The 72089-nt window shown below is 30.9% G+C and overlaps 2 protein-coding genes across 3 annotated transcripts; one reads left to right on the forward strand and one right to left on the reverse strand.

Moving 5' to 3' along the window:
- Positions 1-7434: 7434 nt before the first annotated feature.
- On the reverse strand, positions 7435-22937 carry LOC102806171 (protein KRI1 homolog). Of its 2 annotated transcripts, none has more exons than XM_006819449.3 (16): positions 22816-22937; positions 21780-21859; positions 20734-20842; positions 19285-19507; positions 18969-19047; positions 17559-17639; positions 16760-16863; positions 15889-16024; positions 14959-15054; positions 14456-14626; positions 13656-13734; positions 13356-13453; positions 12155-12299; positions 8830-9025; positions 8234-8332; positions 7435-7987 (listed from the first exon to the last, which is right to left on the reverse strand). In XM_006819449.3, exons 1-16 carry the CDS (start codon positions 22892-22894, stop codon positions 7492-7494), a joined length of 2271 nt encoding a protein of 756 aa, XP_006819512.2. In that variant the 5' UTR covers positions 22895-22937; the 3' UTR covers positions 7435-7491. The 2 variants fall into 2 exon arrangements, with proteins under 2 accessions (XP_006819512.2, XP_077867401.2); XM_078011275.2 differs by having other exon boundaries at positions 16760-16859; positions 17555-17639.
- Positions 22938-23118: 181 nt separating this feature from the next.
- Positions 23119-36876, forward strand: LOC100368380 (GPI ethanolamine phosphate transferase 2, catalytic subunit-like). Its single transcript, XM_085503073.1, has 13 exons — positions 23119-23146; positions 23591-24008; positions 24815-25024; positions 26581-26769; positions 27254-27392; positions 27782-27994; positions 28641-28858; positions 29064-29348; positions 30340-30842; positions 31459-31638; positions 32202-32532; positions 33764-33930; positions 35172-36876. The coding sequence occupies exons 2-13, from the start codon at positions 23655-23657 to the stop codon at positions 35398-35400; spliced, it is 3018 nt and encodes a 1005-aa protein (XP_085359199.1). The 5' UTR covers positions 23119-23146; positions 23591-23654; the 3' UTR covers positions 35401-36876.
- Positions 36877-72089: the final 35213 nt, after the last annotated feature.

A 72089-nucleotide genomic window follows, 5' to 3' on the forward strand; every position in this document is an offset into this window, starting at 1 on the left:
CAATTTAAACATCTATATTTTATCACTAATATGGCGACCCAACATTTATACGTAGGTGTGTATTTCTATTCACTTGCTATAATGTTTAATGTTAGAGGATATTAATAGCACCAATGTTGTATAGGGTAATGTAAATACGACTACATACTAATTGCTATCTCTTATAAAATTTATTCTTGATGTGTGTCCTGCTACCGCACTGTATGCTGGGAATGTCAGACAGGATACACGTTCCCAGTAGCTCTTTCTATCACGAACCTGTCACCTTCACCTAGAAAAAACAAATGTGGGTTGTTTTATAATAAAGAAGACAGTATTATAAAAGTGTACATTTACGTTCCAGGCAGTATACTCGCTTTCAATGGGACCTAACTGAAGTTTGGAAATACAAGTGCATACATGAAAGGACGCATGGCTGGAAAATCTTCTGAAGCAATCACTCTACAAGTGAAAACTAATTTCCGGGAACAACAATGCAAAAAAAGATTTGTTTTTATTTGGGATATAACTTTCAAATTATGACTGAATCAATATATCATGTGTGGCGTTTTACACCTTTCATTACACCAGGCAATTGTTAATTTGTTTTTGTTTTGAAAACTATATGTATTTTGTATGTCATATTTCCGCTATATCGCTACGAAACGCTATATATATATAATTTATATCGTATTTCTGAGTTATATTGAATATATAACACTGCATGAAAAGTGAAAAGACCACTTGTTCGTAAAGCTGGTTGATATGAGTGATACTATAGCTAGTATTATGTAAGTATCAGGGGTAAATTTTTTCTCTCGGGGTTCTCCACACTGTCAGGGGGTAATCTCGTCTCGTCTCTATATCTCGTCCCCTTGAGGTACGGGATCGGGAAAGTCACTTAAGCTTTACTGTCAAATAAGACACACACAGCGAAATACGTTTCAACTCTCGTCTTAGTCGATCTTTTGGAGCACTCTATAAGACACAGCGCCCTGGGGAAAAGTCCCCAAGACTCTCACAAGGCTGAACCAAGACTCGCCCAAGACTGGACTGCCTCAAGGCTCGCCCCTGGACTGGACTCTCGACTGCGTCTGTCGTGGAGTATTCGCCAAGACCAACTCAAACTCTCTTTATTCATTTTCAAAACTCTAACCAATTACAAAACAGTAAAAAGACTCTAGGGCGTAACCTATGGATACCAACTGTCAGAATCGTGACGGTTATCTGGTAATTAGTTCCAAATCACCGAGCCAAGTTCCGTCCAAAACTTCAAATAGGCCTAAACGATGACAGACATAACACAGCAATTCAGCTAATAATCAGCTAATTAAGTCGGTCAACAGATACGCGAAAACAAATTCATGACATAAGAGCCAAAGATGAGTTGATAAAGCAATCCTGTCGCGACCGGTGACAGTCAGCTCTATGAATAAATGTCATCAAGTAATGACCTTGTTGAGTGCCAAAAAGATAAATATATATTTTTATGGAACTATGCATACTTATAATATGTTAATTTATGCCAATATGGCATGACATCTGAACGCATTCGTGGACGCATTTTATTAATATATTCTCGAGTTAAGCTTCTAGATGATATTACTTCGAGTTACTGATTATGAATTATTGATATTCAAAGTTAGAACATGCATAAATTGATAACACTTAACGTAAATATTGCGACGTTTATGATACCACATAAGATATTGTTATTTCACACTAAACATCACGACTGTAATGATATCACCCATTGCCACATGATGAATACACATGACACACCAATTAATTAAGCACATACCGTATTGATACTATGAATAACAACCACCAACAGTAAACATATATATAATGCCTGTGTCGTTTCCATGGTATCAAAATGTTAACGTCTGTAAGTTTAAATGAAGATCATATTATAAGGTTGGGGTGTAAACGGATGATAGGATTGAATAGGATTCACTAAAATACTAATGCAAATGAGTGAGTCTGTGAAGAACTGTTTAATGTTCGTCTGTTTTCTTGTGTATTTTTCTATTTGCAAAGTGTGTATGTATTAAGTGCGTTTTCGAATACAGCTAGACTTTCGCTCATTTTTGTTTGCGCTATCGAACATTTCTAGGCGTTCAATGCTTCCCGTGGTGCTATTGGTTTTGTTTGGCATGCGTTCGATTGGTGTGTATGTGGAATAGGGTACGTCATCAATGACGGTTACAGTAAGGGTGAAGTAATAATATTATGCTACTGATGGGCAAACTACACTCCCAATATAAATTGGTAGTTTTGTGTACTAGACTAGGAATGGGTTACCGTCGCCAAGATGGGAATTGTACGGGAGTAATTTTGGATACATAGAAGTTTTGCTGCAAAGCACCTTCCAATTGGGAATCATGAATGCATTGAAAAATGATCCGGGACAAGTCTCTACTTTGATAAAATATAGCACCGATATGTACCACATCCTAGACTATTTCATGTTATTATTTTCTGCCAAATTCATGACTAACAATTTTGACGACAATGGTGTACAAATAACAAGATCCAATCGCAAATAACTAGAAAAGAATAATTAGGAAAGAAAACAATTACTTACCGGTCATACAAATAATGTGAAAAACCAATGGACTATCTTCAGTTGTTGGTGATTTTTAAAGTATTACTCGACCACGTCATTGGCTACGTCATAGTTTCCTTGTTCGTACCTAGTCATGTCATAATTATTAAAATATTCATCAAAATATCGCAATATCACACAATAGCTAGACAGGTAAATACTTGGTCAAAGTATGATGTAATCCTGGGAAAATAAAGTTGCAATTATTATAAGCACTAATGTACTTTTTAGAAAAACACTTCGAACGAGTCTAAACATACTTGTATCATCATTCATAAACGAATACGCACTTTTCATGACTCCACAAGTACTTTTGTTGGTATGATAACATCATAATTATAACTAGTTAGCCATTTTACTGTGTTTTGTTTTTGTGAACAGAAAAAAAAGTTACTAAACTAGGAGGAAATTGTGATGAAATATCGATATCATGTATTCATTTTTGATTTTCATACCAACAAAGACAGCAGAATGAGTGACCTTTAGAGGTTATGAAAAGTCACCTATAAAAATAAACTTTTCACTGACGACTAAATAAACAGTCACTTAATACACAGTGATCACTTCATTGAAGTCACTATGTTAAACAAGGTGACTTAATGTGCAATAGAAAACGACACAAATATTAGTTAGTATACTGGATCGAAAACAACCACATTTCAGCGAATTAAAGCTTAATATGTTAAAACACGCTTAATAGGTCAACAGACCATTAAAAATATGCATATTATTTTTTATTTCATTATAACTCTTTATAATTTTGATCAACGTTTACTTTAGAAAAATAAATTAAGATAAAATGATACCAACTACTAACGATTAACGAGAACCACTGTGCATGACGCATGTAAACCATTTGTTTCTTCTAAATGATTCAGAGCACTACAAATGTTGTGAATGGACATCGACACATTTCAATGTATAACAGTGTCTCACTCATGCTGCAAGTTATAGTCGTGTAAATAATTATGCATTGACATTTCTTTGTAAATTCACAACGTATTCCAAATATTGAATGTAATAAACATACGGTGCCTCGATCTCGGGGTTCAAGCTTTATGCTAATTTCGAACGCATCCAGTTGTTAGCGTGTCGTTATTATTTAGGTATCGGAAAACAGCGAAACTGGGTATTAACTATTCAGTTAAAAAAATGTCTAAAATTCGCTATCCTTAAGAATGCTATATTATGCTTTGCAATATTGATTGTTCAGGAGTAACCAGTATTGAGACTGGTAGAATGCTTTGTCTGGAATGTAGTAAAAGATTTTGCCCTGTTTTCAGCTTATTTTCAATTTAGATATTGAAGAGAATAAAAAAAATTCGTGATTTTTTCCAAGTAATTGAATAATTCTAACAATTTTAGCCACCTATATTATATTGGTCACTCACTATGTTGTTTTTAACCTCCCCGACTTCTAACCCGCAATGGGAAAGTATCGTACTGTATCCAATGATCTAAATAGATCAAACAGAAAACAATATACTCAAAAAATCACATCACAATAAATGCAAGTTATCAGATATTAATCGGAGAATCATAAAAAAATCGATGCGTATTTCCATCATTCACTGAAACTGTATCAACAAATTCAAGTGAAAAGAGTAAGCACATTTGACAGTAAGACAGTCAAAGATTAATTGATAAAATACAACCCAGTCGTGTGGAAATTCGACCACTTCAAAACTACTTTCTGAACGAAGAAGAAATCCAGAAAAATATCCCTCTACAAATGGGTTCGGCAAGTCCTTCCAAAATAATTCATAAAGGGTAAAATGGTCCGTGACATAATGAATATTTAATTTTGATAAAGAATGGTAGATGTATACGGGCCAATTTCAAGTAGTAATGTAAAACAATTCGAGAAAGTTTAATGAATGCAATACTATTTGACAGTAGTAATGTCAAAAAGTCGAGACAGTTTAACCTCAGACTTGTAACTACTGTCGTTTATGCCACTTACTGTGTTTATGTCTCGATAGTTGACTGTAATATGATAGATCTCGCGTTATTTTGTGAGATCTAATGATAATCTTGTTTCTTGGCAACGTTTACTCAGTAGATAAGAATTGATAACCTAAACAAACGAGGCACGCATTACTTCAAAAGAAAACGCCGCGTTGCGAGTCTGCTGTACTACTAGTCTGTAAAAGTAAAAGTATTCTTTTGAAAAGCCAAAAACGTTGATTAGCCGTGAAAGGTATAGGGATGTATACTAAGAGTGGAAAGTTGGATTCAATGCGGTAAAATGGTGTTAAAGTTGGGCTTTACCCCTTTTTGTAAAAAATGTCGTTAATTGTTAAAAGACATAAAAGTTAATTTAAAAGCCGTTAAAGGTACTGAGAAACGCGTTTTGTTGACATGCCGAAAAGTAAGGCTGGGTCGCTGATAAAGGCGGTTTGAAAATTGTGAACGTTGGATGGAAAATAGTTTTGACAATTTTGTTAGAAAGACTAGAGAAAATTGTTAAAGGTTGTAGTAATGTTTTGAAATGTGGTTAACAATCGAATAAGTTAATGGAAAGGCGGAAAATATTTTGGAAGTCATAAAAGGTAACTAGAATTTGGGAAAGTTGAATAGAAAGTCCAATAAGTTGGGTTGAAAATCAAAAACGTTGATTGAAAGCCGAAAATTTTGATAGGATAGTCGATATAGATGGTTAAAAACTGATAGAATTTGCTGAAAATTAATAGACGAGGACTAGAAAATCGTAAAAGTTTACTTTAAAGTCGAAAAAATGGTAATGAAGTCATAAAAAAAGTGGTGGAGAAGTCGTGCATGAGCAATGTGGATGGAAGTCTTGAAAGCTGTTTGGAAATAGTTGAAATTAGTGATATGGTCGCTAGATAATATTGATGAAGATGGAAAGAAAGGTAAAAGATTTGGCTAGAAAAATTCTGAAAAGTGGCTAGATCGATGAGGTTGAATAAATATAAAATATTGTGGTTGGAGAGTCGAAAAAAATGTTTTTGGTAGTGAAATATTCTTAGATAAATGAAAAAATGGTCGACAGAAATGATTTTTGAAAAGTCAAGAAGATGGTTGATAAGCCATAATCAATGAAAGCTTAAAAAACTCCTGTGTGTTGAAGGTATTTGAGGCAAGAAGTTAGCACATGTGCTTCTATTGGAGCAAATACAGAATTAAAAAAATATATACTACAAGCAATGATCAAGGGGGTTCCAAGTAGGTATAACAATTACAAATATAATAATAATGGCCATATGAGATAACTTATTATTTTAATATTTTGGTCATATATCTTGTCAGACAAAACTATAGCACCAGTTGCATGTCCCTATCAGCAACAGTACTTACATCACATTGATTTCAACCCCAAATTAATCCAGTTTGCACATTAGTCCAGGGCATCTATGTACCACGTATCATCAAAATATGCTGAATGGTAGTTGAGAAACAAATGTAAATGTCTAAAGTGTGCTAATCAATATGCAAATTAGGGTTATTAATATGCATGGTTTTTAAACCAAAGTCAATCAGGTCTGTGAATAGTCATGGAGCATCTATGTATAAAGTTGAAATGTATTATTAGACTTGAAACATCTTACCTTGAAATTTAATAATTATACAAATTAGGCAATTAATATGCAAGAATACTAATCTAATACTTATCAGGTCAGTGCAATATCCTATGACATCTATGTACCAAGTTCACAGTAATGTGATGATTATTAGTACTTTAGATATCAGTAGAAAAGTCGAAAATTTACAAATTAGGCAATTAATTTGCATGGGATTTCTACCCAAAACTAATCAGGTCAGCACATTGTCCCAGAGCATCTATAGATAAATAAATGATCTATAAAATCAAGTGAGTGGTTCTTTAGATATCAGTGGAAGATTTATGAAAGAACTAAAAATCGGTGAATTATCATGCAAACCAACATATGGTTCTTAAGATATCAGTGGAAAGGTCAAAGACGCGCACATACAGACACACATACATACAAAAACACTTAGATATCAGTGGAAAGGTCAAAGACGCGCACATACAGACACACACATACATACAAAAACACTTAGATATCAGTGGAAAGGTCAAAGACGCGCACATACAGACACACATACATACAAAAACACTTAGTTTTTACAGCTCCATTTTCTCACATAGCCACTGCATTAATGGAGCCCCTTGACACTCCATCTCCAGAATTCTAGTGGTTATCAAAGTGGAAGTCCATGTGGTCTGCCTAATATCAATCCTTACATTTTTTCTTACAAAAAACATTTGACACGAATTGAAGATAACAGCACAAAATGAACAAATTATATATATAAAGGTTCTAGCAAGGAATTTAAATATAAAAATGCGGCTCATAGTTTTTGAAAAAAGTTTTTTACCAAAAATATTTGCCTAACAAATTGAAGAACTGAACCAAAGAACCTGCATACCATGAGAGATATGGATGGATACAAACAGATGCACAGAGATCAATTCATAACACCCTGTTTTGGGACTTTATCAGAACAGGGAATAACAAAATAACCATTTTCAATCAGAAACCAATGGACGTGCATATGTATTGCAAGATTCATCATGTATGTATGAAGTTAGAGTGAAGTCAGTTCAGGCATGTTGAAGATACTTGCACACATACAATTAATTAATACATTTCAATGCATTTCAATATTCTGATTGTCCCCAGCTTTCGAAATTTGGACTTCAGAACCTCTCATAGGCATTTTTTTGGCAATCTTCAAACAGCCCATTCGCATGACTGAACATGTACAATCTCAATCAACTTGTAAAAGGTTTCAATGATAGATTTTCAAAATGTAATTTGCAAATGCACTTCTGTAACACAGAGAAAATTTATTCATTGACATGATGTAATAAAAATATTTATTTCAGATTTAATATTATAGCATGTAAATTATTTAAATCATTCTGATTTTAGTTTCTTTTTCATTCCTGATTTATTTTTTTGTTTTTGTTTCTCGATATTTTCAAATTTAATTCTCTTCGGATTGATGCCATAAGCCCTTAATCTTTGATCACTGATCATTACTTGGTATGATGATCGTCTATTGTTCCTTTGCCTCCTCCGATGACCAACAATAGATAACTTTGTATTGTCTGTATGTTGTTTTTTCACTTTTAGTATTTTTTGTTTTGATTTGAGTATTTTTTTCATTTTGGTGTATTGTTTGCTTTCGGTAAGTGACTTGGGATTTGATTTTGATACCAGGAATTCTTTGGTATCTTTCGAATCGGAGACATCTTGTCTTTGTTTATCTGATTTGTTCTCTCTCTTCTTTATGTCTAGCTTCTGTTTTTTCCTTTGGTGATCTGCATCAGTATTTGTTTCCTGGGGCTCTTGAGTTGTTCGTTTTTTTGTTAGTTTATCTATACTTTTCAATTCCTTCTTTTCTTCCGTTCTACAATAAGAGTTGAAAAACATTAGTGAAAAGAGGAAAACACAGAAAACAAAAATGTCAGCAGATACATATATATATATATTACTTTTCTTTTATAATGAAATTTGGCCTTATATAATAAAAAAAAATAATTAAAAAAAAAAGTAAATTATCCCTCTCGATAACAGTGCACGCTTTCTTTTGTTTTCATAGTTACAAACTGTTACCATGGTAACAAGATCACTGGTAATTTGTTTTCATACTTACGCTTCATTGTAAACTGTGCGCAGAACTCTCTTCTTTTTCATTAGATTCCTTCCCTTTTTCTTGTAAAATTTCACATCATTCCATTCGTCATCCTCTGGCCTACAATGAATTGCAAATTGATTTTAAGCTTTTGACAGTTTGCCCCGCTAAAGCATTTGGTGGAACATTTTGCAAATTTGCCTGCATATTTAATTTATAATTAAAATTTGTTATTGATTTTTGGAAAATACAAAAAAAAAGAAATTTTATATTTTTTTGTAAAAGCTTGATGATTTTTTCAACTAAAAAAATTGTACAAGAATATACTAAGTACATTGTAAATCTTTGAGGGTAATTGTTAACACCATGGACCACAATAACTGTCTTTGTACCAACTGCAGATTTGAAAGAAGTTATCAATGCAAAACTGTGGAATAGCACAACAAATTCAGTTTCTAAGTTCTAAGTTTTTTCTAAGGGCTCTGTCTGATCAGGAAGAAAGAAAAATATTTTCACAATTTACACTGCTAATTTTCCATCTCTAGACTAGATACCTTGGTGGAATGTTGTTGTTCAGTGATACTGGGCTGCATTCAATGTTATAGCAAACTGCTCACCTGTATTGACAGGTTTTCTTCAATGAACACCACTGGTTTAATTCTTTATCTTCCGCACCCAGTATTTCATTCATAGATAAGCCAAAATCATTGGCTATAACGTTACGGTACTTAAATCTACATGGTAAATCTCCAATCACGTCCTCATAATCCAGTTTGTAATATTCATCAAAATATTCTCCAAAATTCTTCTCCTCTGAAATAAAGGCATTTTTTAAATTCAGTATGTAAAATTCATTGCCAATGATAAAGTCCCTCTTTGTATTCCTATTTACATTTGAAAACATGGATGGCAAAGAAATGGACATGAATATGTAACTATATATTTGTACCAAATTTAACCACAATTGGTCAAGTGTATCAGAGAAACGAGTAGGACTATTAAAACAAGCAGCCTATCGGCTGAGATAGCTCCGCTGTTAGCAATGCACATTTCAATTAAAGAACTGAAGACATCATTAGACAAGCAGCCTATCGGCTGAGATAGCTCCGCTGTTAGCAATGCACATTTCAATTAAAGAAGTGAAGACATCATTAGAAAATGAACAATATGAATAGTATCAAAGCAATCGGACTTACAGTTTTTAACAAGAAGTCGAAAATATCACTTTTTACCAAAAATTACAAAAATATTCACCAAAATAAATTAATTAGAGAATTGAAGATATCATCACAAAACGAACAAATCTGAGAGAGGTCCACATGTAGTACCTACATATGCAATATCAAAGCAATCGGACTTACAGTTTTCAACAAGAAGTCGAAAATATCACTTTTTACCAAAAATGACAAAAATATTCACCAAAATTAGAGAATTGAAGATATCATCACAAAATGAACAAATCTGAGAGAGGTCCACATGTAGTACCTATATATGTAATATCAAAGCAATCGGACTTGCGGTTTTTAACAAGAAGTCAAAAATATCACTTTTTACCAAAAATGACAAAAATATTCACCAAAATTAGAGAATTGAAGATATCATCACGAAATAAACAAATCTGAGAGAGGTCCACATGTAGTACCTATATACGTAGTATCAAAGCAATTGGACTTGCGGTTTTTAACAAGAAGTCGAAAATATCACTTTTCACCAAAAAATGACAAAAATATTCACCAAAATTAGAGAATTAAAGATATCATTACAAAATGAACAAATCTGAGAGAGGTCCACATGTAGTACCTGTATATGTAATATCAAAGCATTTGCACTTGCGGTTTTTAACAAGAAGTCGAAAATATCAGTTTTTACCAAAAATGACAAAAATATTCACCAAAATTAGAGAATTAAAGATATCATTACAAAATGAACAAATCTGAGAGAGGTCCACATGTAGTAATTATATATGTAATATCAAAGCAATTGCACTTGCGGTTTTTAACAAGAAGTCGAAAATATCAGTTTTTACCAAAAATGACAAAAATATTCACCAAAATTAGAGAATTAAAGATATCATTACAAAATGAACAAATCTGAGAGAGGTACACATGTAGTACCTATATATGTAATATCAAAGCAATTGCACTTGCGGTTTTTAACAAGAAGTCGAAAATATCAGTTTTTACCAAAAATGACAAAAATATTCACCAAAATTAGAGAATTGAAGATATCATCACGAAATGAACAAATCTGAGAGAGGTCCACATGTAGTACCTATATATGTAGTATCAAAGCAATTGGACTTGCGGTTTTTATCAAGAAGTCGAAAATATCAGTTTTTACCAAAAATGACAAAAATATTCACCAAAATTAAAGAATTAAAGATATCATTACAAAATTAACAAATCTGAGAGAGGTCCACATGTAGTACCTATAGATGTAATATCAAAGCAATTGCACTTGCGGTTTTTAACAAGAAGTCGAAAATATCAGTTTTTACCAAAAATGACAAAAATATTCACCAAAATTAGAGAATTAAAGATATCAACATGAAATGAACAAACCTAAGAGAGATCTACCCAAGGTACATATATACCAAGTATCAAAGCATTTAGGCTTGTAGTTTTCAAGAAGAAGTCGAAAAAGTAAAACATTGACACGGACGACGACGACGGACGACGACGACGACGACGACGACGGACAATCACTCATATGATAAGCTCCGCTCGACAAAGTCGACAGCGGAGCTAAAAATGAACAATATGAATAGTATCAAAGCAATCGGACTTACAGTTTTCTAACAAGAAGTCGAAAATATCACTTTTTACCAAAAATTACAAAAATATTCACCAAAATAAATTAATTAGAGAATTGAAGATATCATCACAAAACGAACAAATCTGAGAGAGGTCCACATGAAGTACCTATATATGTAATATCAAAGCAATCGGACTTACAGATTTCAACAAGAAGTCGAAAATATCACTTTTTACCAAAAATGACAAAAATATTCACCAAAATTAGAGAATTAAAGATATCATTACAAAATGAACAAATCTGAGAGAGGTCCACATGTAGTACCTATATATGTAATATCAAAGCATTTGCACTTGCGGTTTTTAACAAGAAGTCGAAAATATCAGTTTTTACCAAAAATGACAAAAATATTCACCAAAATTAGAGAATTAAAGATATCATTACAAAATGAACAAATCTGAGAGAGGTACACATGTAGTACCTATATATGTAATATCAAAGCAATTGCACTTGCGGTTTTTAACAAGAAGTCGAAAATATCAATTTTTACCAAAAATGACAAAAATATTCACCAAAATTAGAGAATTGAAGATATCATCACGAAATGAACAAATCTGAGAGAGGTCCACATGTAGTACCTATATATGTAGTATCAAAGCAATTGGACTTGCGGTTTTTAACAAGAAGTCGAAAATATCAGTTTTTACCAAAAATGACAAAAATATTCACCAAAATTAAAGAATTAAAGATATCATTACAAAATTAACAAATCTGAGAGAGGTCCACATGTAGTACCTATAAGATGTAATATCAAAGCAATTGCACTTGCGGTTTTTAACAAGAAGTCGAAAATATCAGTTTTTACCAAAAAAGACAAAAATATTCACCAAAATTAGAGAATTAAAGATATCAACATGAAATGAACAAACCTAAGAGAGGTCTACCCAAGGTACATATACACCAAGTATCAAAGCATTTAGGCTTGTAGTTTTCAAGAAGAAGTCGAAAAAGTAAAACATTGACACTGACGACAACGACGGACGACGACGGACAATCACTCATATGATAAGCTCCGCTCGACAAAGTCGACAGCGGAGCTAAAAATATAATGCCCGACTGGCATTATAAAATGAAACAACCTAAAGTTTATCAGCATCCTAACTGGCTAGGAATAAATCATTAACATACCGGGATCAAATACTGGTTTCTTTCTTTCAAGAGCTTCCGCAAATTTAGATCGTCTTTTCTTCTTCCTTGATATTGCTACCATTTCATTCATAATTTTCTTCTTTGTTTTCTTTTTATCTTGTGATGGATCATAATCGGCATCCATCTGAAATGAACAACATAGTTTTGAGCACTGTTCTTATTCACCATGTTGTATTTCTAATAATGGGATCACTTCAAAGACTAACTTCCAACACCTGTGTGTTTTTATGTTTGATGCAACATATAAAATCTTAGTGAATCAATTGGTACATCATAAAGCATCTCTTAGTGACTAACCCTGCATCTGTCACATTCACAAATATTAAAAGAAAAGTAGTTTTGTTTAGTTTATTTAAGGTTGGTAGTCCTTAAGTAGCCAGTATTTTTTACGAGATGAGCAAAAATACAACTAATTTTAAGTTGAACTAAATAATTTGGGACATAAAAACATTTGGTGAAATCTAGCACTCATAAAAACTATCTAACATAAAATATTGTCTACTCTAAAAATTCAACAACGTAATTCTTCAGCGGGTTTTCATAATTTATTGGCTGTTTTTGTGATTGTGCAAAGTTCATCAAAGTTCATCAAAGTTCATCTAATTTTTTCATGAAACAATAGACAGACTCTAATTTAGGCTTTAATTAATGAAATCAAAACATTTGAGCTGACTACAGTTGGTGTTATGAACATCGGAAGAATATCGACATCTTACAAATTATTACATTTAATATTCAAGGTTGTTTATTATTTAGTCATAGTTTGATACAAAAAATATTATTTGCTGTGAAGTATATGTAAACTTCAAGTTTGTATTATCGTGAACAAATGTTTTAGAACATTCTGACTGCATTCAACATGTTTTTTTTTATTCTAAGTTGACCTACTATGGTGTCCTTCAACCAATCAGAATACGCGAGAGCGAGATTGAAACAGGATTTTGGTGTCTAGTCACTGTAGTTGCAAACCCCAAGTAATGTACTTCTGATTTTACCTCAATTATATTAATGGTCTGTTTTAATTTGTGGCTATGAAACATCAAGTGATTGTTTTTTGACAGAAATGTTGCTTCTCTGACAACATCTAATCTTTTTGTAATCACTAATTTTTAAAATTGTATTCTAAACTAATTATTTGAAAGTGATTAAAATTTAAGAGTTAATTAATCTAATGACTCACAACAAAACCAAGATCTTCACAGTGTAAATTATTATCAACGTAGTAATTGTCTCCATCATGGTACTCCCCATCCTCTCCTGTCCAGTCATCCCAATTTTCTGTGAAATATTAAAAAAAAGTTTAATTTTCATATTAGTAGGGTATGAGAAACAGAACCAAACACACATTTCTGCTTACTTGTTTCCCTTCGTTTGCACATGACAAAACACGTATCTTGCCACGATGGGTTTCATCAGAACAAAAGTGGCCTGTTTTGTGAAAACAAATAATATGAAGATGGAAGCCCCTCAAAAAACAAACCTTCAACAGGATCTTCATCATAAAATTCAGGCTTTGTATCGTCTTCCTCCCCTGAATAGTAGTCATCTCCCAGAAGATTCTACAAAGAATTTATTTTGAATATAAGCAATGAAGTACAGCTGCTGACAAGTGATTTTAAAATAGTTGTTTACAGCAGTTGTTTATCAATATGCAATCAAGAACATAATACCATGTATGAGAACTGCAAAGTTGAAGATGAGTAATAACTAGCTTATCAATACTGTCATTTTATCTGCAACACTGTTGAATTTGATATGCTTCATATGAATTACTATGCAAAGAATCAACCAAGGTTGATCTAACAAACAAAAAAGCATCTATGTACAACCATCATGCCATTCTGTTCTTGATTGTACAGCTCTGAGCACTCTGGAGACTTTACATACTGTTTTGAATATAACTGCCTAATTTGCATACTATTTTCAACATAACTCCCTAAACTGCATAATATTTTAAATATAACTCCCTAAACTTCATACAGTTTTGAGTATAACTCCCTAATCTGAAACTATTTTGAATATAACTCCCCGATTTGCATACTATTTTAATATAACTGCCTGATTTGAATAATATTTAGAATATAGCTCCCTAATTTGCATAATATTTAGAATATAACTCCCTAATTTGCATACTATTTTGAATATAACTCCCTAATTTGCATACTATTTTGAATATAACTCCCTAAACTGCATATTACTTTAAATATAATGCCTTAATTTGCATACTATTTTGAATATAACTCCCTAATTTACATACTATTTTGAATACAACTCCCTAACCTGCATCATTTTATCATGCTCCTGAGGATCAAAATCTCCTTCCAGATCTCCATCATGGAATGCCACATTTTTGTTTCCAGTAACTTCTTTAATTCTGTCAATCTTTTCCAGAATTTCTTTTTTTTTGATGTTCTTCAGCTGTTTCAGCTCTTCCTTTTTCTTTTCTTTTTCCTGCAATTTTTCGCATAAAACATCAATGAAAAATGTTTCTATGGATTATTGTTACATTATATCAAAATTTCATTCCTTATATTGTGAAAACAATTCATTGAAAATGACACAGTTCCCATTCAAATTAATCTTCATGTACCAAACTTGGTCTTGACAATATTCAAGAAATGTATTTACAAACTGGTGAAATACCAAATACCAAAACAGCGCACATACTGAGTATGTCAAATAACATGAAAAAACAAAATAAAATGTTGACAGTGCATTGATCAAGTACTATCAAGTACTATGAATAGAGAGAGAGAAGCAATCAAATATACTGATTATGTTACCTGTAATTTTCTATCTTTCCTTTCTGACCGTTTGGATGCTCTTTTGTTGTCTTTTGTTCTCACTGACTCTCCAACTGTACGAGGATATCTTTTAATCTGGGAATGAAATATATAACATTACTTAATAATAAACTTATATTACATTGAGAAGACATCATGTGCAATGGACAAATATACGGTATGTTCTTAAAAATAAATGGCTTCTCGTCTCTTTTTAAACTTTTTGTCACAAAAAGAACAAATCTGGGAACTACCAGAGTACATTTGTAGTGGGAATATGAAACCCATTCAGCTAACAGTTGTCAAGACAAAGTTGAAAATGTAAAGTTGACAAAGATGGACAGTGATGACAGACTATCAGTAATATGTCAACAGCAGAGCCAAAAATCATACATGTATACAATATATCTTGAATTTACTTGAACTTTGAACAAATTCAGTCATTTAAGATGGCCATCAGTTAAATAAAACCAATTATGTCTTGACATTGCACTAATTTAAAGAGAATATGTCAAAGCGTCTCTTAAATGGCTGCCAGTCAGCCATTTTAAATTAAATCACAAAACAAAATAGTGAGCATCATTAAACCCACCATGTTATGGCAATTACGAGTTAGAATGAAAACTGCCCAGGCATGCCAAGAAACAGTTGATGACATGACATGCCCTAATTTAAATTTTAAGTGTTTTTTGAAACATAGAATGTCATCAATCTAATAAAGAAATCTACAAGCATACATGTATCTCCCATTATGATTTTTAACTGTACCAATTTTTATCTAAATTGGTAAAAGCATGTCCAAGAAATAACAATATATGGACGCACAGACAAAACATGGATTCTGTTTTGAACTACTTCCGATTGAGACTAAAAATGAGTGTTGTGAACTGATCAATTCAATAATAAATTATTACCAAGATAAGAACTTACAAAATCAGAATCTGGTTCTTGAAATCTAAAATTAAATTTTCTTTCAAATTCTTCTTCTTTCTCAAGTTGTCTTTCTTCTTCTGAGTAATCAGTGTCCTCCTCATCTTCACCAACTATCTCACCATAAGTAGGTATCCTAGATATTAAAAGAAATTACTTGGGAAATCGTTACCATTCCAGGAAAACATTTACAAATTGTTTGTATTTGGAACGAAATATACTGTCTGATTTGGACAGTAACTATTTGATATTACATTAGCCATTTGAAATACGTGTAACCTTGTAAAATTGGTTCGTTCTAACCAGTTCAAATCATGCAAGGATCTTGGGAAGTGCATGGCAAACCAGCCAGCAACTTTAGGTGGCAGTAAAGCTATTTTGGTGTTTAGAACAATATATCCAAAACAGTAAAGTGAATTCACTACTGCAACCCACCAGAGTAAAAAAATATACCAGGTCTCCACTGAAGCCTTCATTATAGCCATGTAAATGAAGATACACTGTTAACCTTTCACTGATGTCCAAGTTACCCCCATTGCCAACAGCCATCAGCATACAGTACAATTTAACCATGGTAATAACCATACTTTGTTTTTTTAAATGTTTTTTGTGCCAGGCGACGGTTCTGGACTTTGAATGTGATCTTAACCAAGGTTCTCCCAAAGTCGCATTCGTTAGTGAATGAATCTCAGCCAGTGGCATTGGCCTGCCCATTGAGTCTGTGGCACACTCACCCAGGGTAGGGGTCGACCCTATGATTTTTTAGCCTAAGGTAGGATTTGAACTTGGGTTTACCGATCATGAGTCTGACATGACAACCAATATGCTGCCAGTGACCCGTAATAACCATACTTGGTCTAACAATACTTACCTCTCTGCATCCTTATCTTTATACCCTTTATTGAGAATATAATCCCTCAAGAATTTTTCACCTTCATCTAATTTTGGATCGGTCCAAAACTCTTTAAGCGCTACCTGATAAAACAAAACAAAATACACATTGTACCTTATAAATACATAAATGGCTTTTATGGAAATTTATAAACATTGTTAAAACATTTATTCCAGAAGATGTTCAAGTTTCATTCAAATCCAAATAAGATGCTTGCATTGGCTCGTCATTGGTCAATTTACTGCCATGCAACCGTTACTGTGCTATGATTGGACAGGTGAATTTCAGTTGACATTTGCAATTTATAACAAACATTTTCTATAAAAAATATTCACGCTTTCATGAAACGAAGTGTACCAACAAATAGTACAATTAGAGAACAAGAAACATTTTTGGTTTTGGGTAATTTGATTTTACAAAATAAAAATGCTTTTAAAAACAATAACCTCAAATAAATTTTAAAAAGCTGTGGTCGTCGGGCAATGTTATTGGCATTTTACAGGTGTTGTATATGTTGTGCGAGACCCATATAGAACCACTGACATTCACAATGAAAAACTGCAGTACATGTACCCAAGTGTACACCAGCGACCTCAAACGAGCTAACATTTTTACCATAGAGGGCATACTTTACTCTCAAGTTAAAATGCCAATAAAAAAGGTTACAAATTACTTATTTTTGTTTGATTTTAGAAAGTGTTTCAGGGTTATCATTTTTTATGGGACATTATATTATCTTGGTACTAGAATCCATCAAAACGTTGATCATTCAACTGACCATTTGTGACAAGTCTTTGTTTTGACCGACATCTTCTTTCTGACCCTTCAACCATTGAATGTAATCTTTTTCGTCTTGCACCTAAAAAATAAAATTAAAATTTTTTTTAATCATAATGAATGAAACAACCTGAGATGAATGAATTGTAGATAAGAAAAATAAACAAAAATTATTTTCACAGCTTTGTTGATTGAAGAACAGTCAAAGAGACAAAGATTCGCGAAAAAACACATACATGTAGTTTATGTTTTAATAACCCTGTGATATGAGCACTGGGATATTATGTCTTCTTCTTTGGCTTAAAAAATTCATGAAATTTTTGTCTCACAAAATTAAAGCGGTTTACAGTAAATATTTTATGCAAAATCTTGCAATCATTTGTCATTATCAAATAAATTAATCGTACTACTGTAAAATACTTTATTTTCGCTTGCAACTAATTTTTGCTGAAGGAATGATTCAGTGAAAATAAAATCCAGCGAATATATCTTTTTTCCTACATTTTATATTCAACCTGTCAAAATCAGTACAAATAAACAATTTCATACAAAACACCCAAAAAAAATTTCAGCAAAAATTAATACAATTAATAAAGTGTTTTTCAGTATTAAAATTAAAAATATTTCTGTCGAAAATATAATCAGAACTTTTAAAACTTTTGTGAAGTTTGTCAATATAAAAATACAATAACGAAGGCAGCTCAAATTACGCATGTCAGAAAATGTGGATGTCTTAAGTAGAAATATGCAATTTTGAAAATAGTGTTGCATTCAGTCAAACTGCATTCAGCAAATCAAATGTTTTTGCATGTGCTAATTTTGTTTAAGGTTACGCTATCCTCAAAAGGGACTATAAAAACATGCTGCCACAAAATGGAGAGGTGGTAATAAATATGAAAAGAGATACAGTAGTGACAGCTTGTGACTAACAGTGGACACGCAATATACATACTATTCTGCCCTTGGCTGTAATTAATATCATACAATGTACAAACTGCTGGCATACTGTTGGTATAAATCCAGCCTTTATTTTTTAGACATTTAACAAACTAACGGAATCCCCAATTATTTGCTCAGGGTGTTTCATACAGGGCACTGTGTTTAATCTTAAAAATAAAGATGTTGATAAGCATGTAAAATTGTGTTTCATTAATTGAAAATCATGATTGATACAGTAGTTTTCATTCTGGAGTGTATAGTGGTCCGGAAAGAGCCGTTTGGTTTGTGCTTTTATGTTGTTACTCACGATTAATGTAATGTTGTAATACTGAAGTGAACTTCATCTCTTTGAGTGATTGGAAGCAGGAAGCTTCCGAAATGCCAAAAAAAACATAATATTCCTTCTAATCTGGTGAGTTGAACGAATGTTGAGGCCCCTGGGCATATTGACAGGGGAAGTATGGAAACTTACAAGTTCTTCTTTACTCTTCACTCTTTTAGTTAAAATTTCATCTTCTTCGCTTTCACTATTATCCAATGCTCCTTTAAAACTTAAAGAAATAGGTTTATATTTAAATGTGCTATTTATGAATGGAAACAATCAGTTTGGTCGAGTACATCATCAATTAGCTCAGGCAGTTTTATTCACTCACCTGTGCAATGAACAAGCATCCTTAAATTTTTAATTTCAACCATTAGTGTTAATCAACCAATTACCAGAGCGGTATTTTTCAGAAATACTACATTCAAACCTTGCAATTCCATCTGTCCATTGTGACAACACTCACCTATCTTTCAAGATCTGTTGTTCCTCCATATACGATGGTGATGCACATCTTGCATTCATCTCCTCATCTTCTTCATCTTCACTATCATCCTCATCTTCAAATTTTCCTCCTTTCTCAAGCATCACCTTTCTTTCGTAGTCTCGAAGAAGAAAAGGTTTATCTGTGGACTTTGTTTTCTTCTTGACTTTTTGTTTATCATCATCAGCTGATAAATTATTTCCATCTTGTAGATAAAAAAAAATATTATCACTGCTTTGTTATCTTATTTTATTGTTAACCCGAGCTTTTCATTTTGTGGACAAGAAACTTTTTTTTCACAACACTACCCATTTTAACTTGCAGTTTATATTTTTGTTCTACACGAAAAATGTAATTTGTATGACAGAGCAGGGTCACATAGGCCCCCATAAATATGATCTTTATTTAGCCTCTATTTTATAAAAATAAATATGGCAGGCTTGCTTGAACATCAATCTAGAATAAGCCTTATACAATGCATTTCATTGGTGTACATGTAATTTCAGTAAAAACTAACCAGTTTTAAAATGCTTGACTGGCACATTCAGAAGCAATACACAGAAGAGTGAACATTTCTGATATTGCCAGTGATAATGTGGTAAAAATACGGTTTCATTGTGCAGACCCTTCAATCGTTGTGATGCAACACTTTAAAATAAATGTATTTGACCCTAATATCAGACATACATGTACCACTCATAATTTAATTAAAATTCAGGGTCCTTGACTACATGGATAGTTTAATTGTAGCACAAAACCTTCAAAGTTCAGTTTTAATCGCAATTGCCTTTTGCTAAATAAGTGACAATAACAAGTTTTACAGTTGCTTATTACCGTAGTTGTCACGACAATGACTTGACCTCTATAATGAAACACTAGTAGTTATGTCATTCTTAGCCAATCAGTAAAGCAGATGCTTAAAGGTCAAAAATGATAGAGCAGAGTCGTTTGCATGAGACCCCATGCCAAGCTGACAGACAGCACTTTTAATCTAAGTCCCAATTGTGTGCAACGACATCGACGAACTTCAGGATGAAGTTGTAGGGATTTTGTTCGACGGCTACAGTGACGCTGACTAGGACTTTGAGGGTTTTGACTTTGACGAAGACGGCAATGAACATGCAAATGGAGATCAGAGAAGTCTTTTTCAAACAACTATGAACTATCGTAATTTTTACTGTGTAAATTCATAAATTATTACTATTGATCAAGTATTTGTTAAAACCGGAAATACTTTTACGCAGTTTAACATTGAACATTTTAGTTTATATTGAGTTCACGTGTATTGGGCTTGTTTGAATTTTCGTTTTTTCGCCTACCACTATTTTTTGGCAATTTTTCATGTTCAGTTCCCTGGGTGCTTACCCGGACAACTATGGTATATCCATCTTTTTCATACAATAAAGCATGCCAAGGTGAAAAAAAACTTACCTTCACCACTGTGATAAAACTTGACATCTTTTTCATAAATTTTGGGATCTTTGAATTTGACGGCAGATAAAGCACGAAAAAAATCTTTCTCAACTTGCGGAGTTAAAGCCTGCATTAAACAAGACAAGTCATATATATCACAGTCTTGTACAATTGAAAGATTCACGCCATTTCAATTTATTTTATTTAGCTCATATACTAAATGTAACTTACAATGGTGATTCAAGGTCAAAATAAGTCGTATTTTAACGATTCAGTATATGTACTAAATTCAATTTGGGATTTATATACATTTCTATTGGAGATGTCCTTCTAATAGAACCAATATGGTAGTCAGATATAACAAACAAATTTGCATCCAATCACAATGTTTCTGAACATTGCATTATGGGAGAAAAACAATTCATAATTGGAAACATATATATAATTGCTAATTGCTTAAATTAAATTTTTGTGAATATTTGCAACTATGTAAGGATTCACATGTATTATAGTACAAGGCTATTTCATCATTTTTTTATAATGAAATACTTTAACCATAGACAATAATCACCATGACGACATCACACAATAAACAGACAAATTTAATTTATGGTCCATCAGAAGGTTGCATGCAGCGTTACTTACAGCCCAATAACTATGGATTATCATGAACACACTCCATATTGGCAAGCACATGGATTGACATTTTCGGAAATAATTGAGAAATGAGTGAATTCACATGAAACAGAGAAACAGAAAATATTCATGCATTATCTTGCATATGAATACATGTAGAGATATATTATAGAGAATACTGTGACTGTACAACATTAGATTTATTGGAACACGTGTATTAATTTTCATTTGATCTGAGCAGATTTGAATCTGCCTGAATGGACCAACCAAAGTTTTTTTAGTACAGAGATATACATTTGTAGAAAAATTATAACACTGCTTAAAGCAGTGTCTGCTTTATTATGCTAAACTGCCTTAATATATGGGATAAATATTTGTACTCAGTATTATATTAGTGATACTTCTATCTTGTTCATGTTTTTACTCACCACGGCATCCTCGTCTTCAAACTCTGACGAGCTTGAGGATTCCTCATCGGATAGATTCACATCTCCATAGCGCGCTTTCACTGTTAATAAAGATGATGAGAACGGGTAAGTAGAATCATAATTTATTTCCGTCAAGAATTTTGACATGTGAATATATTTATTAATAATTATTAGTTTAGTTAGTTTAGTGGTGTACTAGTAGTTTAGCAACGAGACATATGACAGGGATGAAAAATCTGGTCTAATATCGTCTGTAGCTCTCAACAACGATGATTATAGGCTGACAATGTTGTACTCGTTAATAACAATGCCTAATACGCTGACCCAAAATAGCTACAAGAGAAAATTTTGTCATAGCTCTCGATCAGGACAACCCCAAAACGAAGAGGAAGGTCGTCGATGATTTAAATAATACCTCTGTAGAAAACGCCAGTAAAGCTGTGCATACAGGTTGTGGGACAGATGTATGTGTTCAAACAATGCACTAGCCATGGGCCTGATGCTACTTCCAACACGATGTAATCGGTAATGAGACATAATACACTATGTTGAAAGAAGAGCGCCCTCACATGTGATTCCTCCTCTGGGTCAGGGTTTACATTGACTGGCGCATTGCCAATTTGGACTACCATTTGTCATCTAGATGTATTACTGGATCATTAAAATATGACTTATTTTGATTATTGACACACCTATATATTTCTTATTTTTAATATTCCGTTTATTTTACCATATTAATTGAATGAATCTACACCAGTGGATTGGTTCAGCCGCACACTCCCCCTGCAAGGATTTAAATTCCGATTCTAATCGATTATGGGTTTGAAACAACCACTTTGTTACTCTTGGTGCAACAAAGGCATTCCCTTCATCTTTATAAATATTTATAAATTCCACATTTTTTTTTCAGCTCCATGTGGAGTGAAACCTTCAAAAACGCATGACCATGACAAGGAATCCTAATATGTCGACAAATCGTAAACAGCATTAAACCAAATGTGTTAGTAGTAATAATGTAATCCCCACACAAACTCACACTTCTGTAGTTCTTCTTTTCGCCGCCACTGGTTGTATTTTTTAGCGTAACTCGTGTTGATCGTCAACTCTTCTTCCATGTTGCTGGCGTTGAATGATAGGGACCCTTATCGCCATGCGAATAGTTCCATATGGCTGCTTTGAAGTATTTCGAGTCAAAATAAAACAATATATTTGTCAACTAAAACCATATGTAATTGATACTAGTACTTTTTATATCTGGTACATATTTTGATGAGTTTACAATGAACGAAGTTTTTTAGCAAAATGGAATGTCACTTCTACCTATTAATGGTCACCATAGAGGGTCTCAACATGGCGGCCCCCATCACGTAAGTTTGTGTTTTCATCGTTCAGGTATATTTTTCAGAAGTATCTCGTTTGAGGCCTTGAAAGTAAATCGTAAAAGCAGTAGTGTAATATATGTAAATTTCCCACATCGGTAGCGGCTTCATGATTGTCTGAACCGTTCCAACACATTTTGATCACGTCAATGCATCTGGGGGGCTGTGCGTCCAAGGGTCACATGAATCACGTGTCTTTTTTTTGCTAAGAATCAGACACGACCTATGTACGATAACAATAGATCATCAGTCGCATACATAAGAATGATAAAATGGTTGGTTACACAGAACCACTGTCTTGCTAACAAGGAACAGCCTCTCGGTCTGGGAAAGCCTCGGTCACTTTTCTATAGCATGTCATACGGCACAATATTAAGTTATGCGAAACACTGCCCTCGCACTTGCCATTGATTGTTATTTTGTTTTTTACAGACAGGAACAACTTTCTGAATACTGAATTCTTATCATCATCTTGCTATAGTTACAAAGTGTAAAGATGAGGATTCCCCATGGTTGCTTCCTCATCCTATGCTTGGCTGTACAGTCTCTCGCATTTTACATCTTTTTCAAAGGATTTTTCCCAGTCAAAAGTGCCATTCCGGGGAAAGCAACGTTCAATAACCTTCCAGCAGAACCGCTGCCACATTCAATGAAAATGAAAAATGAACCCCCTAAGGCAGTGTTTGGTCGTCTGGTTATCGTACTTGTGGATGCGCTGCGGGCTGACTTTGTGTTTGGTAACAAGGCAGATCAGCATATGCCTTTTACTAGTCAGTTAATCAAAGATGACAAAACTCTTAGTTTTATAGCAAAGGCACACCCACCAACTGTTACTATGCCAAGGATAAAGGTATATATGATTTTGTATATTTAAAAAACAGTCTTTTCGTTTAAATGTGAACTATAGCTCTTGTAGACAACTATGTAAAAACTTGGTAAGGAGAGCTTTATTCCACACAGTCAAGTATTCAAAATTTTTAAAGATGACAACTTTTAAAAATCAAATAGTAAACAGCATTATCACTTGATGAAAGTTCCAAAAATGAGTGTAATTCGAATGCACAGTTTAAAATACAAGTATACCATCCCTTGTGAAAAGCTATTTTCAGAGTTACGTTTTGGAAACCTCATGAAATGATGATATTTGGAAGGTTCAGGGAGACAGTATATGATCTATTCAAAATGGTGTTCTCCTCTGGTCTATACAATATTTGACATATTTGTGAATTTTCTGCAGCTTTACACCTTTCACTTCACTTCAAAGTGATGTCACATTTACAGTGAAAGGCGCCAAGCTGAGGCTTTGCTTATAAACATATTTATAAAAATTTGTAAATGCCAGTCATCAGCTTTCATTGAAATTTTTTATAGTGATTGACTCAATATCTGAATATTTTCTACACCCATAAAGTGTGTGCATGCCATCGTGTTACATAGCTACTACAACTGCTCATATATTCAAAATGAGGCACTTGCTGATTAGATAATATTGACCTTATTAATATCAATTAGAACTAACACTGATGTCACAATAAATTCCAAGATTGGTCAATTTGTAAAATATTCTATCTTTCGTTTTGATAATAAAAACGTGAATTTATAAAACGAACACGGCTTTATGCCCTTCACTGTACAATTATGACTTAATTTATGCAGGCAATCACAACTGGAGGAATACCTGGCTTTATTGACATTGTATTGAATGTGGATTCCAGTGCATTGTTGGAAGACAATCTTATATCACAGTTATATAGTGCAAATAAATCTATAGTATTCTATGGGGATGACACATGGATTAAACTATTTCCCAATCATTTTAGACGAACTGATGGAACCACGTCGTTCTTTGTTGCAGATTACACTGAGGTATGAAAATTATATTTTGTCACTGTTTTTCCCATCTGTGACACTCGTAAACTTGTTTTGCTCATCTTATTATAGTTTTATTGTCGGCAAAACCTAGTTATAAGTCATTTAAATTTTGAGTAAATTGGCATTGGTTAATTATATTGATTGAAACCCGACGCACTACAGTCAATCATGCATTGATGTTTGAACTTTTCTTTGGAACCTTGCAAACCACAACTTACCTAGAAAATATTTAATATTCAATGCTTGGCATTTGTTAGTATGCAGTGGGAATATACATGTATAAATAATTTTCCTATAAATTAAATTGGAAGGAGCCTAATGGCGATACAGGAAAGAGCTCACGTGTTGTCTAGGACTAATCTAAATAAGAATAGTTGCGTTCACGCACAGCTCCTTAGCACGGGCTAAGAGGTCAAAACGTGCATGAACGCTTAGCACGGGCTAAGGAATGCTAAGTACGGGTTAAATCTGATCCGAATTTAAGACGCGGTCTAGACCCTTAGCACGGGCTAACGAAGTGTGCACGAACGCTTAGCCCAGGGCTAAGCGCCCTCTGCAGCGACCTTTGGATGTGAACAATATGCACGTGATCAAATATATCCAACTTTCTCATTCCCAAAATGGCAACCGAGCTCAGTGTACACGCTTCCACACTGATCGGGTCGCTGTAGTCATGGATGTACTAGTACATCCATGCTGTAGTAGAGCGTACAGCAGCTCCAATCGTAGACAAAATAAATTTGGTTCGCTGTCTACGACATGTATTAATAAAACTCTGTATTCTATTACGCCGTTGTATATTGTTTCTGTGCATCCAAATAAGTTGGGTCCGTCTTCTCTCGTGTTCCTGTGCATGTCGCTTCAAAATTAGAACGAAACATGTCAGCAGCAGAAATAGAACCTCGCGCGTGTCTCCATTTTTCGTTCGGCTTGCCAAAGGTCACCAACTGATGGCACCCCTTAGCCCGTGCTAACGACTGGCCCTCCCTGTGCGTGGACGCAATTGGATCTAGCCGAAATGCAAATATGCCAGATAAGCCTAAATCAGCTTAAATATTAGCCCGTACTTCGTGTAACGTGAACACAACTAATGCTTCACATTGATTATTGATTTTGTAATATAATCAATATTTGATTGTCAAACAAGAATCCTGTATGACATCTGAAGATGCTTTAAAAACTCAATAACAACAGAAGTTACGGAACTGCACAGTGATGTTTGGATATTGGCAAGTCAGATGTCTTGTGAAACACAGAGCTATTGTATATACCGGTAATACAGTACAGTGTTGTATATAAGACTTCAAACAAAAATGTTAGTACCGGTAAATCTAATGAAACCGTGACTGTTGTGTGCATAGGTAGTTGGTTATATATATATGTACAATGTAGTTTATGGCAGTAGTCAAAATGACCAAGATTTTAGAAATTGAGTTATCTCCACAATTTGTATGAGATTTGATTCATTTACCCCCGATACATATACCGGTACCGTGGAAGGTACCTTTCATACATATACACAATTTAAAACTGTATTGTATAATTTGCAGGTTGATAATAATGTTACAAGGCATGTGGACCCCGAGTTAGAGAATACAGACTGGAGTGTAATGATATTACACTACCTGGGGTTAGATCATATTGGCCATTTAGCTGGACCAACAAGTCCTCTGGTTGGCCCCAAATTACAAGAAATGGACAAAGTTATTGAAAAGATTTACTCATCGGTTACAAAACAGGTACTGCTCAGTTTTAGTTGAATCAAAGGCAGATAATATAAGGGCATGGATTTAGAGTGATAAAGATATCTAGAGATCATGAGACAGGCAAATTTAATTCTCTAATTTTTCCTGCTGTGGTCCTGTTCTTGGAGGCCATTTTTTATTTGCACTGATGGAAAATTTGCTTGGAACTCAAAGTGAAATTTAAATATAGATATGCAAAATAATGTCTTTAATAATGCTCCTCTAAATTAAGCATATTTGAATTAAATGTACAAAAGAATATGATTTTAACAGACGTTTATGCACTGGGCCACAGGTAGCTAGATATCTGTCAGAGAAGGAAACCCAAGCAGTTTTCCCTTATAGCAGTAGTTTCTCCCACAAGGAAATTTCTCCTAAGCTAGCTTAGCTGAGCTTCCTGTCTTATCATATTATTAAATCAAGTATTTGGTAAAATACTGACTCATTGATCTGAGCTAATAAGATTATATTTTCACAGGATAAAACTAGTGATCTGCCAACATTGATAATTTTATGTGGTGACCATGGTATGAGTAATATTGGTAGTCACGGTGGTGCGTCGATTGGTGAGACTACAACCCCATTGGTAATGATGAGTACTTTTTATGATAAGTTTGGTAAGTTACCACATGTTTAAATAGTCACAGTTGATGTAATGCACCATATTCAATATGGGTACATGCTATGCATACACAATACGCATGCATTTAATTTACCTATTTTGATGTTTTAGGCAAATTTCACAGAGTTTTAAGTTCACAAACTTGGCAGGAAAGTTTTATTGTTTAAATCTCATGGATTTAATTTAGCGGTTTTACTTATTGACGAAAATAGCAAAATTAAAATCCAGATAATAATTAATGCGTTTACAGTACATTGTTTACAATAATTAAACGTTCACTGAGTGGTGATTGCTTTAATCCAGAGACACTTTAACAAATTTGTAATGGAATTCCTGAATGTAGTTTCAGTCTAGCTGATGACCCTCAAATAAACTTAATTTCAGGTCTGCCATATACGGCAAGTGAAATACAACAGATTGATGTTGCGAGTACGTTATCATTGCTATTAGGTGTTCCTATACCACAGAACAGTCTAGGTAGAATTATAACTGATGCAATTAACACCATGACAACTCGAGAACAACTCAGAGCACTGCAGTTAAATGCAAATCAACTGATGAATGTCCTGGCTACAAATGTCAACTCATTATACACAGGTACTATTCATAAATATGGATATGTTGTTGAATTTATACAGAAATATAAATTTGTTATAGAATAGGTGATTTTGTCTATTTTCTGTGAATTGGTTGAAGAAAACACTGAAAATTATTAATAATTGACCAAAAACTGTATGTCTGCCAATTTTGATGCCATGTATCCACAACAAATGCCTTGTGGTTATCAAGTTTTATATTTTATTTTTTTGTAGTTTGATAATTAGCCATCTGATGATAATAAGTTTGTTTGAGATTTGTTTCCAAATCTTTTGTTATCTTTCAGTCACTTTCATTGGCTAACAAAATAAGCATACAATCAAATTGTATCATTTGCATATGCACAATGCGTTTGTAAGGCATCCTGTGATTGGTCGAGAAATTTTCTTAGTGATCAAGTGAATGGAAGAATTCACATTTGAGTTTGATCAACAACAAAAATAAAAAAAAAATAAAAATATTCCTGCAAATAAATAATAGCTAAAAAATCAATCAATCAAAAATTTAAACTGAAAAAAACGAAACAAGAACAAATATTATATTTTAATTGATTGGATAACATAAAGATAAGGAATTATTTACTTTCATTCATTATTTGAAGTTGTTAACTAACCCTGCAAATTCATCTCAATATTTTTCTTTTCAGAGCCAAGTTATTTGAAGTATAACAGATCTGTGCAGTTACATGCAAGTTGGCTTGAATCATACTTACAAGAAGCAGACAATATCAACCACAATGTATTAGGAAAGAAGGTCATTACCCAGTACAATACTGCCATTATAGAAATGAGTAATCGTATATCTGCCTCATTAGCAAGATATGATGAATATGCCATGGTCATTGGGACCGTCTTATTCTGGCAGGTAACACAAAAATAACATTTATATGATAGTATTGTACATCTAATATGGTAACCTTTGGACTTTCAAAATGCAATTATTGCCAGTATTTGCATTCAATAACTATGATTTAGATTTACGTATAAGATGGAAAGATATTGTCACTTACATTCCAAGTATGAATGAACTTCTAGTAATTCTCAGTTATATTTTGTATCTCATCAAATAGGTTTTGATTTCTTTTCTCTATGGTGCTTGGCAATTGAATGGAGGTCACATGACCAGCATCAGTCTTCCTATTGGTGGACAGTCTTCCATATTCATCCTAATTGCGTGTTGCTTAGCAACCACTTCTGTGCATATTAACATATGTACAGACACAACAGGGACTCCAAGTGAGGTGTTATGTAACATGTCAATACCAGCAATATGTTTGTCCACTGTTTTCATTGTCAGTTCATCTTTCACTTTGACTGTTTTGATTGGTCAACTTGGAAAAATACCAAAGCATCAGGTAGGCATGTATATCACATGTATTGAATTTTTTTCTACATTCTCGTTTTGTTAGCTCACTCACATTTCTCATTTTCACATTTGCTCACTCTTATATCGCACCTTTATTTGTTCACTCTCATTATTTTATTTGCTAAATCCCATTTCTCAATATTTTATTGGCTCACTTTTATTGTTCAATGTTTTATTTGCTCACTCTCATTTTCCATCTTTGCTTACTTGCATTTTAATGGCTCTATCTATTGATTCACCCTTGTTCCTCATTATTACTCATCTTATTTGCTTACCGTTGCGGTATTTCTCATTTTATTGGTTCACTCATTTCTCATTTTATTGGCTCACTCATTTCTCATTTTATTGGCTCACTCTTTTCTCATTGTATTGGCTCCCTCATTTCTCTTTTTATTGGCTCCCTCTCATTTCTCATTTTATTGGCTCACTCATTTCTCATTTTATTGGCTCACTCATTTCTCATTTTATTGGCTCACTCTTTTCTCATTTTATTGGCTCACTCATTTCTCATTTTATTGGCTCACGCATTTCTCATTTTATTGGCTCACTCATTCCTCATCTTATTTGCTCATTCATTTCTCATTTTATTGGCTCACTCATTTCTCATTTTATTGGCTCACTCATTTCTTCTCTTTTATTGGCTCACTCATTTCTCATTTTATTGGCTCACTCATGCATCATCCTATTGGCTCACTCATTTCTCATTTTATTGGCTCACTCATTTCTCATTTTATTGGCTCACTCATGCATCATCTTATTGGGTTACTCTTATTTCTCATATTGTTTTTTTTTTATTTCATCTCATCTGTGTTGCCATTGCCTGAATACCACAACAGTTTTAAATATATCTGTCACTATTCCATTTCTTTTTTTTCTTTTTTTTGTGTGACTAGAAGAACTACATGAGTAATTAACCACATAATGTGATTCATAAACTGTGATTTGACTGATGTTAGTGTAATTATTATCTTTTTTTCCAGTTTCAGACTACACAACTGATGACAGGACAGTGGACATTGATTGGTGGTTCAGTTCTACATACTCTCAGTCTTGTGTCCAGTAGTTTTGTAGAAGAAGAGCACCAAACATGGTATTTTTTTACCATGACGATAAACTTTTACTTTTTTTATAAAACATTTTCATTAATTTTAAATAAAAGCTTACTAATTGGCTCAAAATCTTCAGCAAAAATAGACAAGTCTGATTGCAAGTATGATGAGTTGATTACAAAAAGATGTGGAGAAGATGATTTATCAGCCGGAGTATTTGTGAGTGATGCAGCAAGTAATAATGACATAATGCATTGTGGGAAATCAGATGAGTTAGACAAATGTGCAATGTCAGCCGATGAAGTGTTTGTAGGGAATATGAGAACCGTGGTGGCTGTTTTAATAGTCTTGCTTTGTGGACGCCTTATGAGAGCCTGGAATCAAACTGGTATGAAGTGGGCTGATAGACCTGACATTGGAGACTGGTTTGTTAGGTGAGTTACCAGACATTTCCAAAATCTCAGTTTGTCAAGTACATCGCCAAACATAAAAATGTTTGTATTATATATATTATGTGTATTGTGTTTTCAATGGATTTTATGTTAAGTTCAAAGTATGTACAAGAGTTGTACATTTTCCTCTCAAGGGGTGAAACTTCAGGCCAGCACACCAGTTCCAGACTATTAGAATATAAATTTTACTCCTCCTGAAATAGAAGTCAGTGAGTCCTGGAAAAATTCTGACAATTAAATGAGAGTAACATGATTTTGATCTGTATTTATTCAGTTCAAAAATGTTAGCTTTATTCACTCAAAATAAATCAGACATGCTTTTATTTTCATGGCTGGTTGGTATGTGTATATTACAGTAAAGGGGTTAATTATTCACTAGGTTTTAATTTTGCTGATTTCGCTGACTGGAAAATGCGCTAATTTTAAAACCCAGTGAATATGTAAAATTTAGCATAGAACACATTATCTAAATAATAAAACCGTGAATTTAAAACCCACTAAATATGCCTGAAATGGTTAATCAGTAAAATTTAAACCCAGTGAAAATTAGTCATTTTACAGTATATAAAGTATATCCATTTTTAAACTCTGTTTACAGACCTGAAAACAAAATTTATCTTTCCGGCATGGTGATAGTGAGTCATGTGGTGATCTGCATTGTCAGACACCTTAGAAGGCAGTTTAGTTTATTACTTGTGTTGGCATTGATCGGTGTATATTACTACAGAGCTGTGACTGGTATCATTTTGTTACCATGGGGATCAACAGTACCAAGCAAGTAAGTGATTAATTTTTTAGCAAGATTCTGACTTTCTCTTGTCTATATTGCATTGTTACTGCCACCATGTACAGAATTTACTTTCATAAAAATGTACAAACGTTGACACGGTGAAGTAAGTGTCTGTAAAAAGAATTCTCAATTTGGCAAACAAAAAAAAGAATTTTGTAGACATTGAATTGAAAATTAGATTTGTAGACATTGTTCCTTGCATAATATTACAAAATGAAATACCTCTTTTTAAAATGTCTGAAATATCAAATCCATTGAAAGAAGATTCTATTAAATATTATATTTAAAAAAAAATCCAAGACAGTAGTTCAATGACACAAAAATACAATTATATGGGTGATTACAAGAAATAAACATACTCCTCATTTGTAATATTGAAGTCTTTCCTTTAACTATTGTATTTATTTATTTATTGTTATATAGCTATACACTGATTTCTAAGGAAAGATTATTTTTGTCATGGTTACAGTATATGAAGCAGATCCACTGGAACAAACAAATTTTTCCTTCAAATATGATATAAACAAATATTTTGTTTTTCTTTGTTTCAGGGGTGTGTACGAGGCATGGTTTGTGTATGCCGTGATTGGAGTTCAGATTTTTAGAGCTATTTATATCGCTTATATGCAAACACGCAAGACAGATGAAAATATAAACACATATAAACAGACCTTAGTTGATACACTGGAATGTATCTTAACAGCACTAATAGTGTTATCAGCTTTGTTACTCAGACCTCATAATAGTGCAGTGCTGTCATTGCTCGTATTAGAGGAACATTTTCTGACTACAGTCTTGTGGAGAGCTTATCTGTCCAGGTCTCCTTTATGGGTTATAACATTGTTACATCTGTGGTTTGGATCAGCTGCTTTCTTCACACAGGTCAGTGATTTGGTCATGCTGTGATGGTTACAGTCTCTGATTTGAAAAAAAAAAAACATGTTTGTACATGTACAAAACCAGTCATCTCGCAATACAGCTCTGTGTTTTGCTAACAAAGTAGCAATATTTTTGCAGCTGACCATTGCAAACTGTTACATTAAACCACTGTCCTTCAACATTTAAATGCTATCGATATAGAGCAATTGCTCAAAACGTCTAGCTATTTTTAATAGTTACTTAGGACTAAGATTACGATCTTTCAATGCCATAAGTTACAGTGTGCCCGTAATTTTACGGTATTTTACAGGGTATTTTCATCCTACCATGTGAATTCCCAAATATGGAATGATTATGCGCGTAAGCGTTCTCTAATATTAAAAATCAAACATGGCTGCTACCAGGGTTTGACCGGACTCCACACAAAGAAGTTCGCTGATTCTGTTCTAAACTTTTTGGATTTCGGCATTCCTGTGATGTATCATTGAAAAGAAAAGATGTATAATAATAAGGTTATTACGAGGATACCTCAAAGTATGCAATCAGACAGTACACCACCGCATCGACCTCCGCTGCATATCGGTCGATACTCCAACTGTACTGTCTTTGTGCATACTTTGAGGTATTCTCGTAATAACCTTATATTATGTACTATATGTCCCTCAACACTGGTGATTTGTTATATATTACAGTACTGCTGGTTGGGTTGTTCACAGTAAACAGTAATAATATTGGTATTGTGTATATTGTACTGCATTTAAACTCTAATGCTCAAGTTCATATACCTACAACATAACTGTCTAAACAAAATGTCAATAATGCTTGTCAAATTTTGCACAATTTTGAACATGCGTTTTGATAAATGTACTATGGTCTCACATTCTGTGAAGAAGTTTGGCCAGGTCAAGTGACAACTGGCTTTAAAATATGGCCTGCAGACACATTATTTTTTCCATCATTTCAGCTATTTGTGGTATAAAACGGTCAAAAATAATTTTCTGAAAGTAAAATTATTATTTTTTGGATCTGACTAATAAAATGTTGATGTTGGTGATATCTGTATCGGTATTTGGAGACGGCCGTCTTTTATTTGTCCCCAAAATAATTGAACACTTATTGCAAATATATTTTAGCAAATGCAACTGCTACTTAGGATATGAAGTCAGTAACAGGTTTAAGCAAAAGTTATAACAATCCAAAAATGTATTGACTTTTATTTTATTTTTGATTACAGGGCAATTCAAATAGTACTGCTAATGTTGATATATCTGCTGGTTACATTGGATTGGACTCGTACATACCTGCCATTGTGTTTATTCTAACTCTAATGTCCACCTACACTGGACCATTTATATTTATCACTAGTCTTGTTACGTATACAGCTAGGCATTATGCTGATAGGTAAGAAATCAACTCAAAAGGATTTTGCATAGTTTTCCCCTTGGCAGTGAAATACATTCATGGATCAGGAAAACCCCATCAATCTCCTTGCAACATTGTAATATTACTCACAACATTGTCCATGGTTTGACTTCAGCACTTGACTTTAACACTATGACAACCATTTTTATAAACAAGTTGAGGAAACACTTTACGCAATGAAATATTATTTAATCACAACTATTCCATCTCATTTCATTTTAAATTCTAACATTCCTTTCAAAAATAGTAGAAATTTTGATATGCAAATAAGTGTTGTTTAATGATTCAAGACAAAGTAATAACAAACATCACTGCCAAGGAATATTTCAATATTGCAAGGAATATTGACAGGAACATAGTGGTTCTAATGACCATACTATGGTCCACATTTTTAAAAAAGAAACACTATTGAAAAAAAAAGTGTGAAATTTCAAACTGATAGTTTCTCATATTTAATGAAACCTGATATTGATTCCCACCAATCAGTGAAATTGTTTTTATTCTCGCAATTCAGAGATGCAATATTTAAAATTCTCACAGCCTCAATGATGAGAAACCAAATTTGTATCCCTTTCATTGGCAAGATTTAATTCATTCATCAACCGCACACATCACTGTGCTTGTCAATATTCTAAAGCTCAACAGTTTTTACGTAGTTCATGTTTGTATTTCATGTAAACTATTTTATATGCGTTGTATGGGACCCACACCCTACACTGTGAAACAAAGTAGCACTAGTAGTAGCACTTAAACTCTTTCCAGATTCTATACCAAGATTGTCTGTATATTGCCAGTTCTTATCTGCCCTTTAGTAGATTCATCTTTATTGTTGCCATGGATCCTGTTTAAGATGAATGATGTCCTTTTCCAATTATTCGGCCAATATAAATTGTTTCAGCAGATTGATGTTTTTAATGCTTTCATATACATTATGATATACACCATGCATTCCAAGTTTTATGAAATTTAGCTATGGATTAAATTTATCTTTCAATTCATAATTATAAACTGAAATATGAGGAAATATCATTGTTTCAATCAATCCCTATGTAGTTAACATGGGTTGACATTTTCATCAGTTATTGTAAAAAATCGTGACTAATATCAGGGTATTAATCTAAAAATGTAATTTCCGGAAAGATTTTGTGTGTCATATTATTGTGCTTTATTACTATTTTAGTGTAAGAAAATAAGATTGCTATGATTGTATCTTTTCTCAGGTACCAAGATTCACTGGTTTACATCTGTTACACCATTGCTGTATCTCGGGCACTTCCTGTGGCAGTCTATCTTGTACTCATCTCATGTCAGAGATATCACCTGTTTGTTTGGAGTGTATTTTCTCCAAAACTGATGTATGAGGGCATGTTGACCATAGTTTATTCAATCATCATTTTATTATTAACAGCTCATTCAAATCTTGTAAGAAAATTTGTAAAACGTGAATGAATTTTATGTGTTGCAAGAATTTAAGTAAAATCACTTGTATTTGCCAATCAGTAGTGAATACACTTAATGTAAATGACAGAGACGCATGCAACACCAATGAAAGTTTTCAAGTTGATATGTAAGTGTGTGTGCAAACATTCCCACTTTAATTAATTTACCATGCAATTATTTAAAAAATTTATTTTCACTGAAAAGACTTTTGTATGGAGTTTATTTTTGCTGAATTTTCATAAGTTGTATGTAAACATACAAAAAAAGTATATTTGCTGAATTTTATTTTCACTGAGTCATCCCTCAGCGAAAATAGTGAAAATTAATTACAAGCAAAAATTAAGTATTTTACAGTAATTTTCTTGATAGATCAATTTTGTGTTGAAAATGAAGATAGGTTAGATAGGAATAACTTTTTAATTTGTCATATCTTTTTTTTTATTTAAATTATTGTAATTGTTGTCAACATGATGCAGCCGGGCATGTTGCACCATAATGTTGTACAGATCATTTTGAAAATAAGTTTTCTCAATACATAACAATACAGGTGTGAGGAAATTGTCCGGCATGCAATTACAAACAGGAAATGTTTTCTTCAGTGGCCACTTTTCAAGTGTTGTCATGCAAAGATAGTGTGGGCATGGACAATATAAACATGGCTGTGTAACCCAAAACATCTACTCTTGTATTTGGCCTTGTTGTGCACAATTTTCACTTGAACTTGGTAATTTCAAAACAAACTTGGAATAAATTGACTTTGAATTCACAACTAATATCGGGATATTTTTGAGGGACATACAGACAAGCTATAACAGCATTCATCTTGAATGTCTATGCAAATTTTAAGCTATGTTAATTATTGTAGTATGATATTAATAGACTGGTAAAAGGTTATTTATTTATGGTGGCTGTGATCAGTTTCAGACAGACTTTATTTATATAGGTATTGTATTTAATTGATATGACTGAATTGTAAATATATACAACTATTTTTCTACTTAAAATGTGTAGTGTTTATTCCAAGTTAAGAAATCAGTATTTCAATACCCAACTCAGGATTAGCCATGATAATCTGAAACTAACGTTAAGGTAGAAGACCTGAATCTGTTATTTAGGGAGTTGCACAAAACTGTCTTTTAGGGATTGACATAAAATTTGCATTAAGGGAATGTCCCAAGACTGACGGTGAGGGAGTAACCTGAAACTGACATTGATAGAATGATATTAAACTGGCTTTGATGGAATGGTCTGTAACTTGCAATGTATGTACAAGATATAAACATTACCTGCACAGTATAATAAGAATATTTATTGAACTTGTATCTCCATTTCAATTTTGATTACATAGCAGTAAAAAAATTTAAAAAATAAGGTATTAAGATGGAGGGGGATGGTTTCTCGTAACCTGTGATTGGCACTTTTTATTTATCTTCTAAATTGTTTAACGTTATTCGTGACAATGAAACTTCTTGTAAAATCATATAACTATGCTTTGTCAGTATTTTCCGTAAACATTTTTAGCTCCGCTGTCGACTTTGTCGAGCGGAGCTTATCATATGAGTGATTGTCCGTCGTCGTCGTTGTCCGTGTCAATGTTTTACTTTTTTGACTTCTTCTTGATTACTACAAGCCTGAATGCTTTGATACTTGATGTATATGTACCTTGGGTAGACCTCTCTTAGGTTTGTTCATTTCATGTTGATATCTTCAATTCTCTAATTTTGGTGAATATTTTTGTCATTTTTGGTAAAAAGTGATATTTTCGACTTCTTGTTAAAAACCGCAAGTGCAATTGCTTTGATATTACATATATAGGTACTACATGTGGACCTCTCTCAGATTTGTTCATTTCGTGATGATATCTTCAATTCTCTAATTTTGGTGAATATTTTTGGAATTTTTGGTAAAAAGTGATATTTTCGACTTCTTGTTAAAAACCACAAGTCCGATTGCTTTGATATTACATATATAGGTACTACATGTGGACCTCTCTCAGATTTGTTCATTTTCTGATGATGTCTTCAATTCTCTAATTTTGGTGAATATTTTTGTAATTTTTGGTAAAAAGTGATATTTTCGACTTCTTGTTAAAAACCAATAGTTCAATTGCTTTGATATTACATATTTAGATACTACATGTAGACCTTTCTCAGATTTGTTCATTTCGTGATGATATCTTCGATTCTATAATTTTGGTGAATATGTTTGTCATTTTTGGTAAAAAGTGATATTTTCGACTTCTTGTAAAAAACCAATAGTCTGATTGCTTTGATATTACATATATAGGTACTACATGTGGACCTCGCTCGGATTTGTTCATTTTGTGATGATATCTTCAATTCTCTAATTTTGGTGAATATTTTTGTCATTTTTGGTAAAAAGTGATATTTTCGACTTCTTGTTAAAAACTAAGTCCGATTGCTTTGATACTATACATATTGTTTATTTTCTAATGATGTCTTCAGTTCTTTAATTGAAATGTGCATTGCTAACAGCGGAGCTATCTCAGCCGATAGGCTGCTTGTTAAAAATTAGCACAGAACCATGAGCCAAACAATTGTGTAATTTTATATCATGCATGCAGTCTCTTCTTGATGAACAAATATTCCAGGGGAAATTGGTATTCCAGCCAAAACAGATATATAGCCGAATTAGATGCTCTCACTTAACCAAAACTGAAACTCGTATTGTAGCCGAGAATAACGCACCCGTGTCATGTAATCGTTATTCGTAATCTTAAGTGCCATAGTAAAGAATTTTCTCGTCAATGTTCGTGTATTCTTTGCTTTCAGCTCTGTAGAAATAAATAAATGTATAGAGCTCACACTCTGTAAAAAAATCACAGAAACTGCATGTCCCAATATCGAGAAGCAGTTTCTGTAATTCAAGAATTGCAGAATATTAAATCTAATTGTGTGAAACTTAAATGATTGAGAGCTCAGCTAGAAAACAACTACATATATGGTCCATGTTTTTTGCATATAGGTCTACTTTTGTAAACTCACCTATTCTCAAATTTAAAAATATAAATTTGCTTGTGTAATGTTAACGTTAATTAGAAATAAAGGCGGATAAATTTTATAATTGCACCGTGGAGTCGGTCTTGATGGTACGTGGAACACAAAACTGAAATATGCAGAGGTTCATAGATTGGTGTGTTGTAAATGCAATTTTGCGTAACGTAAATTACGTTATGTAAGTGATCATAACTGTTTCAATTTACGTTCATTGAAATACTACTATATGATCTTTATTAACTGATACATGGCCATCGGCTCAAAACAGTAAACAATTAAATTATTCACAATATTCGGCGGCTTCCTTCCTACGTTTCATAGCATTAAATACAAACGCAGCTAAGCAATGTAGAAGTACATCATTTTGAATAATTCAAGAAACTTATTTACAGTTGGTGGGGTGCAGTAGTAATGTGATTATAAAACTTACAAACTAATAAAAAATGGAACTCATTTTTAATAGAATTCATATTGCAAAGCTCGCACATGCGTTGATCTCTTTCTGGGTGACCTCTGTCTTTTTCAATTCGTAAACAATGTGATGAACATCGTAGCCGAGATAGTGATTGCATATGGGTTTGAATATGAACAGAAAACAAATATCTTTCTGGTTCTATGCTAGTTTTAAATTGACAGTAATTATCTAACTTGTCTAAAGTACACAAGTCAGCCCGCCATACCTAGGAAAGATTCTGTTTGAATCGTTCCACAAATGTATTTATAAACACATTAACATTTCCAACTTTTTATGCGAGCCAAGCATAATTCATATTACAAATTGAAAGTAAATTTTGGATGTCATTGATCCAGGTGTGTTTTGTTCTGGTTCCCGAACTTTCGATATTGTATAGCATATTGTAACATTTCTTGGGGTACCTTGAATTTGGCATGGAAATTAATTTTGCACAATATTTAATGCATCGTTTTGCTGAGTATAGATAGATAGGATATACCCCACATTCTTCTAGAATACTACTATTGGGTGATATAATATTAGAAACACTCTACAGGCAAGATAATGAACTCGTTCCAGATGTTTACACTCTCCAAAGCCCCAGATTTCCGCCCCATACGTAAATATTGGAAGTAGGTTATGTAGGATAGAGGGCGTAAACAGTTCAAAGCTTTAAATTAACAGAAAAAGTTTTGTTTTTTTCGCTTGCTGCGCCAATAACTGTGTCGCCATTGACTAGTGGAGTCTACAGAAGAACATAATACCTAGATATTTGTAGTATAAAACTGTGTGAACCGCCATCCCTTCATAAATCCACTTTTCGTTCTTTGATAAACGTTCCCTACCCTTGAAAACAATAATTTTGGTCTTGTCCAAGTTTACAGACATACTCGCGCGCTCACAATACAATTCTAGTTTATCAAGTAATCTCTGGAGCCCGACAACTGAATTGGAACGTCATCAGCAAATAGAAGACGGAATAATTCGATTAAATCAGAAGACAGTTGAACGCCGTGGTGTTCCGAATTATTCAGCTCTTTACATAATTCTTTAATAAAGAAGGAGAATATGAATGGACTTAACATACAACGCTGGCGAACACCCATAGGACACTGGAAGTATTCAGTATATCCGTTTAAAGTTTTGACACAAGATTTTACATTTGCATATATAGATATTATGTAATATCTCAAACATCTTTCCATTTACTCACTCTTTTAGTAGGACATACCAAAGACGTTGTCTCTCCACATTATCAAATGATTGGAGAAATACAAGAAGGCGCAGTATAACTGTCCCCGTTTCTTGGTTATATATTTTTGAACAATTGCCTGAAGGATAAATATGTTGTCGAATGTTGTCCATGACGAAAACCAGCCTGTTCTTCGTTTATTTATTTTTATCTGCCCAAAAAAGTTAAACGTACATTTTATGAATTGATGTAAAAATTTCCCCAAAAGTTTCAAGTAGTGAAATTGCCTTATAGCTTACTGGATCGTCAGGACCAGTCAATTACTATTTCGGCAGAATCGAACTTCTTATTGAACAAGATGTGTAGATATGGCAAAAGTATATGAACAGGAGATTTAAAATACCCCCCCCCCGGTAAACCATCAAGTCCTGGTGATTTATCATTCTTGAGCCGTTTGATGCTCTCAATTATTTCTATTTCAGTAATTTGGCCATTTAGTATATCTCAGTCAATTTGTATTTGTATTTGTATTTATTTATTTACACCAGAAAAAGAAAATATACATAACACAATTAATTTTTCCTTTTTACCACTGCAAAGGATTCTGGTGTGGGTCATGGAAATAGTTCATTTGAGCTAGTCGAGTCCTCGACCCGGAATAAGAAATAATACTGTACTGACGTGCGGATTATCATAAATTTATCATATACATATATTTTTATCGTGAAGTGGCGCAACATTATAGTTCAATTACTAAATATCAAAATTAAATAAATAAGTCATTGAAATTGCTGAGTGAATATGAACATTATTTTGTCGCACAATAAACAAATCACTAAATTTAATAAATCATTTTCTACAAAATAAACTAATCACTAAACTGCAAAATCAAGCAAACAATCAGTCTGTCAATGAAACAAATATCAAAAGGTAATCATATATATGTATATGTGATTTTTATGCTCTATCCTGATATGGAGAATAATCATAATTCAATTGATTCAGAATAAATAAGTCACTTAATTGCAAAATAAATAAATTAATATTTTTCTAATCGCAAAACAATCAATCACATTGTACAAACTACCAGTCAATTAGTCGGCTTGTCAATCAGTTAATCAGTCAGTCTGTAGTGAGTTGTCAACCAATAGTCGTATAATTAATCTGAATATTCAGATATAAGTTCAGCTTTCAGACAATTTTAAAAAAAATATCTACTAATATTGGCATTTTGTAGTTCTGGTCTTAGTGAATTCCAATGCTTAATTGATGCAAACTTTATGTTATGCTGGGTTATAGAAAGTTTTGTTTTTGGTATAGAGAGGCTGCCACTTCTATTTATTTTAGTGGCATAATTATGAGAAGGAGTGTTGATGTAGGTATCAGGACAGCGTGCGAAACGATTTTTATTTAAATCGAAAATATATAGACAAGAGTGGAATTTACATAGTTTGTGAATGTCCAGAATTTGAAGAGAACGGAACAGTGTTGCAGAATGCGAGTTCCATTTTGAAAAAAATGATAAGCCGCACAAGTCTTTTCTGGAGTCGTAGAATCGGTTCAAGAAGGGTAGGATAAGCGTTTCCCCATATTTCAACACAGTACGTTAAATGTGGAAGAATTAGGGTATTATATAATAGAATAAGAATATACTTTGGGACATAATGTCGAATTTGTGAGATTATACCAATTTTAGAGCTAAGTATGTTAGTGACTTTGTTAATATGAGATTTCCAGTTCAAAGACGAATTTATATTGACACCCAAGTAAGATACTGATGTTACGCCCTCTAACGGTACATTATCAATTTCTAGGGATCCATTAATATGAACTTGTTTTTGTGGAGTTTTAATTACCATATAATTTGTTTTGTTGGCATTAATTGTTAGTTTGTTAGCTTTACACCAGTCATCGACTTTTTTAAATTCTGTATTAATAGTATTAAGATCAATTTGGTTAGATTTATGTGAGTTGAATAGGTTAGTGTCATCTGCAAATAAACAAAAATCAAAGGCATTGGTACTGGAGTTAATATCATTAATATAGAGAAGAAATAATAGAGGGCCGAGTATTGAACCCTGGGGAATTCCACATTTAACTTGGTTTGGGGGTGATACGGTACCATTGACATCCACTGTCTGGAGACGATTTTCTAGATAACTGTGAAACCATTTAGGTGACAGGCTCCGAATCCCATAATTCTCTAATTTTTGTAATAAAATGTGGTGGTCAATTGTATCGAATGCTTTCTTTAAATCTATAAATATACCAAATGTGATGTAACCTGCGTCCATTTTGTCTGTGATGTCAGTAATTAGATCTACAAGTGCAAGTTTGGTATTGTAATGTTTGCGAAAACCATATTGAGTCGGCAAAAGAATATTAAATTTATCAAGGAACGCTAAAAGTTGGGATTTAACAACAGATTCAATAATTTTGCTTAGAATTGGCAATAAGGAAATGGGTCTGTAGTTGCTTATTTCTAAAGGTGAACCTTTTTTATATATGGGGGTAATTTTAGCGATTTTTAGTAGATCTGGGAAAATACCTGTAGTAATGGATAGGTTGATGATATGGGCTAGGGGACTAGCAATGTGTTGGGCAGCATGGATTATTGTTTTTGGATGAATATGATCTGGGCCCATAGCTTTGCTGGGATCTAAACGCCCGATCTCATTAATGACGTCATTTTGACTAACTGGACGCAGGAAGAAAGAAGCTGTGTAATGATTATCAAAAAGGTAGTTTGTAAAATGTTCAGGAGAATTGATTTGAGCAGCTAGGGCTGGTCCAACATCAGTGAAAAAATCATTGAAATTCTGTGCAATATCGATATCCTTTGACAAAACTTCCCCCGTATTGGATTTAATAACCTGTCTTGGAGACATAGAAATATTATTGTTTAAAATGCTATTTATAATTTTCCAGGTTTTATTAGTATTTCCAGTCAAAGACTGGAATTTGGCTGAATAATAGTTTTTTTTAGCTTTTTTGAGCAGTTTTGTCAGAAGGTTTCGGTATATCTTGTACTTGTTACCAACTTGAATATTGTTGGGAGACCTTTTCATTTTAGAAAATAATTTGTGTTTTGTTTTAGTTGAAATAAGAAGACCTTTCGAGAGCCAGGGCTTACAAAACGATTTGCTATTAACATTACATTCATTTGCATATCTAAATTCCTTCGCGGACTCCAAGTAACTTAACAGTTTGATCTGATATACGAATTCATTACTTATAGGTGCACAAGAAAAGAGGGTTTCAAAGACGTCATGCCACTGGCTTGCTTGTATAGCCGGTGGGAAATTATTATTGATTGAACTGTTGCGTCTAATTGTTGACCAAACAGGCTTAGAATTTGTTTGAGGCGATATAAGGTTAGCATTTTGGTTTTCCAAATATTAACGTTTTTTTGGTCCTGCATATATTTTTGAATTTGTTATGAACATCCTGCGTAAATGGTCTAAATTATTTGTTTGGCGAAATCTACGCTACAAGCTTATATTGTTTCCTTTTATATGAAGTGCATTCTGTATCAAACCACATTGGCTGATCACGCTTAGTACTTTTTTCGACCTAATCATGTGACATTTCTCAGCTGCGTCCTGGGGGGAGTGTTCAAACTCTATAGTTGTTACCATTGTTAGTGTTCAAACTGTGGTAGTGTCATGAATTTGTTTTTGCGTATCTGTTGACCGACTTAATTAGCTGATTATTAGCGAATTGCTGTGTTATGTCTGTCATCGTTTAGGTCTATTTGAAGTTTTGGACGGAACTTGGCTCAGTGATTTGGAACTAATTACCAGATAACCGCCGCTTTTTAGACTACTCATTCTGACAGTTTACATCCATAGTTATTAATGTAGTGAACGATTAATCAAAAGATATGACGTATTCAGTACTTAGTGTGATTGGCTTTATGATTGAAGGTTACGCCCTAGAGTCTTTTTACTGCTTTGTAATTGGATAGAGTTGTGAAAATGAATAAAGAGAGTTTGAGTTGGTCTTGGGGAGCACAGCACGATAGACGCAGAAGAGAGAGTGCAGTCCTGGAGAGTCGAGAGTCGAGTCCAGGGGCGAGCCTTGAGGCAGTCCAGTCTTGGGCGAGTCTTGGTTCAGCCTTGTGAGAGTCTTGGGGACTTTTCCCCAGGGCGCTGTGTCTTATAGAGTGCTCCAAAAAATCGACTAAGACGAGAGCTGAAACGTATTCCGTTGTGTGTGTATTATTTGACTGTAAAGTTAAAGTGACTTTCCCGATCCCGTACCTCAAGGGGACGAGATATAGAGACGAGACGAGATTCCCCCCTGGCAAGTGTGGAGAACCCAGAGAGAGAGAGATTTCCCCCTGATAGTAGACTGTTGATGTTTGTGGCGGTATATAAACACTACAAGAGAGGATATCTTTCTCTGTGTTGAACAACTGCCCCTTGAACAATAAAATAACACAATCGTGCAATGTTACATGTACAGCTTGATATGCAGTCCTTCATTAATACACATACTCCCCTCGCAAATCGCCCACGATTTGGAGATCTAGGTCTTGAAATGCTGAAAACAGTGGAAACTGGGTATTATATTGGTCATGGTTTTCTGCCCATGTTTCTAATAGCATCATAATCATAATTATAGATATAATTGATAAATTCAGATGAATTTAGTTTATTTGCCAAACCTTTATCCGTGATACGAATTTCAATTGCTTCAGACCGTGGCCGTTTTACTATTCTGTAGAGGCGCCCAGGTCGTTGTTATTGGCTAACATGGTTTGTAGGTGAGTTCTTGGTCCGGTTCTAGTCGACACCAAATGTTCAAATTGAATTCTCATATTCCTGGTTACTTGACATGAATGAAAATACTTGTCAATACGTGTCACGTGTCGTAGATAACTTGACGTATGTGCAGTACGTGACTTGCACGAATGCACGGATCATAATGTTTCCTTGAACAATATTATTAATTTTTTCGTCGAACCAACTCACAGTACGATGATAATTTATGTTAGGCATGTATTATTAATAAATGATAATTATTCCTTATTATCAATCCATAACTTATGTTGAATGAGCCACGCGTGACAATTTTCACCAGTGTATCAGTACTGACCAATCAGAGTGGTTTTCCATTCAGAAATTTATAAATTCTTGTTAAGAGCGATACGTTTTCTGTAATTAATAGTTTGGGAGATAGGTCTGAACATAAATCTCCAAGGGAAAATACGCACCATTTTTTATGTTCTTCGTGCGAATTGCAAGACCTCTTTCCATCTTATGATCGAAGGTTTAGCAAAAGCGTTTCCGAACATAACTACGCAACCATAAAACCTGAACTATGGGTCTTAGTGTTGAAAATTTAACAAATCTTGCGCAGGTTGCAGTATTTCTGGACCGAATGTGTCATTTAAATTTGAAGATACTGAATCATAATAAATTGGTAGCTGATGTTAATACATTCGAGGAATATTGTTCTTGTAAAAATGTATTCTGATCATGCACACCACTCAAGTTGCGTTGCAATGTTGATTCGTGTTGAGAAGACGCTATAAACTTTAGTCTGTACTTTTTACACAAAATAATATGCTAAAACAAATAAACTACAAAGTTTCATTCCCATAGTAATGTACAAGCCTTGAACAGGAAAGTCGAGGCATGGTGCTTCGTATAGCCGTAATTCTAGTAATAGTATTAGTAATGTAACACTAGTAATCCACCGGATGACTATTTGAGAAGACGAAACAAAACGATACTAAATGATTTGCAGTATCTAGTACATTGTTCAGTCGTATATCACACGCAATTCAAAATTATTAAATTTACAATAGTAATACTACATCTACACAAGTTATTGAAAATGGCACGCCCCCCCCCCCGTTATTATAGTCGTAAGTCGGAAAATATAAATCAGATGTGAGGGAGAAATAACATGCATCAAATTACCAAATTTCCGCAATAGAAAAAAATCTTTTAAATTATTGTTTGACATTAATTTGTTAACATTAAAACCATTGAATGCATTTGTTAAAATTAAAATCGTCGATATTTATATCTGATTAACAAACCTGAGTGTGAATATGTGTAACGTGTGTTAGGAGTGACGTGTTCTAAACTAAACATTAACATAATACAGAATAATGCATAAAATAATACATCTGTCACCGTGAGGCCATAAGTTACAGCGTGCCGTAATCCTACCATATAAGGAAATGCGAATTCCAAATATGGAATGATTACGCGAGTAAGCGTCCTTTAATAATAAAAACAAGCATGGCTGCCACAAGGGTTTGACCGGACTCCACCGGGGCCGGGGGTACTTGCAAAAAAATACTGACATGGTGTAGCTGGTCGTTTGAAACCCCTACCCCTTATAAGAAAAAAATAAACTGAAATTGCCTACCCATTTTCAGACAAACTGGATACTTTACACCCCTTTCGAGACAGTAAGCATAAATGGTACCAAGGGAAAAGCAGGTAGAATTCCGGGGATGGACTTTGGTGATCGAAATGAAGTTACGGAAAGAAAAAATAAGCTTCATTGTCAGACAGACAGGGTAAAATAACATACCCCATTTTAGACAGAAGTGGTGAATTTGGGACCCCTTTTGTCGGCACATGTACATATAGCACTTCAATGTAGATATATGTTTATAATGCCCCTTTTTAAAACAATTTAGTTTTACGCAACAAAATCTTCCGAAAAATAAAATTCTACTATCAGTTGTATTGCAAATCAAATTGTTCCGTACTAACGAAATAAGAACAACCCCCGAGTAACCCCCCGGTTTACAACGATAATCCGATAGTAACGTCTCCGGGTGTAATCTTGGTGAAATTGAAGATTGGCCCTAGAGTGTGGTTAACAAGCTAGAAGGATTCTTGTTTAATATAGTGAATATATTTTTGACACCGGGGAGGGGGGGTACTCACATTGAAGTGCTATATGTAATAGTTTTTATTGAAGTCGTATCCTAAAAATGGACATAGATCTAAGTACAATAAAGCATGGTTGTCATTCCATGTCAGAAACATGATACACTAGAAGATACACTAGTATAAAAAAACTAAACTAAACACAACTAAAACAACAAACTTTCCCGGAAGTGGGTTAGAAATGCAAATTAATTAAGTAAATGTTAGGATTACTTATTTAGATATCTGTGAGGCAGCTGTTTTTTTTTTTAATTTGCTTTCTCTTATGTTGAAACATTCGTATAGATATTTTGCTAGACATTTTAGCATGACAGTATTCTTTGTGCCTAGTATGTCAATAAAGCTTGTATCCGTGTTGCCCTCAGAACACTGTCTAAATGTGTTGAGAAGGATTTGTCTTTCACGTTTGTATAACTGACATTTTAACAGAAAGTGTTCTTCATCTTCAATATCATTTGTATTGCATACAGGACAGCTTCTTTCGGTAATGTCAATTTTATGGTATCTGCCCATTTCAATTTGTAAAACATGTGCGCTTAATCTTAGTTTGGTCATTGATGATCTTTGTAGTGGGTTATTTACTGTCAGCAGATAATTTTCAAGTCCAAATTCAGTTTTTAATTTTCTATAAGTACGTAGTTTATTTCTGTGGTTAATACCTTTATTGTCATTGTTTAGAGAATCCCTACTGTTTATTTTGTAGTTTGTTTCAAGTGTTGTAGTAACATTATTTATTAGGTATTTGTTCTCATTAATCTTTATATTTTCCCACTCATGTTCCATATTAAAGTCTTTGAGAATTGTTGTAATACAATTGACCCAATTTTGGCTGTCTGAGTTATCCATATGGATTGCCAATCTGTATGCTTCATTTATGAGGCTGTTTTCAGGCATATTACGCAATCTCAACCAATATTTAAACATCTGTCTGATACATGTAGTTATTAGGGGGTATCGTCCCAATTCTAATAAGCAGGCAAGGTTTGTGATCCTGCAGTTTACTTTCAGTATGTACAGTTTTAAGTGCATTTTTTCCATTGGTGACAATAAGTGCATCAGATAGTTTTTATTTTTTATTATGTCACATGTCCAAATTTCTGCACAATATGTATTGGTTTGATCATAGTGTCAAACATTTTCAGATAGATTTTGATGGGAACTTGTGTTCCCGAGTAGAGCATCTGCTTCAATTTCAAAAATGCCTTCAGAGCCCGGTTTTTCAAGTCTACTTGTGCTATATCTAGGTTCTCAGTGGTATTTAGTTTTATACCAAGATGAGGATGCTCTTTCTAATTCTTGATCATTCACATAAAATCTGGGATGCTATCATTTTTATTTACATTTTGTTCAGAACCTTGTAGTTGTTTAATTAGGTCCCAATATTTGTTTGGATTAAATTTTCTCATTGTGTCTAGTTTATTAATAATGTCATTTTTTAAATCTCTCTTACGTTTTTTTTAGGAGCCGTCTGTAATTTCGCTTGAGACTATAGCATGTTATTCTAAGTTGTTTATTGTATGGATGCTGACTGAGTGTTGAATGATATTTTTTTTATTTCTTTTTTCATATTATTGATATCTTTTGTAAACCATTTAGAATTTTTGTTTTCTATACATATGTATATGTGCCGCCAAAAGGGGTCCCAAATTTACCACTTCTGTCAGAAAAGGGGTATGTTATTTAACCCTGTCTGTCTGAAAAGGGGTATGTTATTTAACCCTTTCTGTCTGAAAAGTGGTATGTTATTTAACCCTGTCTGTCAGAAAATGGGTATGTTATTTAACCCTGTCTGTCTGAAAAGGGGTATGTTATTTAACCCTGTCTGTCTGAAAAGGGGTATGTTATTTAACCCTGTCTGTCTGAAAAGGGGTATGTTATTTAACCATGTCTGTCTGAAAGGGGGTATGTTATTTAACCCTGTCTGTCTGAAAAGGGGTATGTTATTTAACCCTGTCTGTCTGAAAAGGGGTATGTTATTTAACCCTGTCTGTCTGAAAAGGGGTATGTTATTTAATCCTGTCTGTCTGAAAAGGGGTATGTTATTTAACCCTGTCTGTCTGAAAAAGGGTATGTTATTTAACCCTGTCTGTCTGAAAAGGGGTATCCTTTTTTCATTGTCGAAAAAGGGATCCATATTTTTCAAAGACTGTCTCTAGAGCTTGAGTAATCCAACAATCAGGAAAATGAAGCTGATTTTTTCTTAAGTTTCTGTAATTTCATTTCAATCGTCAAAGTTCATCCCCGGGAGTCCACCTGCTTTTCCCTTGGTACCATTTGTGCTTACTGTCTGGAAAGGGGTGTCAAATATCCACAGTTTGTCTGAAAGGGGGTAGGCAATTTGAGTTTATTTCTGTCTGATAAGGGGTAGAGGTTTCAAACCGCCAGCTACACACCCCTGTCAGTATTTTTTGCAAATACCCGAAGGGGCCCCCGGGGGAGGGGGTGACATCAATGAAACATGGACGAATACTGCGGCCATGTGCGTCTATTCTCATGCTGAGACTTGGGTAAACAATCGTTAGTCACCGGGGAGAATATCGTTGTGTCGTCACAGGAAGCGCTATAGGAAGGACGCCGACCTCAGGCTGCGGCGTCAACGTGGAAAAGATATTATAATCTAATTTGAAGTGCGCCCCCTAACACCAACAAACTATTTATATTGTCTGCGACTTTGGTTAAATCTTTTGCGCAATGTAGAGGCCGTACTACTCGATAGTTATACGATTCACACATTTCAATTAAATTTGAATGAAATATTAAATTTACGGACACTTACATACCGAATATCTTCGTAAGAGAAATCAAAATTCCTGATAATTAATAATACGGCGTGGAAAACATTAATACTAGCTTGATTGCCATACAAATCAAACTAAATACCATTAAATACGAACTTGAAGCACGTTTATTTTATGTTCTAGAAGTGTGGCGATGCGCTTAATTTCGGAATAAAACTTTCGTGTAATAAACTTACCTCCTGCTCTCTATCGTTAGAAATTCCAACGAAAAGAACTCACCTTTGTGCAAAGAGAAAATTATTTCGCAGACATGTATTATCCGAGAATTCAAACGAGTGTATAAATCTCATGCAGAATGGTTTGGGCGCCACCCAGCTATAATTTAAAGTAAAACAAATCACTACTTCATGACCGGAGTTCAACAATATGACGGTATTCCCAGAGTACACCTTGCTTATTAAACGTCAGTTTCATTGTGCGAAAAAAAACAACATTGCTGCAATGTAGTATGTAATGTTTTTTTTAGGTTTTTGAAATGATGGTTAACATTTTCGACTTTCCAGCTAATTTCCCCCACATTACAACTCATTTTTCGTCTTTCCACACAACTATAAAAGTGTAAATTGTAGATCATCTTCGTGCCACGGACCTACACAGCATAGAATAATTCATAACTTTTCTCATTAATTATATATTCAATTCTTTCGAGATCTAGTATTATTGCGTCATCGAACAATATTTTAATGATTTATTGCTAACTAGGATTTGAATCATGATGGTCAAATAACCCGAACAAAACTAGAAATAACTCCAAACTATTTCATGCATGTTTTGGTAATTTAAAAACAAAAAGACAAACACAAATTAGATAGGTTCTGGCATTAAAGTATTTACCTAGAATTAGTGAAATCCCAACACGTAAAGTAAATACAATGCATCGTGCACTCACGATGTTTCTTATTCGATGTGAAAGAAATTTTGAAGGTGTGAAAACATTCAAGCGCAATACATATAACTATCAAACGCAATTTCATTCGAAGTAGGCATCGATATTTGTTGCTTGGTGGCGTCATTTACCATATAAAACGATTTTGGTATTCATATTTTTCACTTGGTGGCGACATTTACAATCTAAAACGATTGTGGTATTCATATATGTCGCTGGGTGGCCACATTTACAAAATAAAACGATTTCGGTATTCATATTTGTCACTTGGTGGCGATATTTACAATATAAAACGATTTCGGTATTCGTATTTGTCACTTGGTGGCGATATTTACAATATAAAACGATTCAACGATCGCGGTATTCATGTTTGTCACTTGGTGGCGACATTTACAATCTAAAACGATCAAAACGATTGCGGTATTCATATTGACATTTACAATATAAAACGATTGCCGTATTCATATTTGTTGCTTGGTGGCGACATTTACAATATAAAACGATTGCGGTATTCATATTTGTTGTTTGGTGGCGACATTTACAATATAAAACGATTGCTGTATTCATATTTGTCACTTGGTGGCAATATTTACAATATAAAACGATTGCGGTATTCATATTTGTCACTTGGTGGCGACATTTACAATATAAAACGATTGCGATATTCATATTTGTTGCTTGGTGGCGACATTTACAATATAAAACGATTGTGGTATTCATATTTGTCACTTGGTGGCGACATTTACAATATAAAACGATTGCGATATTCATATTTGTTGCTTGGTGGCGTCATTTACAATATAAAACAATTGCGGTATTCATATTTGTTGCTTGGTGGCGATATTTACAATATGAAACGATCAAAGCGATTGAGAGGTATTCATATTTGTCACTTGGTGGCGACATTTACAATATAACACGATTGCGGTATCCATATTTGTCGCTTGGTGGCGACATTTACAATATAACACGATTGCGGTATTCATATTTGTCACTTGGTGGCGACATTTACAATATAAAACGATTGCGATATTCATATTTGTCACTTGGTGGCCACATTTACAATATAACACGATTGCGGTATTCATATTTGTCACTTGGTGACGACATTTACAATATAAAACGATTGCGATATTCATATTTGTCACTTGGTGGCCACATTTACAATATAACACGATTGCGGTATTCATATGTGTCACTTGGTGGCGATATTTACAATATAAAACGATTCAACGATTGCGGTATTCATATTTGTCACTTGGTGGCGACATTTACAATATAGTACGATTGCGGTATTCATATTTTTCACTTGGTGGCGATATTTACAATATAAAACGATTCAACGATTGCGGTATTCATATTTTTCACTTGGTGGCGACATTTACAATATAAAAACGATTCAACGATTGCGGTATTCATATTTGTCACTTGGTGGCGACATTTACAATATAAAACGATCAAAATGATTGCGGTATTCATATTTGTCACTTGGTGGCGACATTTACAATATAACATGATTGAGGTATTCATATTTGTCACTTGGTGGCGTCATTTACAATATAACACGAGTGCGGTATTCATATTTGTCACTTGGTGGCTATATTTACAATATAAAACGATCGCGGTCTTCAATACTAAGTCATTATACCCTAATTTAGAAATAAAGCAAATTTGCAATCTAATTATAATACTCTTTACATAACTGTCCCTTCTACATTGCAATTCATAAATATGTAGGTGTTTTGTTGGAAGCATGGTAAGAGGTATAACTTGTCAAACTTAATCAAAGTATTCATCAATGGTTGACACTTGGTGGCACTATTTACAAATTTTACAGACGTAGAAGGCAACATCCTGATAAAAACAATACCATTATACACACGATTAAAAAAAGAATTTTGTAATTAAAATCTCGAAAGTGGCTAAGCAACCGACAACAAAAAATGGTGACCCTAAAGTTCGAATACTATGTTTATAACGTAACCAATGATCTCCAGGTGTTAAAAGTTCATTTGTAGCGATATACTAGGTATACTTCTAATTTTACTATATCACTCCGGCGTGATGTCCATTTGTATCTATACTTGAACCTGTATATTTATTTGAAAATATATCACAGATTACGCAGGGCATTTTGGAAAGATGGCGACAAATAACTATATTCAGTTCTTGAATATTTTGAGAAATTTAATTCAAAACAAAATGAATCATTTCCGATTCACTTTTCTGTCCCGGATGTTATCGCGGAGATTCAATAAAAACACATAAACGTTTAAATGTACTTTTAAATAAACATTCCGTGTTCTAAGATCCTAAACTACACGAAATAGACTACATGAAAGGTTTATCAGTATACACGGGACGTGATGTGGAGCAACTAGGTATCATCTAACTGTTCATCTTGTTGGAATTTTGGGATTTTTTCTTCAAGAATAAAATGATTATTTCTTCATTCAAATTTGCCGTAATAACGTCAGGAACCCAAATATGTACTTATTGACTGAATCATATAAACCAAGTTTGAGGTAATATTGACACTGACTTATGTAAGTGACGTTAGTGGATTTTAGTGATACAATACTGCATATACTGTGAGCAAAATTCTAAAAGTGGCCCCTGCGACTACGCCACCATTGACTGACTACTGTGTAAGATAAGATAAGATAAGATAATTCTTTACTACTACCGTAAAGAAACAATACATTTCTAGTTTTGTTAAAGAATGTACTAAATGTACAAATTATAATTATAAATACCTGTGTATCTGAACAGAAAACGGGGCTAATCTGCACTGGCTCGGAAGGTTGTAAATGATTAGCTAGTTTGAATTTGCATAAAAATACTGACAATGAACGTGCATTCAACGCCACAAGTTTTTTGCTTTTTTAGCCAATCAGAATTCATCTTCCGAGCCAGTGCAGATCAGCCGAGAAAACGCAATAAGATATCATAGTTGTCCGCACAGGTGCTCTCATTGCTATGTTAAAGACTGTTACATAACCACTGACAAAATCCGTAAGTAACGTTGGAGCAAATAGTGAATATACAACACGATTATTTAACAAACCTTCCCGACTTGGTAAGTTTTTGGTAAGGTGGTTAAGAGGATATTTCGCAACTAAAACTTAGATCAGTTTTTCTGTTGTAATTAGTCGCAGGCTTAGTGACTGGATACAAATCTGCTTCCGGGCATTTGATTAATAGTATACGAGGTTATATAACACATAACCGCGCATGCGTCGTTCCCTTACACGAATTATCTGGTAAGTGAAAGACGTGTTTTTTCGTGATTCCTAGGCTTGAATGACAAACTATTTCCATTTGAACAGCCACTGTCGTAATTTGGTTTGTTGAAAACATAAGCTGCATTCATAGTTTTACTCAGACTAGTCTATTTTTCGGCGGTAACGCTATTTAGCCGGTCTTTGAGTGATCGAGAAACGATCAACAATTACTCAACGATCACCCGACAATAGACGCAATAACCCTACTCATAACAATTATTAACTACATTAAAACACACACAAAAAGGAATTGAGCGTTCCTTTTTAGCCCTGACGATTAAAATTTCTGTAGACGGCGAGAAAATTTGAAACTCCAACTGCCACCCAATTGAAACATTTGCACCCTGACAGCATCTATCCAACCAATAGCAGGTCTTAAAAACAAATGTCACACTGTTGAATAACTGTCAGAAAATATTTCAATTGTCATCGCCTGTTCGTTTTTCCTCCACCAACATGGCAATTGACTCAGACTGACATAATTTTTTTTCTTGTGAGATTTTTTTCAACTTCCAAACTTGACAATATGATTGCTTGTTTTTTCTTATCTGTGGGTTCATAACACTTCTTATGTCGATCATTAATATTTGTGATGGTATTTTAATCATTTCTGATATATTTTGTATCATTAAATTAGTTATTTTCAAATATAAATAATAATCATAATAATATTTCAAAAATTACAACAACAAAGATAAATTTATACACATTTTAAATACAACTAACCATCAACGTTTACTCTGGTTATTCAATTACATACAGAAATCCTACAAAATACGAAAAGAAAAGGTGAAAATCAATTAATTGTATTGTTGTTCTATATTTTCAGTGTGATTTAGTTGTAGTTTATTTGAAATCTATTATTGTATTGTTGTTCTATATTTTCAGTGTGATTTAGTTGTAGTTTATTTGAAATCTATTATTGTATTGTTGTTCTATATTTTCAGTGTGATTTAGTTGTAGTTTATTTAAATCTATTATTGTATTGTTGTTCTATATTTTCAGTGTGATTTAGTTGTAGTTTATTTAAACCTATTATTGTATTTTTGTTCTATATTTTCAGTGTGATTTAGTTGTAGTTTATTTGAAATCTATTATTGTATTGTTGTTCTATATTTTCAGTGTGATTTAGTTGTAGTTTATTTGAAATCTATTATTGTATTGTTGTTCTATATTTTCAGTGTGATTTAGTTGTAGTTTATTTGAAATCTATTATTGTATTGTTGTTCTATATTTTCAGTGTGATTTAGTTGTGTTTATTTGAAATCTATTATTGCATTGTTCTATATTTTCAGTGTGATTTAGTTGTAGTTTATTTGAAATCTATTATTGTATTGAGCTATATTTTCAGTGTGATTTAGTTGTTGTTTATTTGAAATCTATTATTGTATTGTTGTTCTATATTTTCAGTGTTATTTAGTTGTAGTTTATTTGAAATCTATTATTATATTGTTGTTCTACATTTTCAGTGTGATTTAGTTGTAGTTTATTGGAAATCTATTATTGTATTGTTCTATATTTTCAGTGTGATTTAGTTGTTGTTTATTTGAAATCTATTATTGTATTGTTGTTCTATATTGTCAGTGTGATTAAGTTGTTGTTTATTTGAAATCTATTATTGTATTGTTGTTCTATATTGTCAGTGTGATTTAGTTGTAGTTTATTTGAAATCTATTATTGTATTGTTGTTCTATATTTTCAGTGTGATTTAGATGTAGTTTATTTGAAATCTATTATTGTATTGTTCTATATTTTCAGTGTGGTTTAGTTATTATTTATTTCAAATCCATTATTGTATTGTTGTTCTATATTTTCAGTGTGGTTTAGTTATTATTTATTTCAAATCCATTATTGTATTGTTGTTCTATATTTTCAGTGTGATTAGTTGTTGTTTATTTAAATCTATTATTGTATTTTTGTTCTATATTTTCAGTGTGATTTAGTTGTAGTTTATTTGAAATCTATTATTGTATTGTTGTTCTATATTTTCAGTGTGATTTAGTTGTAGTTTATTTGAAATCTATTATTGTATTGTTGTTCTATATTTTCAGTGTGATTTAGTTGTAGTTTATTTGAAATCTATTATTGTATTGTTGTTCTATATTTTCAGTGTGATTTAGTTGTGTTTATTTGAAATCTATTATTGCATTGTTCTATATTTTCAGTGTGATTTAGTTGTAGTTTATTTGAAATCTATTATTGTATTGAGCTATATTTTCAGTGTGATTTAGTTGTTGTTTATTTGAAATCTATTATTGTATTGTTGTTCTATATTTTCAGTGTTATTTAGTTGTAGTTTATTTGAAATCTATTATTATATTGTTGTTCTACATTTTCAGTGTGATTTAGTTGTAGTTTATTGGAAATCTATTATTGTATTGTTCTATATTTTCAGTGTGATTTAGTTGTTGTTTATTTGAAATCTATTATTGTATTGTTGTTCTATATTGTCAGTGTGATTTAGTTGTAGTTTATTTGAAATCTATTATTGTATTGTTGTTCTATATTTTCAGTGTGATTTAGATGTAGTTTATTTGAAATCTATTATTGTATTGTTCTATATTTTCAGTGTGGTTTAGTTATTATTTATTTCAAATCCATTATTGTATTGTTGTTCTATATTTTCAGTGTGGTTTAGTTATTATTTATTTCAAATCCATTATTGTATTGTTGTTCTATATTTTCAGTGTGATTAGTTGTTGTTTATTTAAATCTATTATTGTATTGTTGTTCTATATTTTCAGTGTGATTTAGTTGTTGTTTATTTAAATATATTATTGTATTGTTGTTCTATATTTTCAGTGTGATTTAGTTGTAGTTTATTTGAAATCTATTATTGTATTGTTGTTCTATATTATCAGTGTGATTTAGTTGTAGTTTATTTAAATCTATTATTGTATTGTTGTTCTATATTATCAGTGTGATTTAGTTGTTGTTTATTTTAATCTATTATTGTATTGTTGTTCTATATTATCAGTGTGATTTAGTTGTAGTTCATTTCAATCTATTATTGTATTGTTGTTCTATATTATCAGTGTGATTTAGTTGTTGTTTATTTGAAATCTATTATTGTATTGTTGTTCTATATTTTCAGTGTGGTTTAGTTGTTGTTTATTTGAAATCTATTATTGTATTGTTGTTCTATATTTTCAGTGTGATTTAGTTGTAGTTTATTTGAAATCTATTATTGTATTGTTGTTCTATATTTTCAGTGTGATTTAGTTGTAGTTTATTTGAAATCTATTATTGTATTGTTCTATATTTTCAGTGTGATTTAGTTGTTGTTTATTTGAAATCTATTATTGTATTGTTGTTCTATATTGTCAGTGTGATTAAGTTGTTGTTTATTTGAAATCTATTATTGTATTGTTGTTCTATATTGTCAGTGTGATTTAGTTGTAGTTTATTTGAAATCTATTATTGTATTGTTGTTCTATATTTTCAGTGTGATTTAGATGTTGTTTATTTGAAATCTATTATTGTATTGTTGTTCTATACTTTCAGTGTGATTTAGTTGTTGTTTATTTGAAATCCATTATTGTATTGTTGTTCTACATTTTCAGTGTGATTTAGTTGTTGTTTATTTAAATCTATTATTGTATTGTTGTTCTATATTTTCAGTGTGATTTAGTTGTAGTTTATTTGAAATCTATTATTGTATTGTTGTTCTATATTTTCAGTGTGATTTAGTTGTAGTTTATTTGAAATCTATTATTGTATTGTTCTATATTTTCAGTGTGATTTAGTTGTTGTTTATTTGAAATCTATTATTGTATTGTTGTTCTATAGTGTCAGTGTGATTAAGTTGTTGTTTATTTGAAATCTATTATTGTATTGTTGTTCTATATTGTCAGTGTGATTTAGTTGTAGTTTATTTGAAATCTATTATTGTATTGTTGTTCTATATTTTCAGTGTGATTTAGATGTTGTTTATTTGAAATCTATTATTGTATTGTTGTTCTATACTTTCAGTGTGATTTAGTTGTTGTTTATTTGAAATCCATTATTGTATTGTTGTTCTACATTTTCAGTGTGATTTAGTTGTTGTTTATTTAAATCTATTATTGTATTGTTGTTCTATATTTTCAGTGTGATTTAGTTGTAGTTTACTTAAATCTATTATTGTATTGTTGTTCTATATTTTCAGTGTGATTTAGTTGTAGTTTATTGGAAATCTATTATTGTATTGTTGTTCTATATTTTCAGTGTGATTTAGTTGTTGTTTATTTGAAATCTATTATTGTATTGTTGTTCTATATTGTCAGTGTGATTAAGTTGTTGTTTATTTGAAATCTATTATTGTATTGTTGTTCTATATTGTCAGTGTGATTTAGTTGTAGTTTATTTGAAATCTATTATTGTATTGTTGTTCTATATTTTCAGTGTGATTTAGATGTTGTTTATTTGAAATCTATTATTGTATTGTTGTTCTATACTTTCAGTGTGATTTAGTTGTTGTTTATTTGAAATCCATTATTGTATTGTTGTTCTACATTTTCAGTGTGATTTAGTTGTTGTTTATTTAAATCTATTATTGTATTGTTGTTCTATATTTTCAGTGTGATTTAGTTGTTGTTTATTTAAATATATTATTGTATTGTTGTTCTATATTTTCAGTGTGATTTAGTTGTAGATTATTTGAAATCTATTATTGTATTGTTGTTCTATATTATCAGTGTGATTTAGTTGTAGTTTATTTAAATCTATTATTGTATTGTTGTTCTATATTTTCAGTGTGATTTAGTTGTTGTTTATTGGAAATCTATTATTGTATTGTTGTTCTATATTTTCAGTGTGATTTAGATGTTGTTTATTTGAAATCTATTATTGTATTGTTGTTCTATACTTTCAGTGTGATTTAGTTGTTGTTTATTTGAAATCCATTATTGTATTGTTGTTCTACATTTTCAGTGTGATTTAGTTGTTGTTTATTTAAATCTATTATTGTATTGTTGTTCTATATTTTCAGTGTGATTTAGTTGTTGTTTATTTAAATATATTATTGTATTGTTGTTCTATATTTTCAGTGTGATTTAGTTGTAGATTATTTGAAATCTATTATTGTATTGTTGTTCTATATTATCAGTGTGATTTAGTTGTAGTTTATTTAAATCTATTATTGTATTGTTGTTCTATATTTTCAGTGTGATTTAGTTGTAGTTTATTGGAAATCTATTATTGTATTGTTGTTCTATATTTTCAGTGTGATTTAGTTGTTGTTTATTTGAAATCTATTATTGTATTGTTGTTCTATATTGTCAGTGTGATTTAGTTGTTGTTTATTTGAAATCTATTATTGTATTGTTGTTCTATATTATCAGTGTGATTTAGTTGTTGTTTATTTGAAATCTATTATTGTATTGTTGTTCTATATTTTCAGTGTGATATAGTTGTAGTTTATTTAAATCTATTATTGTATTGTTCTATATTTTCAGTGTGATTTAGTTGTTGTTTATTTGAAATCTATTATTGTATTGTTGTTCAATATTTTCAGTGTGATTTAGTTGTTGTTTATTTGAAATCTATTATTGTATTGTTGTTCTATATTGTCAGTGTGATTTAGTTGTTGTTTATTTGAATTCTATTATTGTATTGTTGTTCTATATTGTCAGTGTGATTTAGTTGTAGTTTATTTGAAATCTATTATTGTATTGTTCAATATTTTCAGTGTGATTTAGTAGTTGTTTATTTGAAATCTATTATTGTATTGTTGTTCTATATTTTCAGTGTGGTTTAGTTGTTGTTTATTTGAAATCTATTATTGTATTGTTGTTCTATATTTTCAGTGTGATTTAGTTGTAGTTTATTTGAAATCTATTATTGTATTGTTGTTCTATATTTTCAGTGTGATTTAGTTGTAGTTTATTTGAAATCTATTATTGTATTGTTCTATATTGTCAGTGTGATTAAGTTGTTGTTTATTTGAAATATATTATTGTATTGTTGTTCTATATTGTCAGTGTGATTTAGTTGTAGTTTATTTGAAATCTATTATTGTATTGTTGTTCTATATTTTCAGTGTGATTTAGATGTTGTTTATTTGAAATCTATTATTGTATTGTTGTTCTATATTTTCAGTGTGATTTAGTTGTAGTTTATTTGAAATCTATTATTGTATTGTTGTTCTATATTATCAGTGTGATTTAGTTGTAGTTTATTTAAATCTATTATTATATTGTTGTTCTATATTATCAGTGTGATTTAGTTGTTGTTTATTTGAAATCTATTATTGTATTGTTGTTCAATATTTTCAGTGTGATTTAGTTGTTGTTTGTTTGAAATCTATTAGTGTATTGTTGTTCTATATTGTCAGTGTGATTTAGTTGTTGTTTATTTGAATTCTATTATTGTATTGTTGTTCTATATTGTCAGTGTGATTTAGTTGTAGTTTATTTGAAATCTATTATTGTATTGTTCAATATTTTCAGTGTGATTTAGTAGTTGTTTATTTGAAATCTATTATTGTATTGTTGTTCTATATTTTCAGTGTGGTTTAGTTGTTGTTTATTTGAAATCTATTATTGTATTGTTGTTCTATATTTTCAGTGTGATTTAGTTGTAGTTTATTTGAAATCTATTATTGTATTGTTGTTCTATATTTTCAGTGTGATTTAGTTGTAGTTTATTTGAAATCTATTATTGTATTGTTCTATATTGTCAGTGTGATTAAGTTGTTGTTTATTTGAAATATATTATTGTATTGTTGTTCTATATTGTCAGTGTGATTTAGTTGTAGTTTATTTGAAATCTATTATTGTATTGTTGTTCTATATTTTCAGTGTGATTTAGATGTTGTTTATTTGAAATCTATTATTGTATTGTTGTTCTATACTTTCAGTGTGATTTAGTTGTTGTTTATTTGAAATCCATTATTGTATTGTTGTTCTATATTTTCAGTGTGATTTAGTTGTTGTTTATTTAAATCTATTATTGTATTGTTGTTCTATATTTTCAGTGTGATTTAGTTGTAGTTTATTTGAAATCTATTATTGTATTGTTGTTCTATATTATCAGTGTGATTTAGTTGTAGTTTATTTAAATCTATTATTATATTGTTGTTCTATATTATCAGTGTGATTTAGTTGTTGTTTATTTGAAATCTATTATTGTATTGTTGTTCTATATTTTCAGTGTGATTTAGTTGTAGTTTATTTAAATCTATTATTGTATTGTTGTTCTATATTATCAGTGTGATTTAGTTGTAGTGCATTTCAATCTATTATTGTATTGTTGTTCTATATTATCAGTGTGATTTAGTTGTTGTTTATTTGAAATCTATTATTGTATTGTTGTTCTATATTTTCAGTGTGATATAGTTGTAGTTTATTTAAATCTATTATTGTATTGTTATTCTATATTGTCAGTGTGATTTAGTTGTAGTTTATTTGAAATCTATTATTGTATTGTTCTATTTTTTCAGTGTGATTTAGTAGTTGTTTATTTGAAATCTATTATTGTATTGTTGTTCTATATTTTCAGTGTGGTTTAGTTGTTGTTTATTTGAAATCTATTATTGTATTGTTGTTCTATATTTTCAGTGTGATTTAGTTGTAGTTTATTTGAAATCTATTATTGTATTGTTGTTCTATATTTTCAGTGTGATTTAGTTGTAGTTTATTTGAAATCTATTATTGTATTGTTGTTCTATATTTTCAGTGTGATTTAGTTGTTGTTTATTTGAAATCTATTATTGTATTGTTGTTCTATATTGTCAGTGTGATTAAGTTGTTGTTTATTTGAAATCTATTATTGTATTGTTGTTCTATATTGTCAGTGTGATTTAGTTGTAGTTTATTTGAAATCTATTATTGTATTGTTGTTCTATATTTTCAGTGTGATTTAGATGTTGTTTATTTGAAATCTATTATTGTATTGTTGTTCTATACTTTCAGTGTGATTTAGTTGTTGTTTATTTGAAATCCATTATTGTATTGTTGTTCTACATTTTCAGTGTGATTTAGTTGTTGTTTATTTAAATCTATTATTGTATTGTTGTTCTATATTTTCAGTGTGATTTAGTTGTTGTTTATTTAAATATATTATTGTATTGTTGTTCTATATTTTCAGTGTGATTTAGATGTAGTTTATTGGAAATCTATTATTGTATTGTTGTTCTATATTTTCAGTGTGATTTAGTTGTTGTTTATTTGAAATCTATTATTGTATTGTTGTTCTATATTGTCAGTGTGATTTAGTTGTTGTTTATTTGAAATCTATTATTGTATTGTTGTTCTATATTATCAGTGTGATTTAGTTGTTGTTTATTTGAAATCTATTATTGTATTGTTGTTCTATATTTTCAGTGTGATATAGTTGTAGTTTATTTAAATCTATTATTGTATTGTTGTTCTATATTATCAGTGTGATTTAGTTGTAGTTTATTTAAATCTATTATTGTATTGTTCTATATTTTCAGTGTGATTTAGTTGTTGTTTATTTGAAATCTATTATTGTATTGTTGTTCTATATTGTCAGTGTGATTTAGTTGTTGTTTATTTGAATTCTATTATTGTATTGTTGTTCTATATTGTCAGTGTGATTTAGTTGTAGTTTATTTGAAATCTATTATTGTATTGTTCAATATTTTCAGTGTGATTTAGTAGTTGTTTATTTGAAATCTATTATTGTATTGTTGTTCTATATTTTCAGTGTGGTTTAGTTGTTGTTTATTTGAAATCTATTATTGTATTGTTGTTCTATATTTTCAGTGTGATTTAGTTGTAGTTTATTTGAAATCTATTATTGTATTGTTGTTCTATATTTTCAGTGTGATTTAGTTGTAGTTTATTTGAAATCTATTATTGTATTGTTCTATATTGTCAGTGTGATTAAGTTGTTGTTTATTTGAAATCTATTATTGTATTGTTGTTCTATATTGTCAGTGTGATTTAGTTGTAGTTTATTTGAAATCTATTATTGTATTGTTGTTCTATATTTTCAGTGTGATTTAGATGTTGTTTATTTGAAATCTATTATTGTATTGTTGTTCTATACTTTCAGTAGGATTTAGTTGTTGTTTATTTGAAATCCATTATTGTATTGTTGTTCTATATTTTCAGTGTGATTTAGTTGTTGTTTATTTAAATCTATTATTGTATTGTTGTTCTATATTTTCAGTGTGATTTAGTTGTTGTTTATTTAAATATATTATTGTATTGTTGTTCTATATTTTCAGTGTGATTTAGTTGTAGATTATTTGAAATCTATTATTGTATTGTTCTATATTTTCAGTGTGATTTAGTAGTTGTTTATTTGAAATCTATTATTGTATTGTTGTTCTATATTTTCAGTGTGGTTTAGTTGTTGTTTATTTGAAATCTATTATTGTATTGTTGTTCTATATTTTCAGTGTGATTTAGATGTTGTTTATTTGAAATCTATTATTGTATTGTTGTTCTATACTTTCAGTGTGATTTAGTTGTTGTTTATTTGAAATCCATTATTGTATTGTTGTTCTACATTTTCAGTGTGATTTAGTTGTTGTTTATTTAAATCTATTATTGTATTGTTGTTCTATATTTTCAGTGTGATTTAGTTGTTGTTTATTTAAATATATTATTGTATTGTTGTTCTATATTTTCAGTGTGATTTAGTTGTAGATTATTTGAAATCTATTATTGTATTGTTGTTCTATATTATCAGTGTGATTTAGTTGTAGTTTATTTAAATCTATTATTGTATTGTTGTTCTATATTTTCAGTGTGATTTAGATGTAGTTTATTGGAAATCTATTATTGTATTGTTGTTCTATATTTTCAGTGTGATTTAGTTGTTGTTTATTTGAAATCTATTATTGTATTGTTGTTCTATATTGTCAGTGTGATTTAGTTGTTGTTTATTTGAAATCTATTATTGTATTGTTGTTCTATATTATCAGTGTGATTTAGTTGTTGTTTATTTGAAATCTATTATTGTATTGTTGTTCTATATTTTCAGTGTGATATAGTTGTAGTTTATTTAAATCTATTATTGTATTGTTGTTCTATATTATCAGTGTGATTTAGTTGTAGTTTATTTAAATCTATTATTGTATTGTTCTATATTTTCAGTGTGATTTAGTTGTTGTTTATTTGAAATCTATTATTGTATTGTTGTTCTATATTGTCAGTGTGATTTAGTTGTTGTTTATTTGAATTCTATTATTGTATTGTTGTTCTATATTGTCAGTGTGATTTAGTTGTAGTTTATTTGAAATCTATTATTGTATTGTTCAATATTTTCAGTGTGATTTAGTAGTTGTTTATTTGAAATCTATTATTGTATTCTTGTTCTATATTTTCAGTGTGGTTTAGTTGTTGTTTATTTGAAATCTATTATTGTATTGTTGTTCTATATTTTCAGTGTGATTTAGTTGTAGTTTATTTGAAATCTATTATTGTATTGTTGTTCTATATTTTCAGTGTGATTTAGTTGTAGTTTATTTGAAATCTATTATTGTATTGTTCTATATTGTCAGTGTGATTAAGTTGTTGTTTATTTGAAATCTATTATTGTATTGTTGTTCTATATTGTCAGTGTGATTTAGTTGTAGTTTATTTGAAATCTATTATTGTATTGTTGTTCTATATTTTCAGTGTGATTTAGATGTTGTTTATTTGAAATCTATTATTGTATTGTTGTTCTATACTTTCAGTAGGATTTAGTTGTTGTTTATTTGAAATCCATTATTGTATTGTTGTTCTATATTTTCAGTGTGATTTAGTTGTTGTTTATTTAAATCTATTATTGTATTGTTGTTCTATATTTTCAGTGTGATTTAGTTGTTGTTTATTTAAATATATTATTGTATTGTTGTTCTATATTTTCAGTGTGATTTAGTTGTAGATTATTTGAAATCTATTATTGTATTGTTGTTCTATATTATCAGTGTGATTTAGTTGTAGTTTATTTAAATCTATTATTGTATTGTTGTTCTATATTTTCAGTGTGATTTAGTTGTAGTTTATTTGAAATCTATTACTGTATTGTTGTTCTATATTATCGGTGTGATTTGGTTGTAGTTGATTTAAATCTATTATTGTATTGTTGTTCTATATTATCAGTGTGATTTAGTTGTTGTTTATTTGAAATATATTATTGTATTGTTGTTCTATATTTTCAGTGTGATTTAGTTGTAGTTTATTTGAAATCTATTATTGTATTGTTCTATATTTTCAGTGTGATTTAGTAGTTGTTTATTTGAAATCTATTATTGTATTGTTGTTCTATATTTTCAGTGTGGTTTAGTTGTTGTTTATTTGAAATCTATTATTGTATTGTTGTTCTATATTTTCAGTGTGATTTAGTTGTAGTTTATTTGAAATCTATTATTGTATTGTTGTTCTATATTGTCAGTGTGATTTAGTTGTAGTTTATTTGAAATCTATTATTGTATTGTTGTTCTATATTTTCAGTGTGATTTAGATGTTGTTTATTTGAAATCTATTATTGTATTGTTGTTCTATACTTTCAGTGTGATTTAGTTGTTGTTTATTTGAAATCCATTATTGTATTGTTGTTCTACATTTTCAGTGTGATTTAGTTGTTGTTTATTTAAATCTATTATTGTATTGTTGTTCTATATTTTCAGTGTGATTTAGTTGTTGTTTATTTAAATATATTATTGTATTGTTGTTCTATATTTTCAGTGTGATTTAGTTGTAGATTATTTGAAATCTATTATTGTATTGTTGTTCTATATTATCAGTGTGATTTAGTTGTAGTTTACTTAAATCTATTATTGTATTGTTGTTCTATATTTTCAGTGTGATTTAGTTGTAGTTTATTGGAAATCTATTATTGTATTGTTGTTCTATATTTTCAGTGTGATTTAGTTGTTGTTTATTTGAAATCCATTATTGTATTGTTGTTCTATATTGTCAGTGTGATTAAGTTGTTGTTTATTTGAAATCTATTATTGTATTGTTGTTCTATATTGTCAGTGTGATTTAGTTGTAGTTTATTTGAAATCTATTATTGTATTGTTGTGCTATATTTTCAGTGTGATTTAGATGTTGTTTATTTGAAATCTATTATTGTATTGTTGTTCTATACTTTCAGTGTGATTTAGTTGTTGTTTATTTGAAATCCATTATTGTATTGTTGTTCTACATTTTCAGTGTGATTTAGTTGTTGTTTATTTAAATCTATTATTGTATTGTTGTTCTATATTTTCAGTGTGATTTAGTTGTTGTTTATTTAAATATATTATTGTATTGTTGTTCTATATTTTCAGTGTGATTTAGTTGTAGATTATTTGAAATCTATTATTGTATTGTTGTTCTATATTATCAGTGTGATTTAGTTGTAGTTTATTTAAATCTATTATTGTATTGTTGTTCTATATTTTCAGTGTGATTTAGTTGTAGTTTATTGGAAATCTATTATTGTATTGTTGTTCTATATTTTCAGTGTGATTTAGTTGTTGTTTATTTGAAATCTATTATTGTATTGTTGTTCTATATTGTCAGTGTGATTTAGTTGTTGTTTATTTGAAATCTATTATTGTATTGTTGTTCTATATTATCAGTGTGATTTAGTTGTTGTTTATTTGAAATCTATTATTGTATTGTTGTTCTATATTTTCAGTGTGATATAGTTGTAGTTTATTTAAATCTATTATTGTATTGTTCTATATTTTCAGTGTGATTTAGTTGTTGTTTATTTGAAATCTATTATTGTATTGTTGTTCAATATTTTCAGTGTGATTTAGTTGTTGTTTATTTGAAATCTATTATTGTATTGTTGTTCTATATTGTCAGTGTGATTTAGTTGTTGTTTATTTGAATTCTATTATTGTATTGTTGTTCTATATTGTCAGTGTGATTTAGTTGTAGTTTATTTGAAATCTATTATTGTATTGTTCAATATTTTCAGTGTGATTTAGTTGTTGTTTATTTGAAATCTATTATTGTATTGTTGTTCTATATTGTCAGTGTGATTTAGTTGTTGTTTATTTGAAATCTATTATTGTATTCTTGTTCTATATTTTCAGTGTGGTTTAGTTGTTGTTTATTTGAAATCTATTATTGTATTGTTGTTCTATATTTTCAGTGTGATTTAGTTGTAGTTTATTTGAAATCTATTATTGTATTGTTGTTCTATATTTTCAGTGTGATTTAGTTGTAGTTTATTTGAAATCTATTATTGTATTGTTCTATATTGTCAGTGTGATTAAGTTGTTGTTTATTTGAAATCTATTATTGTATTGTTGTTCTATATTGTCAGTGTGATTTAGTTGTAGTTTATTTGAAATCTATTATTGTATTGTTGTTCTATATTTTCAGTGTGATTTAGATGTTGTTTATTTGAAATCTATTATTGTATTGTTGTTCTATACTTTCAGTAGGATTTAGTTGTTGTTTATTTGAAATCCATTATTGTATTGTTGTTCTATATTTTCAGTGTGATTTAGTTGTTGTTTATTTAAATCTATTATTGTATTGTTGTTCTATATTTTCAGTGTGATTTAGTTGTTGTTTATTTAAATATATTATTGTATTGTTGTTCTATATTTTTAGTGTGATTTAGTTGTAGATTATTTGAAATCTATTATTGTATTGTTGTTCTATATTATCAGTGTGATTTAGTTGTAGTTTATTTAAATCTATTATTGTATTGTTGTTCTATATTTTCAGTGTGATTTAGTTGTAGTTTATTTGAAATCTATTACTGTATTGTTGTTCTATATTATCGGTGTGATTTGGTTGTAGTTGATTTAAATCTATTATTGTATTGTTGTTCTATATTATCAGTGTGATTTAGTTGTTGTTTATTTGAAATATATTATTGTATTGTTGTTCTATATTTTCAGTGTGATTTAGTTGTAGTTTATTTGAAATCTATTATTGTATTGTTCTATATTTTCAGTGTGATTTAGTAGTTGTTTATTTGAAATCTATTATTGTATTGTTGTTCTATATTTTCAGTGTGGTTTAGTTGTTGTTTATTTGAAATCTATTATTGTATTGTTGTTCTATATTTTCAGTGTGATTTAGTTGTAGTTTATTTGAAATCTATTATTGTATTGTTGTTCTATATTGTCAGTGTGATTTAGTTGTAGTTTATTTGAAATCTATTATTGTATTGTTGTTCTATATTTTCAGTGTGATTTAGATGTTGTTTATTTGAAATCTATTATTGTATTGTTGTTCTATACTTTCAGTGTGATTTAGTTGTTGTTTATTTGAAATCCATTATTGTATTGTTGTTCTACATTTTCAGTGTGATTTAGTTGTTGTTTATTTAAATCTATTATTGTATTGTTGTTCTATATTTTCAGTGTGATTTAGTTGTTGTTTATTTAAATATATTATTGTATTGTTGTTCTATATTTTCAGTGTGATTTAGTTGTAGATTATTTGAAATCTATTATTGTATTGTTGTTCTATATTATCAGTGTGATTTAGTTGTAGTTTACTTAAATCTATTATTGTATTGTTGTTCTATATTTTCAGTGTGATTTAGTTGTAGTTTATTGGAAATCTATTATTGTATTGTTGTTCTATATTTTCAGTGTGATTTAGTTGTTGTTTATTTGAAATCCATTATTGTATTGTTGTTCTATATTGTCAGTGTGATTAAGTTGTTGTTTATTTGAAATCTATTATTGTATTGTTGTTCTATATTTTCAGTGTGATTTAGTTGTAGTTTATTTGAAATCTATTATTGTATTGTTGTTCTATATTTTCAGTGTGATTTAGTTGTAGTTTATTTGAAATCTATTATTGTATTGTTCTATATTGTCAGTGTGATTAAGTTGTTGTTTATTTGAAATATATTATTGTATTGTTGTTCTATATTGTCAGTGTGATTTAGTTGTAGTTTATTTGAAATCTATTATTGTATTGTTGTTCTATATTTTCAGTGTGATTTAGATGTTGTTTATTTGAAATCTATTATTGTATTGTTGTTCTATACTTTCAGTGTGATTTAGTTGTTGTTTATTTGAAATCCATTATTGTATTGTTGTTCTATATTTTCAGTGTGATTTAGTTGTTGTTTATTTAAATCTATTATTGTATTGTTGTTCTATATTTTCAGTGTGATTTAGTTGTAGTTTATTTGAAATCTATTATTGTATTGTTGTTCTATATTATCAGTGTGATTTAGTTGTAGTTTATTTAAATCTATTATTATATTGTTGTTCTATATTATCAGTGTGATTTAGTTGTTGTTTATTTGAAATCTATTATTGTATTGTTGTTCAATATTTTCAGTGTGATTTAGTTGTTGTTTATTTGAAATCTATTATTGTATTGTTGTTCTATATTGTCAGTGTGATTTAGTTGTTGTTTATTTGAATTCTATTATTGTATTGTTGTTCTATATTGTCAGTGTGATTTAGTTGTAGTTTATTTGAAATCTATTATTGTATTGTTCAATATTTTCAGTGTGATTTAGTAGTTGTTTATTTGAAATCTATTATTGTATTGTTGTTCTATATTTTCAGTGTGGTTTAGTTGTTGTTTATTTGAAATCTATTATTGTATTGTTGTTCTATATTTTCAGTGTGATTTAGTTGTAGTTTATTTGAAATCTATTATTGTATTGTTGTTCTATATTTTCAGTGTGATTTAGTTGTAGTTTATTTGAAATCTATTATTGTATTGTTCTATATTGTCAGTGTGATTAAGTTGTTGTTTATTTGAAATATATTATTGTATTGTTGTTCTATATTGTCAGTGTGATTTAGTTGTAGTTTATTTGAAATCTATTATTGTATTGTTGTTCTATATTTTCAGTGTGATTTAGATGTTGTTTATTTGAAATCTATTATTGTATTGTTGTTCTATACTTTCAGTGTGATTTAGTTGTTGTTTATTTGAAATCCATTATTGTATTGTTGTTCTATATTTTCAGTGTGATTTAGTTGTTGTTTATTTAAATCTATTATTGTATTGTTGTTCTATATTTTCAGTGTGATTTAGTTGTAGTTTATTTGAAATCTATTATTGTATTGTTGTTCTATATTATCAGTGTGATTTAGTTGTAGTTTATTTAAATCTATTATTATATTGTTGTTCTATATTATCAGTGTGATTTAGTTGTTGTTTATTTGAAATCTATTATTGTATTGTTGTTCTATATTTTCAGTGTGATTTAGTTGTAGTTTATTTAAATCTATTATTGTATTGTTGTTCTATATTATCAGTGTGATTTAGTTGTAGTGCATTTCAATCTATTATTGTATTGTTGTTCTATATTATCAGTGTGATTTAGTTGTTGTTTATTTGAAATCTATTATTGTATTGTTGTTCTATATTTTCAGTGTGATATAGTTGTAGTTTATTTAAATCTATTATTGTATTGTTATTCTATATTGTCAGTGTGATTTAGTTGTAGTTTATTTGAAATCTATTATTGTATTGTTCTATTTTTTCAGTGTGATTTAGTAGTTGTTTATTTGAAATCTATTATTGTATTGTTGTTCTATATTTTCAGTGTGGTTTAGTTGTTGTTTATTTGAAATCTATTATTGTATTGTTGTTCTATATTTTCAGTGTGATTTAGTTGTAGTTTATTTGAAATCTATTATTGTATTGTTGTTCTATATTTTCAGTGTGATTTAGTTGTAGTTTATTTGAAATCTATTATTGTATTGTTGTTCTATATTTTCAGTGTGATTTAGTTGTTGTTTATTTGAAATCTATTATTGTATTGTTGTTCTATATTGTCAGTGTGATTAAGTTGTTGTTTATTTGAAATCTATTATTGTATTGTTGTTCTATATTGTCAGTGTGATTTAGTTGTAGTTTATTTGAAATCTATTATTGTATTGTTGTTCTATATTTTCAGTGTGATTTAGATGTTGTTTATTTGAAATCTATTATTGTATTGTTGTTCTATACTTTCAGTGTGATTTAGTTGTTGTTTATTTGAAATCCATTATTGTATTGTTGTTCTACATTTTCAGTGTGATTTAGTTGTTGTTTATTTAAATCTATTATTGTATTGTTGTTCTATATTTTCAGTGTGATTTAGTTGTTGTTTATTTAAATATATTATTGTATTGTTGTTCTATATTTTCAGTGTGATTTAGTTGTAGATTATTTGAAATCTATTATTGTATTGTTGTTCTATATTATCAGTGTGATTTAGTTGTAGTTTATTTAAATCTATTATTGTATTGTTGTTCTATATTTTCAGTGTGATTTAGATGTAGTTTATTGGAAATCTATTATTGTATTGTTGTTCTATATTTTCAGTGTGATTTAGTTGTTGTTTATTTGAAATCTATTATTGTATTGTTGTTCTATATTGTCAGTGTGATTTAGTTGTTGTTTATTTGAAATCTATTATTGTATTGTTGTTCAATATTTTCAGTGTGATTTAGTTGTTGTTTATTTAAATCTATTATTGTATTGTTGTTCTATATTTTCAGTGTGATTTAGTTGTTGTTTATTTAAATATATTATTGTATTGTTGTTCTATATTATCAGTGTGATTTAGTTGTTGTTTATTTGAAATCTATTATTGTATTGTTGTTCTATATTTTCAGTGTGATATAGTTGTAGTTTATTTAAATCTATTATTGTATTGTTGTTCTATATTATCAGTGTGATTTAGTTGTAGTTTATTTAAATCTATTATTGTATTGTTCTATATTTTCAGTGTGATTTAGTTGTTGTTTATTTGAAATCTATTATTGTATTGTTGTTCTATATTGTCAGTGTGATTTAGTTGTTGTTTATTTGAATTCTATTATTGTATTGTTGTTCTATATTGTCAGTGTGATTTAGTTGTAGTTTATTTGAAATCTATTATTGTATTGTTCAATATTTTCAGTGTGATTTAGTAGTTGTTTATTTGAAATCTATTATTGTATTGTTGTTCTATATTTTCAGTGTGGTTTAGTTGTTGTTTATTTGAAATCTATTATTGTATTGTTGTTCTATATTTTCAGTGTGATTTAGTTGTAGTTTATTTGAAATCTATTATTGTATTGTTGTTCTATATTTTCAGTGTGATTTAGTTGTAGTTTATTTGAAATCTATTATTGTATTGTTCTATATTGTCAGTGTGATTAAGTTGTTGTTTATTTGAAATCTATTATTGTATTGTTGTTCTATATTGTCAGTGTGATTTAGTTGTAGTTTATTTGAAATCTATTATTGTATTGTTGTTCTATATTTTCAGTGTGATTTAGATGTTGTTTATTTGAAATCT

This window comes from Saccoglossus kowalevskii, chromosome 9, assembly GCF_978046115.1.
Source record: "Saccoglossus kowalevskii chromosome 9, keSacKowa6.1, whole genome shotgun sequence".
Classification (NCBI taxonomy): domain Eukaryota; kingdom Metazoa; phylum Hemichordata; class Enteropneusta; family Harrimaniidae; genus Saccoglossus; species Saccoglossus kowalevskii.

Coding starts and splice junctions, on each gene's coding strand:
- LOC102806171 (XM_006819449.3), bottom strand. CDS start 22,894: ATGGAAGAAGAGTTGACGATCAACACGAGTTACGCTAAAAAATACAAC. Junction 19,508..20,733: donor GTTTTATCACAGTGGTGAAG/GTAAGTTTTTTT, acceptor TTTATCTACAAG/ATGGAAATAATTTATCAGCT. Junction 16,025..16,759: donor AAAGATAAGGATGCAGAGAG/GTAAGTATTGTT, acceptor TTTAATATCTAG/GATACCTACTTATGGTGAGA.
- LOC100368380 (XM_085503073.1), top strand. CDS start 23,655: ATGAGGATTCCCCATGGTTGCTTCCTCATCCTATGCTTGGCTGTACAG. Junction 25,025..26,580: donor TTGTTGCAGATTACACTGAG/GTATGAAAATTA, acceptor TATAATTTGCAG/GTTGATAATAATGTTACAAG. Junction 29,349..30,339: donor GAAAAATACCAAAGCATCAG/GTAGGCATGTAT, acceptor CTTTTTTTCCAG/TTTCAGACTACACAACTGAT.